Source organism: Fringilla coelebs (assembly GCF_963513975.1).
Source record: "Fringilla coelebs genome assembly, chromosome: 3".
Lineage (NCBI taxonomy): Eukaryota > Metazoa > Chordata > Aves > Passeriformes > Fringillidae > Fringilla > Fringilla coelebs.
This window is the reverse complement of record NC_140030.1, coordinates 90,168,347-90,229,294: the sequence shown is the minus strand read 5'-3', so window position 1 is coordinate 90,229,294 and position 60,948 is coordinate 90,168,347. Positions and strand designations below refer to the sequence as shown.

Here is a 60,948-nt window from a genome sequence, read left to right as displayed (position 1 = left end):
GCTCCAGTTTAGTCCCACTGCAGTGCTATGTTCAGCGTAGCATGTGCTACACTGAACATATCCAGCCTATTGCTTAAGAAGTGTAAAAGTATCTGTCCCATCTTCTTTTCTAAATCTTGTGGCAGAGACTTGCATTTCAAAGGAATCCAGTTAAATCCAGATAGAATCATGTATTATTAGGTAAGTAATCCTGCTACTTGGATATGTTGTCATTTCCTTTCAGATAAAATCAAACAAAACACTAGATCTTAAAAAAAAACTGATTATAAATTTTGCTAAAACTTTAACTGCTTGGGGAAAAAAGTTTTAATTGGGCACAGCACTTGACTCCACTTTATCATTCTGTTAGAGTATTCAAATGTCCAGGCATTCTGAGTAAAAGATAATTAAGACAGGTAGGTTACAACTTGCTTATCCTCAAAGCCAAGTGACACAGGAGTTATTTATAAGGCTGCTTGCGTTTTGGATCCTGAGCGATGCAGAGAGCAACACAGTCTTCTGCTCTTTTCCAGCAGTACCTGGAAGAATTGAAAGAGAGATGGTGCAATGTAGAGAGGGAAATCACACACTCAAACCAACAAATGAAACATGGATGATATTGAAAAGGAGGAGTGGGCACTTCATCAGCTTTAGCCATGCTCTAGCTCTTCCTTTCCATTCTGGAAGCTATTTTCCTTTATGTGTATCACATATGTCAAGGTTATGAAACAGCTGTGTGCATCCTACTCCAGGAAGAGAGCTGTGTTCTCAGCCTGAATTCCTGCACTGATGTTGATAAAGCCTGGTCTGATGCTTCTGGCATCTGCTGTGAGTTGTGAGTGTCACTGGGTAGTTTCAGGCAATATATCTTTATGCATGGTCTTTCCATGCTGCATTTTCCTGGTGGTGCTTATTTTTTCCTTTTTCCTTTTTCCATTTATTTATTCTTATTCCTTTTTATTTTCTCCAGCTCTTATCATAAGAGGTGAAATAGAATGAATGTCTGGCTTTTCCTCCTGAAAACACTTTCGCCCCAAGAAATAACAGAGGCTATTGCAAATCCTGCATTCACAGATGCTGTGTTTCTGCACCAGTGATGCCCAACATGGTGTGCATTGAATACACACAATTTATGTTGCTGAAAGCAGGGGGATCATGCTCTGAGCCCCTGTTCATCTCTACTCACACAGACTGGGCACGGACAAGCAGGCTGTCACCAGCAGAGAGAGTCAGGGTTTTACCATCCATGGCAACAGTCGATGTGCCCTCCTGAAATGAGAGAAGGCTTTTAATTTTCCATGTCCTGTCCCCAGCAGAAAGAAAATGCTGCATGTACAGTAATCTTTCCTACTGGAAGAAAACCTCAAACCTGTTCTGTTTCATGAGGTCTAGATAAATATTCAGTTGATCTTGTCTGTCTAACACTACTATCATCAATAAAAATATGTTTAATTGTTCATTGTTTACTATCACAAAGCAGCAACCCATTGCCTGATTCTTGGGGTACACTGCCACCAATCTAGACTAGCAGTCTACAAGTTGGTACAAGAGAGAATCTTCTGGAGTATAAGCTCCTCTTCTACTTTTCTGATTCCTCATAGCTCTTTAAGTCTTGAGGAGCAAGTCACAAGTCAGCAGGGGGCTGACTGAAATTGCTGAGTCTCTCCGTATTGGAATGCACTAGTTATTATCTTGTCAGGCAGGGGAGACAGGTTCTTGCCAGCCACAAGGTCTTGATTCCACAGACTGATGTAAGCTGCAGTGTAAACAAATGTCCTTCAAGATTATGCCTTCTTTAATTAGTATTTGATAGTCCCTTTGAATTTCAACAGAAGAGGAACTAATAGAAATATGTGCCTCCCAAGCTAGCCTGAGTTTTGTAAGCAAAAATTAGCTTTTCTTTTTCTTTGGGTTGCAAGCTCATTCTAGAAGCAAGTTGAATGACAGGCATCTGGGTCACCTATGGTTCTGAGTTAATATAAATAAGTTTTCAGACTTTTTTATTAGCTTATTCTATTTGATTCCAGTTTGACTTCAGGATGAGGGCAAATGATTCAAGGCAGAACTAAGAGGTGATGTTGCTTTATTGCTTAATCTGTTATATTTACAGGATATAGCCTAGGTAGGGTGCATAAAAATTCCCATCAAGGATGGATGCCAGTATCTCTGTCATCAACATACATGATGAGGAAAAAGAGGCTATTTTTATTGTGGCAGCACTTTACAGTTATTTTTCATTACAGTTTAAAGCTGAAAGGTGGTGTCTATTGGTGATCTTTTCTGTGAGAAAGAAGGGAATCATTCCAGTTTCTGTTGCTAGAAGGCTTTACTACTGTTCAGTCTGAACTTAAACATGAACTCATCAGTTAACAAGTGTGAATTGCCACATACCAGCTGCCATATCCAGATATCTGAATTCTTTTTACTTTTCTCAGTTGTTCCTGGTCCATAAGCTATAGCCTAAAAAAAAAAGTAATGGTTTCATCCAAATGACCAAAGTGTCCATATTCATCTTCCAACAGCATTTAAAATATTCTATTTTTACAGGAGAATATTCATAGAAGATGACATTATTTTTACAGACATTAAAATTCACACTATGTTTGGTATTCTCATATTGATTCCTACTGATAAAAAGGGAACTGGTCACACCTGCCACTCCTTATGCTCCTCTGCATCCTCGCTTATCTACTCCTCCTGCCTCCTCCCACTCTCAGTTTTGCATCTATATGCTTCCTGCTTCTGTTCCTGGAACAGGCACTTCCTCCTCATGAACTCTGGGCTCTGTCAAGAGCCTGTTGAAGTAGAAAAGTTTCTTCCATTAGCATTAAAAATGCTGCAGACAGGACTTCATCCTTCTCATTTTTCTGCCCCCTCTGTGTTCTCCCTGACATTCCCACACTCTGTCACTTTGCTGTCAGCTGTACTGGATTCTGTGGAGTGTGACTCCAAGTAATTCTGGGGAGGAATATGTTTTGTAAACATCACGGGTACAGCACAGATATCAAATGTTGACAGCTTCATTTAGACCCAAACTAGACGGTGTTTGACTAAACTGTGAAGTGGAATGTTTTAGGGCAGCCCAGGCTCTCTGGTTGCTGCCCAGTTTTCCTTGTTTCCACTTTACATAGATGGAGGGGGAGAAAAAAAGTGTGTTTACACACCCAGCTTAGACTTGGACCATGAATGCTGCTCAAACACGTAAAGAGGCTTGATTTGCATCACACTGGTGCTTCTGATTTGGGAAATATGGGGAGAGGAACTGGGGAATGAATGAGCTGTTTTAATCCTAAAGGAAATGAACAGAAATAAAGTTCAGGTTGATTCTGGACATGGAAGTAATGAGCTAGAAAGCCCCTGCCCTAAGCTAGTCAAATCAATGGACCAAAGACAGGCACTTCTGCTGGGGTGCATAAGTTTGTCTGCTGACTGTATATTGATCCCAAGCCTGGATTCATTCATTCTGAACAATAGGCACCAGTAATCTGTACCTTTAAAAGTATCTCTTTCTTTATAGAGAAATTATACCCCCTTACCTCTGTTTCAAAGTTATCTCCAAACATACTCAAGGATTTTTTCTGTTTTATTTCACCACGATGATCGTTTAACCAGCTTGAGAAGGAAAATGGCTCCATAACAGAAGTGGAATTCAGTGGGAATGGTGTTTCTTTCAGGAGTTCATCTGTAAGCAAGGCAGTGGGCTATCAGTGATAGCCCTTGCTTCCTTTGGTCTTTGCAAACATTTTAATTGAGGGATCAATGTACAGATGCTATCTATCCAAAAGTTTTAATGGTAAGCAGTGTTATGGTCATTATCAGGACTTTTTGAGATTGCAAGATACATATGTTATTTGTGTGTCTTGATGGAGTGACTTCAAAGATGTTAGAACTGTGTATTCGAACAGTAAGCAATATAATACCTAGGTCTTCCTGGTATAGACCTCATTCTCTTTCAGACCAGCTTTTGCACTGGTAAAATATGATGTGCCATCTCTGAGCCTTTGCTCAAATCATATCCCTCTAAAAGAGAACTTGGGCCTATAGAATAGGTTTATTCTACATCTCTCACATAGTTAGTACTGGCTTTTATGTTTCTTCTCCTCTGTGTTTCTTCTCCCCTATGTGTCCACTGTTTTTAAGTACATTGGCCACAGTGAATCAAACAGATTAGTACAAGCTAACATTTAATACAATGTATTTTTTGTGGAGTTCTTGGAGCGTGTTGTGGCTTTGGGTTTGGTAATTGGATTTAATTTCCAGTAATTCTCCTTCCTAAATAATTTGATTTAAAATAGCTGGAGGACTAATTGCAGTATAGCTGGCAAGATTGAAGCTTCATGCTGCATGTTGCTGGTATATGAAATGAGCTTTAGTTATTTACCAGCTCACAGGGAAGTGCAGAGACAGAGCAATTGCCTTGGTGATTCTGTGTAGTTTGTTCTGAGATGCCATGGGGGAACACCCATTCAGTAATTTCAAGCAGTAATGCCAACCAGATGCGGCAAAAACTCCCTGGATGGTTTGCTCCCATATGTATTGTGGTAATAAACCTGCAGCCAAATCTTAGTCTTGGTGCTAGTAATAGAACAGCTCTTTGTAAGTATTAGTGTATTCATTATGCAATATTCTTTTGGTTCTGTTCTAATGCTGAATTTCACTGCTCTGCAGTGTTTTGAATGTACCATTCCAGTTTTTCATTAAAGACCATTTTGTACACAATCTTTGAACAATATGTGGGAGGGTCAGTGTATGCAGGGGATAGCAGTGTACTGAAGATGCTGTTGCTGCTCATGGGATTCCAGTACGCACTGGGTACAACCATCCCCAAATAATCTGGGTGGGATCCTACTCCTTTTGTTGTAGAAACAAAATTTTGCTATTCAAATTTCTTCTCCATTATTTTGGGAGGTTCGACTTGCTAACCCACTGTGGTCCCTTAACCTTACCTATACTGTGATTTTGTGATATTAAATTAATTATATATTTTAAAATAATTTCTCTTGACAATGCCTCTTTCAGGAATTCTGAAAGCAATCTGAATAAATCTGTAGCAAAAGAAGATATTTTTTGTTTGAAAACTTTCTTCTTCAAGTTGTTTTTTTTTTTAAAAACCTTCCTGCTTTTACATTATTTAACTCAAATATTTAAAACAACTTTTACTGAAAAGCAAACTTGTCCACAGAAACTAAGAAGCACCAAAGGAAAAAAGAAAGTCTTTACATTAGATTTATTTTTTCTGAACTTGTAAGCATTAACATGATCTATTCTTGAATGTTCTATATATTGTCTGATAACAGTAAAATGCAGTGTAAAGGTATTTGGTGATTAAGTTTTGGTGCTTCATTTTTCTCACTGTAATATGACTGCTTGGGTTTTTTTCCTAATTTTCACAGGTTCATCAAACATCCTTTGGAAGTAATTAGCAACACATACACACTTTGTCCTTAAATTATGGATATGTGCAAATGAGGCTGCAGTGGAAAATTGCATTTTTGACTAGGGACTGATGTAAAACAAAGGTCTAAAATATTATGATATATGTTAACACACTGCAGAGGAGGAAAAGAAAAGAAAATTTATCATGAATTTTATGAGAAGGTACTCGGTGCGACTGGTGTTCCAAAAGACATTAAAATATTTTATTCTATTAGTAACTGAAGTCTTTACCAATTGTTTTTGTTTTATTTTGTTTTCAGATTAAAATTCATCATTTCAATTCAGAAGAGTTCATTGTAGTTTTGGAATACCAGAAAGTTACCCACTAGTAGAGCTTTCTACTAAAATGCATGTCCTAGTTGTGAGAGGTAGATGGGGTTTTGGTGGTGGTTTTTTTGTTTTGCTTTAAAAAACCAAAAAGCATATGGAAGCTGGTAGGATAAGAGACAAATACTGAGATGTTGTGAGTATCCAGCTCAACTTGGGGAATATTTCCTCTCCACAGTTTAAGAATTCCAGCACCAAGCTGACAAGTAAATTCAGATTTTATATGCTGGAGAATGAATAGCAAAAAGCTGAGTGTCATGGATGGGCATTGTGGCGTTTCATGCAAGGAGAATTGTAAACGTTCCCCATGAGTTGCAAAGAACTTGGGGTAAAAGAGAAAGCCAAAGTACTTATTTATATTTTGACCAAGGAGCAACACAAATCTAACAATAAGTCTAGTTTGTAGTTTAACTTCTGTCTATTCTCCATAAACATAATTTTGCTATTTTCCTCTTTCTGCTGATCTCTGACTCCAGTTGCCCTGATCAGCTGGGACAGCACACAGGGAACAGCACAAAGTGGCCTGTCCCTATTCAGGGCCAGTGTAAAGTGCAATACATCCTGCACTTACTATGCTGCACTGTCCTTTCTTGCTTGTGATAAACAGCCACCATCTAACAGTTTATTTTGCTTTCAAGTGAAGGTGGGCTTTTCTTTATTTAGACTTTAAATTCCTCAGTTCAGAGCTGGATTTTTTGACACTTGTCTTATCACCAGGCCCTAGCCTGTGGTGGGGTTTTGGCTTAATACTATCTTTGATGTTAATGGCACTTGCTCAGTGACAGCATAATGGCCTTTGAAAGCTGTGCCTGCATGGAATTAAGCTTTTAGTGTGACCCGGTATGATGACTTGATTATCTGTTAGTGCAGAACAAATGAGAGAGTTCTGTGGTGATGAGGTACGTGACAGATGTGTGACATTATCAATAGACTGCTTGACTGAGTCCTTATTTAACCCTGATGCTGATCCCTTGCATGATGCCAAAAGCTGTAGGTGTCCTGATGCTTGTGAACTTGAGCTAACAAGCTACAATGAAGAGGACCCAACCTCTTGCAGTCCCACACATATTGGAGTTGAAGCCTGGTGCTTCTAAAGGAACTGAGTATTTCTAATCAGGCTAATGGCTTATATTTAGATATTGTTGCATATATTTCTGTTTAGCCTGTACATTCGTTCTCAACAGTATCTGAGGAAGTGCAAGCCTGTGTTTCTGGAGTTCTGTTCTAGCAATACTGTGAGACAAGGAGACAACATGTTTAATGATGGGAAAAGTAAAAATATGCCAGCAAAATGCAAGAAAATGGCACTTCTAAGCTAGGCAGCTAATAGTCTTGTGTAGGTTTTTCCAAGTAATATAACACTATGTGGAACATCAAATCTAATATTTTCTTACATTTTCAGACATCCATTTAAAGGTTCAATACTAAAGACCATTTCTGCAGATCATTAGTATTAAAAATTTATATCTCTGTTCTTTACAGGATTATAGCTTTTTTCAGATTTTAATTACAATGTGATGATATCATGTTGAGCTGAAAAAATGTCGTGTTTACGGAATGAGTTTGTAAATTTTTAAAACAGGAAATTACAGGTTTTAGAGGAACTTGACTTCAGTTAAACAATACTGAAGTGTACTGAGACTGAGAATATTAAACTGGGCAAAGGAGGGGAGAACAGCTTGGGAGAAAAGAGCAAGTTGAATGTACAAGTAGCTACAGCCTTAACAGAGACTCTCTAAAGAAGAGTTTGAGCTTGCTGGGAGTACTGTGTTTCTGATGCAGTAAAGAGAACAGGTAAAGGAGATTGACACTGACCTATCAGGTGTATGTGGCTGATTTGCTTAACTCACATGTAACATGGTAGGCCCCCTTTCCCTTCCCTGGTGATGCTCCTAAACTTTCTTGTCAAGAAATCACACTGTCTCATTCTCTTGAGCCCTACTATCCCCAAGCTCTTCCCATAGCTCTTGTTTCTTCAAGACGTTTTCAAAGGAAAAGAACAATAAAGCACTTGAAATATGTAAAAATAATGTCAACAGATTACATGTTGGCTTTATGAAAAACTGTATCTTTCAGTGATGTGCCACCCTTCACTTGTTCCATCTAGAATGCTGTCTACAAGGTTCAAATCTTTAAATCCCCATATATTCTTACTAATTATCCCACCATCCTGAGGTGCTGTGCTGCCTCAGTCTGTCCCTGCATGCTGTGCCCCATCTCCATGCAAGGATGTGACACAGTCCTTTACGAATGGTGTCTCCCCCTATAGCAGCAGAAGACATCATTCCAAGTGGAGTGATTGAATCCTCTTTGTTTTTTCATCCTTTATCTAAGTGTCAAATGGTCCAGACTACTCATGAATTATTTTAAAATTAAGTATTAATTTATTTCTGCACACTTTCTAATCATCATTTCCACGTCTTCAATACTATATCATAATGAATAATTACAATGATAGAGTTTTGCAGCATTTCACATTTAATTGCCAATAATAATACATTCCCTGGGATGTTTTTCCCATATGTGCCTACCTAATTTCTATGAAAAAGTCCATTTTATTCTCCAAGTTAACAGAAATGTCAATGAGACTAGTAGGATTTTAATACCTCTGCAAATAAAACCAGTGAAATGAGGGACATAATTTCAGACATCTGGGTTTTAGCCCAGTCCATATAAAAATCCATAGTGAAAGCATGAGAGTGACTGATTACTTTGAGGGTTGTTGGTTCATTTCCCTGTTGTGGAATAGAGATGCAGAAGCATTTAGCTGAAAATACAGCACTCACTTGGTGCAGCCATACATTTCCCTGGGTAACTGTATTCTTTTTTTGTAGCATGTCCTGAGAATTGTCATGACTTCTAATTTATGACTTGTCCATGTAATTATTTCTAGGCAGATTTTTCTTTGTGTCATTAAATCTATGCTGGAAACTGAACAAGCTTTTTTTTTTTTCCTAATTAAAAACGAAGAAGTTTGAGAAAAGCTTTGAAAAATAGTTTTGTAATAAAGAAATATAGCTTTTTCAAAAGGAGATGTCATCAGCCAGAAGGAAAGGAATAAATTAAACCAAAAAAAGAGTCACTATTTAGGCCATAATTTTTTAAAGGTTTCTCATGATCTAGCTAGGTTATTGTAATTAAGAAGGACAAACTGTATTGAGAAATGCTGTCCACTCATCCAATCCTAACATAAAGAATTTTAATTCTGTTTCTGAATCTGCCTTTTATAACTCAGGGCATTTCATTTATCCTCTGTGTGTGTAACTTCAGTTTGCATAGAATGGGAATAGGATACTTCATTGTAACAAGAGTTGAGACTTCACTCTCTTGGTGAGACAGGGATTTTTACAGCATGTGTGAGCTATTACCACTAAATAGCCTTGGAAACACCAGTGAAAATGTCAGACAAACTCCATTAGTGAGTCTTCTGTTTCAGATGTTGCTGTCTGGGGAGCATTTAAGAATGTAAGGAAGAAAGCTACTTTATTAGAGAGGACATACCTGCTGTGAAATTGCTGAGCTTTATAGCTCTTAAATATTTCTTATTTGTTTCACAAAAGTCTGAACAGAAAGGAAAACAACTCTATAGGGCATTTCTTCCTATTGCCCTGACAGGTTTTTTATGTACATTATGCAGGTATGTATAGATCAGTAGTGGCTTGGTTCACGTGGGAAGCATTAGGAGAGCTCCCAGAGCCTGCAGTTTATGTTCTGCTCCTCTGTGAGGAGGCTCACTTGAGATTATTGTGGGAGAAGCAGATTTCCTGAAGACTTTCTTGGGGTTTTTTTTTGGTGTTGTCTTCAGCAGCTCTGGGCTCTGAGAGCCTAATGAACCTTTTGGCTCCAGAGAATGTGCATCCTGCAGTCCTGACTCTTGGATGATAGTTTGGAACTAAAAAAAACTCAGTAGAAGTTTTCACATGGAACATGACAGCAGCCCTACTCCAGATGATGTAATCCTACTTTATTTCTGCATTAAATATTGCTGACTTAGGTTGGTCTGTCTGAGTATGTCATTTTCATTATGAGCTCTGTACTCAATAGGGACCAGTGTCATCATTTAGATATGAGAGGAGGGGAAAGAGATGAAACCAGTGAGAGGTAACATACTTATAAGAATTGAAGGGTTTTATTATATGGCTCTATCCCCTTCTTCCACCCACATATCCTTTGCAGTCTAGGTGCAGCTTCAGGAGAGATATAAACATGACTTGGAAGTTACTTAAAGGATTACATACGACAGGCTAAAGATGAATAGTGTGTTTATATGGTCATCCTTGCCAGAAGAGAGCAATGAGGATGATACAGAAAAGGGGAAGATTTGTGTTGCTGATAAAAATTACAGAGATGGTGTTGTGGTGAACTGTACAATTCTGATGGGTCTAGACAGTTTAAAATGATTAAGTCTCTGTATTGGTTAGTCCCTAATAGGATAGTCCTTAATATCTAAATGCTCATATACTGGGTTTTTTTAAATGCAATTACTCAGAGCAGAAAGAAGTACCATGTTATAGAAGAGAAGGAGTGATCCATTTAGGTGTGTTGGAAGTCCTTCAAGATGAGGGTAAAGAGAATCAAATAGTCAATTTTGTAAACAGATACATAGCAAATAAATTTTATGTTCAAAATTAGCATCCTTACTTGAAAAAAAACCACAAAGACAGTATCTTTAGAATTATTTCAATGTACTTACAACAGAAAGGCACAAATATTTATACAGTTATTTGAAGTTCAAGTGCGTGGCTCTGTATTTGCTCTAGTGCAAATACAGGCAGAATTTCTTCCTGCATGTTTTTAGTTTTCTGAAGTAGTTTTAATTGAATTAACATTGCCCACTAGCCAGTTAACTGAAAAGAAGAAAAAAATAGAAGAATGAAGATCTGTTTTCTTTTTATATATCAGTGAAACAAGACTGAGCAGCAAATATTGTCTATGGAGGTTCATTGGATTAGCTACAGAGGATGACCACACAGAAGATGATTTTTATAGTGCTGAGCTTACCCTTATAACTTCTTTAATAGCACTGCTGAGACCACAGAACATTTATAGAGCATGCCCTAGCATCTATGGTAACCCCTGCTCCACTGACTGAAGAAAATACCTATTTTTTCATGCTCATTCAGTTGCTTAGGTCTTGTTTTCTCTGAATCACAAACATAAAACTGCACTGTATTCCAACTGTACCAAGATTCTTAATCTAGACTGAAAACCACCCTAGATACACTAAAAATCAATGAAACTTTTTCTAGCGAAATCACTACGGGACTGGTTTTTACATTACATAGCTGAAAGTTCACTCACAATAAAGCTTGTTTGGGAAATAAAATTTCATTGATAATTAGAAGTAGAGCAGTTTGGATAAACAAATTCATGACATTCTACCTATACCATTAAAGTTCATGAGGTTAATTTTCAAACACACCTAACTGTAGAAAAAAATTTTATTGCAGTTTTTTTCCCCATCAAATTACTCCACAAAGTAGTCTGGATTATTTCAGGCATGGCAGGTAAAGCTTTGGAGCTTCTGGTTACTGCTGTAAAGAATATTTAGCCATCACTCTTTATTAGAACTGAGGTTTCTCTCTCTGAACCATCTCTTGTCCTCTTGTCTAGAAAAATAGGATGAAACTGTTACATTGGGATAATCTTGCTTTCAGGCTGATTCAGCTGAAAGTAGAAGGGCTTGTTTTGATAACTATGATTCCTCATGTCAAAAAACCTGACAAGGAACCCAAACCAGCCCATCTTGAGAGTTCCCTGTATAGCCTACATCCCAAAAATATTCACCCTTTTTGATAAAAAAAGGGGAGAGTATTCTCAGACTTTACTTCTGCCCATGGAAACAAAAGAGTCTAGTAATAAAATACAAAACAGTTCCAGGGAGGATGCCTCAAGTAAGGATTGCATGCAATATATATTTCTGATTATATTTTTCCTGATGGCATTTGAGTCCCTCTTCCTCTGTGTCTTCATATACTCTGATTGCCCTGCTTTCAGGGGGACTTTCCCTGCTTTTGGCTAAGCCAGAAATCATAAATAAATCAAGAAAAGGTATGGACTTAGGTTTGTTTTTTTTTTTTTCCTTTGTTTTTTTAAAAGCTATTGGAGCTTGATTGATTCCATTTACAGCTTTCCTCTAAGAGTGAGCTGCAATCCAGAATTTCTTTGAGGATGTTTTTCCTCAATTTTATCCCATTTCTCTGTAAGAAGGTGAGGCAATAGTTCAGGCTTATGTGGAGAGGAACCTGAGAGCGCTTCAGCTGGCACTTTTAAATTGGAGTGATTCTGGATTTTCAGAAGAGAAACTGGAAAAAAAAAAGGCTGAAGCTCCATCCTCTGCATAAGCCAGCTCAAATGATGCTGAGATATAAATGATGCTGAGATATATATTGAGTGAAACATCATGGCAACTGGTGGTAGCTTGTTATATGTTACAAATGTCATGCTGGTTGCTGAACTCTACTTCTTAAAAAAAAAAGAGCTGCTGAGGGAATAAATCCAAAGCATTTTTTTTATATCAGCTGGGTATGCCTTCAGAGCAAACATATTACTAGCTTACTTCTATCTCAAACTGCTTGTTTTTCATTTTTTTTAAACACTGTTAGTCTCACTGAGAGTTACAGGAGCTATAAACGAAAACTTTTATAACTAAAAATGTGGGGTGTTTTCCTCATGCATAAGATATCACTGAGATGTTGGATTAGTTATTGTCCACAAAACCTGAAATTTGGAAAAAGGGAGCTTTTCCCCAGGCTGAAAACATGCCAGGTAAATTACAAAGAAAGAACTTCTCTCCTAAATTTATCAATTACTATTTCTCAGAATTACTTGTTTAAAAAAAGTGTCAAAAAGATATATTGTAGCTTCTGATTGATTGTGAGGTTTGTTCTTGAGCCCTAATCTTCTGCAAAAATGTTAAAAATATAAATCTTTAATGGTATTTTTTTTCTGATATTATTAATTTGTTACTGACATTTAAGCTCTTAGCCTGGTGAGGGATGCTTATTGCAAGTCCCTGTATTGAACAAGGATACTATGTGTGATATGGTATTTTTTTTATAACAGCAGCATCTAGAGGCTTCATCTGAAATTATATTTCCTCTGCTAAACACTGTATGAACACACAGTGAGGCAGTACCTGCTCCACCTAGCTCTCACACATCCCATGCAAAGAAAACCCCAAACAAACCAAACCACCAACACCCAGACATTGGTGACATGCTCAGACTAAAACAGATTTGGAGAGTGCAGAGAAATAAAAGTAAGATCTTGGAGACAACCTCATTTTATTTATAAGAAACATGGAGCCTTTCCCTGAGAATGACATTCCCCAGTCAGTCAAAGAACCAATGCCTAAAGCTGGTTCAGCAAAGTTTTCAGGCAGGCTCCCTGACTGCTTTGCCACTTTCTGACTGCAAGGGCCTTAAGGTTGCTATCCCATACAGAAGAATCTTCTCTTAACTTCATGTTGGCAACAATGTTTTAGTAAACTATTTTTAGTAACACTGATATTCAGGCAAAAACCAGCTTAACCCAATTTTAGGATTTCAGTAAGAGCTTTGTTCTGTTGTTGATTGAGATGGCAGACAGTGACCTTTTTTTATGGTGACTATCAAGCTGAGAGATGGGATAGATGTGGATGTAAGGTTTCACTGAAACTTTTGTTTCTCTTAGAGTAATTCATCAAAATAATCTTAAAATGTTTAGGAATTGATGTGGAGATTAAGGACAGCTGGTTCCAAAAACCTTTTAGAGAGGGGAAACCAAAATTTCTCTAGTGACAAGAGCTGTGGAATTCAAGTTTTGTGTGACTGGAAGATGACATTCAAGTTGGCCATGAGGTCAAGAGTAGCATAGCTGGGTGCAGTGCACCTGAGCCATACATACATTTCTTGGTTGGTGCAGGATGTCCCTCAGTTGCACAGATGAGACAGTAGAGAGATTTGAAAGAACAAACCTAGCTGAGCAGTAGGAATCACTGAGCTGGTTAGCATTTGGCTGGTTAGCTAACTGGTGTAGGAGCTCTCCAGGAAGGAATCTCAGGCTCTCCTGGAGATTACACGGGCAGCTTCTGCTGTTCGTATGATGATTTTCCATGTCTCAGTTAAAAACCTGCTAATGTCATGGAGACTTTCCAGGTAGTTCTTGCAGCAGAACTGACCAGGTTGCACCTAACTAAAGCACTTCCACATAGTCTACAGAGCCTGTTCCTGCAGGGCACAAATGGTTGTATAATGTGGTCTTTTGTACATAATTAAGATGTAAGGGTGATATTTTGGGCATAGTTTATGTTAATCAATAGCAATGGATCATGTACATGCTGGGTGCTCATTTAAAGCTGTGGGCCAGCAGGATTGTAAGATTCCAGCAAAACAAATTTCCCACTGAAGGTGCTCTTGCAGTTGAGGCTTTTGTTGCCATGCAGAAAGGCAGCACCATGTTTGAGAGATCTGACTCCTAGAGCTAAAACTAACAACTTTGCTTTCCAGAAGTCACTTTCTCTGTACTATGTCTCTTTCCAAAAGATTTAAGTGGAGTTACAACTGGAGTATATGTTCCAGTGTGGAATTTGCAATCACAACAGAGACAAAATAAAAAATGTGGCAAGACAGCATGGAAATAAAATGTTAAACAGATCAGACCCTATGGGAACTAAAATCATCTGGTTTTCTCTAGGTTTCCCAAGAGTAGATCACAGGAGTGATCTACTGTAGGTAAAGGAGTACAAACAGGTATAAAATGTATTAATTCTACTAGCAAAAATCACTTTATGGGCTGTCAGAAGTGAAATTTTGTTAGTATAAGACTTGACAGGCATGTAAGGATAGAGATACTAGCATTTCACATTAGTATAGTTACCTGATAGGTGGTTATGATGGCATCACATGACCAAGCAAGATGCTGTTGGTAATCATTTACATGGAATTTCCTTGTGGTCAAGGTAATGAAAGGAAACACTTCCCAAACATAACTTTAATTTACACAACCAGTAAGAAAAGCAGATACTTATTTTATGTGGTGAGAATCATTGCTCTTCAATCACCAATTGTTCTAATTCTGAAATTAATTTGTATTACCTGGGTTTGGTTTTCCAGTTTTATATTGCCTTGAATTGAAAAACCTGGAATAATGAACATTTAAACAGAAGTAAAAAAGTTATGTTCTGTAGGTTAACAAAGACTAGGCAGTAATACTGGCCAGTAAGTTTTGTGCTGATAATGGATATGCCAAATCCTCAGCTACTATCACATCTATGCCAGACTATATCTATTTTAGTGACAGAGGATTTGTCTGAAAGTCCTACAAGATTAATGTCACTAAACACTTCCCTTGTTCACCTTTAGTAACCATTTATCAAACTGATTAGTTAATTACATTCACATGTTTCTTAGGAAGTAGCTCTCTACCAAATTTGCCACAGTCCTGATCATGCATAAATAATATCAATTAAAAGTGTTTAGATTAAAGCAAGAGCGAAAGAAGCCTTAAAGCAGTTCAGTGATTCACCTTGATAACCTAGCATTAGTCAGTGTTAATTTTTCATTCAATTCTTTTTGCATCTAGATGCAGTTTGCTACTAAGTTTACTGGTTCAAAAAAAGTGTGCTCCAGATGGATGTGTGAAATATCTGATTTCTCTTTTTTTTAAAAGTCTGATTTGATGAATTTGGGGCATACAAGACATGATTAGAAATTTATAGAGCAGCAATTAACTTTTAGCAAGTCTATGTAAAATGCAGCATAAATAGCAAATTAATGACATAAACCACCAACTAACAAGCATCTACAATAGAATTTCAATTTTTTTTGTAAATTTACAAAGGAAAAAGCTTACTCTTGAATTATTGGTATTAGTTGAGTGCCGAGATTTTCACAGTGAAACCATTTTTCAAAGAGGACATCAGTTGATTCTCCAACATAGTATCTGATAAAGTAAACACATTAGTCAATCCTTTTATTAAATAACTGATCAGGCAGTTTCAGTGTTTTGAAGAAAATAGTTACTCAATGTTGTGTAAGAGCAACTTATTGTCAAGCCTGGTGTGCTTCATTCTGAGGAATGGTTATTTGGGAAAGCTTTCTGTTTCCCAGGTTGGTGACTTGGTGGTGGGGTGCTCAAACTTCTGTGGAGTGCCTTGTAGTTCTGTTGATCAATCACAACTCACCAAATTCCTTCAGCAACCATTCCCAATTTCATTCTGGAAGTGATTGCAGCCATTGGGACCAATAACTTTCAGCTTGGATGTAGTCACTGCAAAAAAACCTGGACCCAAATACCACTTCCAGTAACTGCTTCCATGCAGCTATGACATAAATACCCACATTTGATAGTCAGCTTACTTAATGCCCATGCATGGGCTGATAAGAAAACAAGGGGGCTTATGGACTTGTTAGTGAAAAATAGATGGTTTTGAGCTACACAGATTTGGGAAGTGTTTGAGTCACCCTCTGAAGAGGAATTTAGTGCTTCACTTGCATTAATTTCTTGTCTTAACAAATAAATAAATTTTGGTGAGGTCAACAAGTCAAGGTTGCTGTATGGAATCAATCTATGGAATGGCAAACACAGAATTTATACTCAGTCAATATTTTTAAAAAGGTCCTGTGTGTCTTTTAGGTTAAAGTTACTGGAATGTGTGTCTGAAGAGGAAAAGAAAACTTATGTAATTATCCTGTGCATATCTGTACGTTCATATCTGTCTTATGTATCTATACATATATTGTCCAGAAATTTTCTAAGAGCCCCCTGGCTCCTCATGTTTTGCAAAAAGAGAATAAAAGTATCTGTACCTCCAATTTAGAAAAAAGCTGTGCTGCCAGCACTAATTCTGAACACAGGCAATGTACAGAGAAGGGAGATGCTAAATATATCTTGTTTGGTACAAATAAAGTATCTGACAATATGAATAACATCAAACTTATTTGGTTTTGTACTTATTTGCCATGGAATTAAGATTAGCTAGATCATTTTTCTCATAGCACAAGACACGTAATCATTACTTAGGCTGGAACACTGGAGCAGACTACTTAGTCTTTACTTGTGCAATCAGCATGCTGGGGGCTCTGATTTATGACTATGGTTTGTAGACATGATAAATAATGGAACAGTACTAGACTTTGAGTCAGCATACTTCAAAGTGCATTATGATTTCCTCTCGTGCAGTTTGCTGCAGGTGGCTGGTATTGAAAAAAGTAAGAGAACATTAGGGGTTCTGTTGTAAATTCCCCTCTCTCCCAGGAGCACACAGAGCGAATGTAGGTTCAAAAGCATGACAAGATTGCTCACTTCCAAAACTTCAAGCATCTTATTCACCACATTGGTGTGAACACAAGGGCACTCAATATCTCTGATTTCTTTTCAAGCATCTGATTAGATACTTTGAATTAGGATGTGTTAATTTCCAAAAGGTAGCTTTTAATTTAACTTCTCCACATGAGCATGCCTATATTGGAGTGCAAATCTTTAGATCAGCCTGGATCCCTAAAAAGGCATTCAGCCATTTCTCTCTCTCATACCATTCACAGACATCACATGGTAGGTTGTTTTAAGTAAAGTTTACTTACTATTTAAGTTATTTTTTTTACTATTTTGTTCTTTTTATTTTAATAATAATCTTTTTTATCTAAATCACTGATCATTTTTTTTTCTAGCTCAAAGTATCCTTTAAATAATGTAAGTCCAGACAACCTACAGATCTGCAATGAAAGGAAAAAAGAGACAAGTGCATAGGTAAACAGTACTTTAAATGAACGGGACTTGTTTTTAGCTTGGAATTTAATCGTGGGTTTCTTCTCTTGAATGGTCCCTTTCTCAGTTTCTTTCCATAGCCTTTTTTCTTTGAATGAAAAAGTATCTCTTTCTAGCTCTGCATACTTGCAATCTTCCTGCTGTGACACTCCCCATGCAACAACCAAAACTGTAGGTGAAAGGACAGGAACAGCACTTTGCAGATATCACTGCAGTTTTAAATCTGCATGGATTATACGGACAGCTATAAATTCTGGTTGGTCTGTGATCTCTGGTTAATACCAAGACAGCTTTTCTAGATTTTTCTAATGTTATACTGTTGTGACTTTCCCTCTTAGACTTGTGAATTCTGTATGGGCGCAAGACAAAGCTTAGTCCTGCTCCCTCTAGAATACAAAGCAAACCACTCACTTATGTGAAGACCTTTCTTCAAAAGGCAATAAAACCTAGGCAGAGATGTGTACAATGCAGAGGGACTAGTGGTGAGAAAATTGACTTTTATTTCTAGCTTCCCACACACTTGATAAGAAAGCTGTTCTTCATCTTTTTGCTTTCAGTGCTTACAAAGGAATTAATATTCTGCTTGCCAGAACTGATAAAGATCTTTTTTATTTGGGTTGTTAGAGAGGTCTGAGATCTTTTTTAAAACTTAAGGCAATAGCAGTACGTAGTATGTAAGTAGATTGCTATAACCACAACAAGTATTTCAGAAATTTCAATATGGTAATTTGTTTAACTAAAGGAAATGCTAAATGAGATCTCTGTTTATGCATGTATAGATAAATAGATGTGTGGATAGAATTAGTACAAAATTGCCAGGATGAATCTGATAAATTATCAGGAAATTAAAACACAGCATTGTGTTGAGATGAGAAACTATTTATGAAATTATTTATGAAATTATATTATGAATTCTAATGGATTAGTCAATAGTTTATACTTCACCTTAGCCCATCCATTTCTGTTTTTAATCTTTCCCTCTCAATCACAAGACCCACAGTGTTTTTATATCTTTGAGGAGAATGAGGTATCCTGGCAGGTAGTAAGAACATCTGTTAAAAGAAATCAGAAAGCATCAGTGTCAGAAAGTCTTTGTTTTTTGCATTGTCCTTTTTCTGCCCCTCAACCTGCAAAGTCTTGTGCTCCTTTCCCTGCTTCTCCCCTTTTTGTTGATCCCATATTGCTCTCTGCAGCTGCACCCTGTGGTACCCACAGCCCTGCAAACACTGTTTCTTGCTTTCTCTGTGAATGATGACACAGTGACTGCAATCAGCACTGCCTTGATGGCAGGCAAGTTCTCTCCTCCTGGTTTGATCATCATTGCTAGACACAATTGGAATGAAAATCTAATCAATTACTCATCTGAAATTTATAAACCTACTGCAATTTCTGAGTAATTGAAATGGAAATAAAAAAGCAGATTTCTTTGTCTGCTCAATAAAATGTCTAAACTAATCAGCCACATGTATCCTCCCAACACAGTAAGCACCTTTGATTGCAGGATGAGTGCTACTCTCTCAGAAAATAAATAACAAATATGAGAGGCTATTTAGTCATGGAAGTGACAAAGTGAATAGGCAACATGTGATTAAGATAAGTCTATTTCTGAAGCTTGAGATTAAACCCTTTCCTAGCAGCTAGCTGGTAAGCCTGAATTCTTCAGCAGTACAGATGTTTTTGCTAAGGCTGGGCAGTCATTAGAGTTTCTCTGTCTACAAAACAGAGGTAATGAAGGTGCCTCAGCAGTACTGGTGTCAGTCTTCCCACCAAGTACTGTCTGCTCCTTTTCATTAGCACTTCTCTTACATGCTGAGATCTCAGCTGGGTGTGTTCCTGAAGTGTAGTACCAGAACCTCCTAGCTGGAAAACGAGGCTCTGTTTTGTCACTGAAAAAGTTGTAATGCTTTCAATGGCATTAAGCTATTGGGTTTAACATGCCTTTCATTTTAAAGGCTGTCTCCACTAGACCTAATAATCCTTTCCAAGACCTGAGTGCAGTCCAAGCTTGTGTCAATAACCGTGAGTGGCAGTTGTAGTACATCTAAGTGGTAGTAACAGCCAGTGTCTATTCATGCTCTTGGTAAAAGCACTGCAATCTATGCTATAGCAAGTGTACTACTAAAAGGAAAAATTGCATATGTTTTATTTGTAAACTGCTCTTTTAAAGCTGTCCTACTGTGATGGTTGGAAAGGCGAGCTATGAGGACTAAAGAAGGCTGAAAATGTATGAATCATTTCAATTCCTCAGTTTAGGCAGTTAGCTTAATGGTTTGTGTGGGTTGGTGAGCAGTGTGTACCTGGCAAGGTGTAAATAAAAGACTGATCTAACTGAATTCAAATGGCAGATCCCATGCAATGCAGGGGAATAAGAACTTCTCTCAGTATGTTCTATGACTATCTGAATAGATGCCCCAGATGTTCAGAGGGATTTTTATCTGTTATTGAAACAGTCAAATGTTGAACACAGTTTATTGTAATTTCCTATTATTTACTTAAAATTTTCTATACAACATTCAAGCTTTTTTTTTTTTTTAAATAAATCCTGATGCTGTCTCTTGCACAGCAGGGATAAATTGGTTTCTAAATAACACATAAAACATTCATTTAACATACTTATGTACAACTATAACAGAAAAACAATCCTGTTTTACCTCCCCTTCTCGGATGACAATGTCTTTGTGTTTCCCATTCTCAATTATCTTCAAACACATATCTCCTTGAACCTGGTAAAAAAGCTGAAGAAATAAGAATATAGCATTTAGGCAGCTACTCTAAAACATTCTGCACTTTATATTCTCTATACAAAGAAATACATGTATAAATACATTCAATTTGCAGTTGCAACTATTTGCAGATTTTTTTCTAACAAAAACTGGCTTCTAAAATCTGTTTATTTTTAAAAAGTTACGGAATGTGTATTATTTCTATTACCTTCCTAAGAATTAACAATCTGTCCAAGAGGTCTGTAACTGCATATAGACCTGGTGGAATTCCACTGTCCTGGTTTTACCCTTGGAATTACTTTTTGGAAGGCTCAACATTGCAGTCAGGCATCCATTAATTACACTATATAGAAAGCTTAATTTCAGATGTAGAAGAGTCTTTAATCAATCAAATTATATGCCAATTCTCCAAATAAGCTCCAAATATGCACACACAGGTTTTTTGGTGTATTTTTTCAGTTTTTTAATGGTACTTTCTCATTTGGGAAGAATTGCCCATTTGGAAGCTGTTCTGCTTTACTTTTGTGGATACCCTAAAATCCAGGAACGTCTGCTGCTCTTCCCACTGTGTATATGTAAAAGGGTTACATTCTAAGTGTGTATAAGGACAGAACCACTGAAGCCAAAATTCTGTCTTTGGTGACCCTTCCATGGCTGTTTTCAGACCAAAACCAGATCTGCTTTGTGGGGGCTCTGAGGTGCTCAGGTCCTCATGCTTCATGACAGAACTGTTATCATTTGTAAGCAGATCTGTATCTTTGACCTGAAATAATGGGCACATTCCCCCTCTTTTTTATGTAGTGCAGAGCAATAGTATTTCCAGCAGTCACTTCTGCCATGCTTTCCATGTTCTCTTTACCACATCTAGAAAGCAGAGTGTTAGTGCAGCTAAAGTAGTCTGAAACATGATTCAAAGTTAGAACTATAATTGAAAAAATCCCTTGTTTATAGCAAATCACTACAATTTCATCAAAATGAAAAATAAATAGGGGAAAGAAGAAACCACTGAATCATGAAAACCCCCTGAACTGAACTCTTTCCAACATTAGAAAAGCTTAATCAATTTTTTAATCAGTATTATTTCTGAAAGAGTTTTGAAATATTAATACATGCCCCCTGGAACTGAAGAAACACCTCTGTGAACATGAGAAAGAATAAGTATGCTGCCAAGGGAACAAAACAATAGAGAGAACTGAAGATAAACTGGAAAAAAAGCTCATGCTGAGAGCTTTTACGTGAGTAAAAAGTTCACCTTGTGCCAGGGACATCACTACAGATAAATTATAACTCTTGTCTAGAAGGCCACAGTGGCAGGCTACTGATCCTCACTGCAGTCCATTCCCCTGTGTTCTTTTGCTCTGGCTTTCTTTGGCATTTCTGAAGGGCAGCACCCAATGCTACAGCAGCTCTCCTTCCACTGGGCAGGGCCAGCTGCTCCCTGCACAAGAGTGATCTGAGTGGGGAAATGGCCTCTCCTTCAGTTCAGAGAGGATTTATCTAGGACTGCATGATCTCGATGGATTGTCCCACCAGCCTTGGGTCCTCTGGCACTGATAATGCCAAAACCTAAAGTATCATTTTGGGTATCTTGAGCTTTGGAGTGTTATTTGCCCTGCAGCTACTGGGGCAGCTATTACTGAACACATGCACAGGACATGTAGATGAGGAAAAGGACAACAGAGGTAGAGATTATTCTGGTTCTGACATGAATCATGCAGCTGAGAAACCTTACTGGAAATGAAAAACTTGAGAGTGGATGTCAGCTATCCACTTCAGAGAGGAAGCATCACAGTCATAAGGAAAGATTATGAACAGTAAGTTATGAATTAAAAGAACAGTTTAGCAGTGGGAGAGGAGGAATGACGTGGGCTACACATTGTCAATGAAAGTGTTTTTCTGACTGAATTTAAATAGTACCTTTCACTGTAAATTATGGTCTATTCTTCAAAACTTCTTTTCTTTTAAATTGCCTGAGTGCTTCAGTCATCCATAAATCATCTGATGTAACTGTGATTAATACAAGTGGCAGCAATTAGTGAATCTAATGCTTTGCTTATAATATAACCTGAACTTTCTATCAAGAAAACTGTCAGCTATTTAATATCTCAGTGAGTTACAGTCCACGCCCATTTCAGAGGCCAAATTAGCAACACAGTACTGCCTTTTCTTGGAAACTTCTTTTTTCTAAATAGTGACTGACTTTTGTCTTTTGGGCAAATCTGTTTTCCTAAGTCTCTCTTGGAAAAAAAAAATCAAAAAGTTAGAAGATTCAGGTGTATATGTATATGCATATACACAAATATATACACCTATTCTCCCATAGGATAGTAAACCAATAGAGTTCATACCACTTAAAAATATAACTTTTCCCACTGTACTTTTCCCATTCTCTTACTGGAATAATGTAGCATCCATTCTCCCCAGCAGTACTAAAACCTGAGGAAATGTGCAATATTTCTGTTTCATTAATATCTTATTAATAACAATGATTTGTTACATGAAATGTATATATCTCTTCTTGTAGAAAAGCCTAGATTTGCATATTGCTACTGCATAATAGCTCACAATTGGGCATGAATTTTGTCTTTTTCTGGATGAAAAATGTGTCTCAAGGAAGAAACAAAGGTTGTTCACTGTTCTTTTTATCCTTTGTTACTAAATGTGCTTATTTATTTATTATTCTATCTTCATCCTTTCTTCTTCTTTTCCAGACTTCAGCATTTTGTTTAGTTTTCTGCTTACTATGTGGCATCTTCTCATTATGATCCCACTAAAAACACCTCCTTTATTAATGCTCATCTTACCCCTAGAAGTTATGAAGCACCTAGGAGAGCTACTTTGCCCCAAGCATAACATTATTTCATAACATAACTCATTATGATCATTAAAACTGCAGATATACCTCCAAAACTCAAATGAAAACCCCTTAAGACTGAGAGGGTTTTTTAAATTAGATTTTATTTTCCTTAATTTTCTTTGCTGTAGGAGAAATACATCCTCCTTCCTTAGTCTGCTTCACCCTTTTTGATCATGCTTCAAACCTGATAGCATTATGCCTGCAGGGGAAGGTAGAGTGGCCAGTGCTGAATCACTCTTAAGTCTGTACAGGGATATTCCATTCAATTATGAATACTCATAGAATAAATTATGCTGGCATTTCTGTAGGAAAGGAGATGCACAGAGGTAGGAATTCACTGTTGCCATGAGTGGAAGCATTGCTGAAGCTGCTTGTCTTGACAAAAGTTTCAACAGGGTAGTAGAACCAGTGGGTACCACCTTAAAAGAAGCACGAACATCCTCACTATATTAGTGTGGTGAGAATTGCTCGTTCATTATAGGTATGTGTATCCTAGCAGAGTAAACAAAGAAGCATCTAGTAGTGGAAGAATAGAGGATTTGTAATTGGTTTGTATTGACTAACTAAAAAAACCCACAAATCTATTTTATTTCATGTACAGCAGTGTATGTAATTTTATTTGGATACACCTTTGATATCAAACTCTGCCTAGACACAGGAACCCAGAGCTCCATGAGGGCTGACAGCTGACTTACAGACCTCTAAAGAGATCTGTAATTAGCAGGATACTTTCAGTTCTGACGGCATCTAAAAATGGAATTTGGGATTGCTCAGCCACTTCTGGGATTAGGCTCTGCCTTGGTATATCCTGGCTTGTATTGCTTATCACATGGCTGAGCATTAGATTAATTTGGAGAGCAAATGACATTCTGATGTGGGAGTAGAGCCTGGGTGTTCTCCAGACTTCAGTGGTGACTGATTTGAGTACAGAAAAATAATTTTCTCCCTTCCTCATCACAAGGGTTTTTCAGCCATCAGAAGTCTACAAGACAAACAGATGAGGAAGGTAGAGAAAATTATGTTGAAGGCTTTTGGTGTGGTTTGGTTTTTTATTTCCCTCTCCTCATTTACATGTCATCTGTAAGACCTGAATACTAGCCAAAACTCAAACCAACAATCTTAGGCAGCAAAACTATTTCTGAAGACACAATCTCCTTCTGATGCAAAAGGATCATCGCTCTTATTACTTTTTAATAGGAGCTTTGTTTCTTATTAAAATGTTCCAAGAGTCTTTACCAGACAAATGTGGGGGTTTTTAAATGTAAAGAAGCAAAAATGTTTCTCTTGCTTTGTTGTGATTCAGGTTCTCAGATTTATTTGGGATATAAGCACAACAAAATAACCTACAGGAATTCTCACCTAGCCCCACTTTCCCCTTGTTTTCAGACATCTGCTATCCTTATAAAATGCAAAGGGCAAATTGATCTTGATAGGGGAGAGTTTCTCCAAAGTATGCTGACTGGAAAGCAGCATACACTAGAAGGGGTCAGGCTGCATTTAGGCTGATAATCTGTCAGAAACTGGAGCCAAGTCTTACTTGTGGTGTCTGCGGGAGTGGGAGAGAAAGAGAAATCAAAACTCAGGTCAAGAAAACTCAGATGAGATGTGGCAGATGTGACCTCAAACCTCGGTCATGTTTCAAAGCATGAAGTTGTATCTCAGTCAGACCATGTGAATGTGCTACAAGAAGCTGAAGAGAGTCACCAAGATGATCAAAGGAGGGGGAACTCCTTCTCTGAGAGTTCTCTTTAGGACTGCAGTATGAAGGCTTTGGTCTGTGGGGCTGGGCCAATAATTAGATGGCTCTATCCATAGGAAACAGCCTAGATGCTGAGAGCAGAAACTTAGGGTAAAATACAGCACAATGACAAGTGGGACTTCTAAATCCAAGTGGGGCTTGTGCCAATGCAATTGTATTGCAGGTGGTAGATGAAAGGCTGATTTGAATTTCTCTGCATGAAACTGCACTGTTTTACATAGACTCAACATCAGAATGTAAATTGTTAAGAAATCAAAGTCAGCGAAATCAAAGTCAGTTGAGATTCACTGTGTTAAGTGGTGGATTGAGGTGGGTAAAGAGATAGCAGCCTAACTACTTTTGTAATCCTAGATTTAGCTGTCAGCATATCTCACTATTCCCCAAAGCAGCCCACACAATGCAGTAAATTCTGAATTCTTGTACTAGAGCTAGGATTTGTTATGATCGTGGGTTTTCTCTGTCATTAACTTTCTCCAAAATATATGGTCCCCTTGAGTTTTCATTTATTTATTTGGAAGAAGGTTTGTTTTTTTTTTTTTTCTACCCTCAGGCTTTACAAGTAAGTAAAAATGCAGTAAATACACCATGAAGCCTGTAGGCTATGTTAACATTAAAGCTCTTCTTGTCACAAATTCTCTGGTATGAAAAATCCAAGACAAAGATATGTTGAGGACTGTTCCCTAGTACCTGCTACCCCAGAGTTATGAGGGTTTCAGCACAAGAGGACATAGCCTCAAGCTGTGCCAGAGGAAGCTTGGGTTGGACAGCAGAAAGAATTTCTTCATGGAAAGGGTTGTCAGACATTGAAAAGGCTGCCCAGAGAGGTGGTGGAGTCATCATTCCTGGAGGTGTTCAGGAACAACTGGACATGATACTCAGTGCCGTGATCTAGATGAGTAGGTTGGACTCAATGATCTTGGCAGTGTTTTCCAACTATAGCAATTCTGTGATCATGTCAGGGCTGCCACAGAAACTTTCAGTGGCCTCATCGAGTTGACTACACAAGAATCATAGTCACTAGTCCATGGAACCCAAAGCCCTCTTGACAAATGAGGCACATCAGAATAATGATTCTTTTGAAACCCTCAGAATTCATTATGTAGCACAAACACTTCCTGGAAAGTTCTGTCAGTATTAGATATATAGGTTCATCCTCACAGCACTTTTTTGCCATGTTCCAACAGAAGATGCATTTCCCAAAGCATTCATTTTGAATGAGTCTGATTTAGAGGCAGAGAATGTCTGAATAGATGTTTGCTGACTACCTCTATTCTGATGGAGAAGGGAGCAAAAGGGAACTTTAAAAATAAGAATGAATATGACTCCCTGGTAAATTCCAGTCAAAGACTGTGAATGGTTTAACTCTTCTAAGTTACAGCTTCATATTTCTCTTTAAAAAACCTGTCCAGAGTAACACAGTCTCAGGTATGAGACTCTTTTTGTGCGGAATGATGGCAAAGAAGTAGTGCACAGAAATTTAAGAGGGCAGTGAAGAGCTACAGAGAAAACTAGGAAGGAACAAAATATAAGAGTTATTTAGAAAATGCCTGCTTGTTGAGAGGAGGAAAGAAATTGTGCTAGAGTAGCTGTCATTTTAGCCTAAATGGGTTCAGGAGACAATTCTAAAAGGCTTTGAAGAGACTTCAAATCAAGCCTCTGGGTTTTTTTTCCTCCTAATTAGCCAGTCAGACCTAATCTTCCTGATACACCTGCACGTTAATGGCACCAGCAGAGAGCAGCTTGGGAGCAGGAAGATGCTCCTCAGCCCTTATCTCTGCATGCCAACCCTTTGCTGCTGTGAACTTGTGCTTTCAAGCACAAGTTCTGCCATAGGACACTCCATAAACTGTGTGATAGCAGGCACGAGATAGTGAGTGGACAGATATAAACAATCCTAAATTTAACTTTCTCTCCAAACCAACCCTTCTTTGCTATAGGAAGACTAACAGCAGAACAGAATCAGCTAAATTTGCCTGAAGGATTTGTACGTTTTCACATTCGTGATTTGGTCTGCTGACAGTATGTCTATATAGTCTGCCTTCAAATTATCACCCAGAACTATAAATTACACTTTTCCTGACAAAATAATGAGCTGAACATGGCTTTCAATGTTTTTTTTTAAATCCCAAATCTAATTTAGGAATATGCCCTTTTGCTAGGATACTCTCTACCTCACAATTCTTCTCTAATGAGAAACATGGTTCTAAGTTAGATCACAGGAAGGTGAAAATGTGTCTGATAAAAATCTATGGTAAAATGCAATGAATAACTATAATGTACTTTTATAAAACTGAACAAAATTGGCCCATATGTTAAACTGGTACATAATTGATAAGGCTTCTGATGTGTGTATTGCCAAGTTTCCGATGTTATAGGTTGTTATGATTCCATTTTTGGTTTCTGAGTAATTGTGGGAAGCTTAAATGAGCATATACTGATACCTAAAAAACCTTGTTTCCACTTGAGTTAGCAACAATATCAGTATGCAACAGCAAATTAAAAATCATGCCTTTATAGATATGGCTAACTTTTTATATTGTTGAGAAGTCATATAAAGAGTTTATAAAAGGGTAGGCCAAATAATTTACAAATACAGGAAAGTCTTGCAACATGAGAAAAAAAAAAAGTTAAATCAGCCTAACTTTCATTTTAAGGAAACCCAAGCAGTGTGATGGCCAGTGCTGCCAGAGCTCCCTGCACAGCCCATGAGAGGGGACACACAGTGCACTGTGTTGGTAACCTGGCACGTGATGTATGTGCCTGTGCCCACAGCCACAGGTGGGCTGGGAGATGGTAGTGACAATCCAGCCCAGGTGGGTGTCACCCAGGGATAACTCAGCATCTGCTCTTCCAGAGCTGTGTGTCTGTGAGGACTACACACAGCTGCACAGCACAATTAGAACAGGAAATCAATGCAGACTTTTGTGAAATGCTGGGGAGGGTCTGGGGAGAAGTGATTCAATGATAAATATTTAATTTTTCTCTCTCTTTGAAAGGATTTATAGAAACTTGACCCACTTCTGCCTTAAACTATGTAGATGCTTAGGCTTGACTTTCCAAAGATACTTAAAATTAGGTTGCCAAATGTTATTGGAATAACATGAAGTTAAATTATTCTGCTGGGAAGCAAGGAAAATTGTCTCCATCCTGTACCCTTACTTCCAGGCCTCTAGTAATCACTTTCCCTTAGGATTCTTTCTGATCCAGAGGTGGAGAAGTCCCCAGGCAGAGCACGCAGTTACAAGAAAAAAGCAGTAAACGAATAAGGTATAAATTGTTACAATTTTGTTAGGTTTCTACTCTTTCTTTCTCCATGCTGCATTTGATGCAATGGTTACTCACAACTCAAAGTTGGAATGACTTTGAGCCAACAGTGGAATGGCTTTGAGCACAGGGGAATGATGTGAAAAATATTTAAAGACTCTGTTCTTTCCAAACTCAAATGAAAGCTGAAAAGCTGATGATTCTCACTAAGTCTGCAAAAAAACAATTTCTAGTGAATTAAAATATTTCTGATTTTTGAATACCAAATGACTTTTGAAATACAGACCAATCTTCTGCAATAAAATATTGTTTTAAAAATAACATTACCTGATATAAAATATCATGTAACAAAATATATCAGGATACAAAAATATCCAGAATAAAAATAAAATACCAGGATATAAAGTATCATTACCAAATATCATTAAAGTTCTGTTCCAAAATGTTGAAATGGGACACTTGCGCATGTCAGAATACTTTCTCTAGTTTCCTGTTGGAACTGATAGATCTGATCTCATGTACTTTTTTTAAACAAAGTGCACAGATGATGTATGGTTCTGGTGAATGATTCTGTTTAAACCTATGAATATATCTAATAGATACAACAGCACTGAGCCTGGCATTGCTAATCTGTATCTTTAACCATTATAGATAAATCAGAGTAATATAAACAATCTGTGGTTACCTCTTCTCCTTCTTCAATATGATAATCCTTCCTTTCATTTGGCCCTCCAACAAACATCACATTTAATTGATAGCGATGCCTAGAAGAGAAAGTGACATTTTGAAGCTACTTCTGTTCATGATGTTCTTTATTTAATTTATTGTGTGTAATTCTTTTTAGGACAGTGAGTCAATGAAATATTGTTGAGTGGAAAGCAACAGCCAGTACAAGAACTCATAGACCTTGGATGCACCTCTCTGCTCTGGCACTCTCCTGTTGGGTGACCTGAGGCCGACTACCACCCTCCTGGTGTTTCAATGCCTACAGCTATGAAAAGGGGACAACAATAGCTGCCAGCTGTGAAAAGAGCTTTGAATTGAAAAGACAAAGAATGTTACCTAAGAGACAGGAACTAGAAAAGAGGTTTTTCAACCTGAGCTGATTATGTAAAGGTATAACTCTCAAAAGTTAACAAAGGTAAAAACATACTTTTCCCCCCCACATTGGTAGAATTACCAGCGATACAGATGGTAAGAATTGCCAGCTAATTTCTGTTCTGTTTATACTGGTTTTGCTAAGCTGGAATAACATTACAATGGTTTCATTGTGGTTGTGGCTATTTCAGAAAAGGAGATTCCAGGCCATTTCTTAACTCTGCCCCTCTTAAGAGCCCCAGTGAGCGTTCCTCTCAGCTACCACAAGGAATGGCTATCACCCCAATTACCTATCGGTCCATTCACACTAATATAAAGGTAAGGTAGTAGGTTTTCCTTTACTACACAAACCCCTCAAAATAGGCCTGTTAGCTGTGAATCGAAATTTGTCTGCTGTTAGACAAGTGAACTGAGGTGTATTAACCTTTGCTCTGCAATGAGGAGGTCCTGGGCAGTAACATGGAACCAGCAGGGCCAAGATCCCCTGAAACACAGGGAACAACAACAGCCTGTCCCTGTGTCAGCACCTTGTAAGGCTTAATTGAGAGAGGCTGCTCTGAGTGGTGGCACATATATATTCAATCTGCTACCGTTATCACTTTTCCTGTGAAGAGTATTTAAATGATAATGACCAACACAGTGGGGACTAGTAAAGCAGTTAACAAGTAACAGTGACAAATTAGTTGGTCAAATAAAACTAAAGAATTAGAATTGACTGTTCTCTCCATAGGAAGCTGTATATTTTACAGCACTGGGCTTCATAATCTATCATAAAATAAGGAACTGAAATCCAAACTGTTTGTACCATGCAGATTTAATATTCCTGTTCAACAGCATGCTGCAATGCTTCTGCATTAACGAACACTTCTACTAAAGAAGGGCAGGATGACCCAAACAGCAGCAATACAGATAATAATTAATGAAATAAATGAAAACTAACCCTGAAGAATAAAATAAGAAAAAGGCAGTCTGTGAGTATCTTGTAGTCTGCTGTTAAGATGGGTTAGTTTTTTTTTTTTAATAAACATCCAGCTTTGTTATTAATTCACTATGTAAAACTGAAAATACTGCTTTAAAACAATTACTGCTTGACTTCTTAATTTGGCAAATCTATGATTAATTATCCCATAGATTTACCTGGGCTTTATGTAATACACAGCCTATGGGTTGATCATTCAATCCTTAACAAATGTATACTGACACCATCAAAAGATTCCAGCTATGAAATATGAGCAGGAATTCCAATAGTTAAGTCTGCCCACCTTTCTAAATAAAGTGATCTGGTTAATATATTTCCTTTAAATATTGTTATATTTAACAATTATTTATTGTCACAAAATACAACAAAGAAAAGTTTCAGTTAAGACTGCTAAAATGCAGGTTAGGAGTATTGTAAAGGTTTCAGGGATGTGAAAATTACTTGACTGTACTATTGTTAGAATAAGGACCTAATTAATGGAGTATTAAGTTTTTCCATACTCTTACATTTCTCTTCTCATCCCCATAAAGAAAATGGTACCAGCAGGTAACCCTTTAAAAACATATTAAGACTACAAAGATTCAGATGGTCCATGACCATACTTAGAAGTCATTTTGGTAAGCATCATAATCTGAACTCAGAAGAGCTTTAGAAGTACCTGTGAAAATCAGCTGTGTCAAGGGGTTTGATTTTGCACTAATTGCTCATTGTTGAGGTTAAAAAGCATTTAAACTTACAGGACAGTGTCATTAAAATACAATGTCAGAGCTGCAATTTTATTAGATGTATCATTTTCTTTACTTTGGTAAAACTCTGAATAGGCAGTAATTCAGGAATTGAGGTTTTGTGTTGCAATCCCAAATAGGTATTTAAAAATTGTGATCCTCTCAATTGTATGGAACACAATGTCATAAAAGCCTGAAAGCTGTAATAAGTTTAGATATCAAAAGCCCTACTGAGTTGCTGTGAGACCTAGTTTTAACTGCTACATCTCTCCCTTGAAACAAAGTAAGTTGCTTAAATTTTGAGGTGGTTGCCTTCCATGAGGCAGTAGGACAGTGAGAAGATTGCCTTAATACATCTCTACTCAGCACATGAAGGATCAAGCTTTTGAAAAAATGTTGAAAATCTATTCATTGCTTCCTGAAAAATCACCTAAAACCTTTTGGAAAATCCTGAAAACATTTAGGTAGCACCAGATGCAGGTGGTGGTAGACTCAGAACCCATGCAGTAGATGGTTTTACTCTGCTTCTACACAGGCCAAAGCCATGTTGGAAAAATGGATTTTATTTTAAACGATACAATTTTTATCACAAAGAATGTTTCTTGTTTCACTGTAACTTCTTAAAATGTTTATGGGCAAAGGTCTATGACAGATGCCACATTCCAGATTTACAGAACTACTAGTAAGCAATATAGAACAGTATAGTAAACACAAAGAAGATTATTTGTGCTGACAAGGAAGGAAACATGTGAATATTGCACATACATAAAACATTAAATTTTTCCCATTATCATTGGTAAGCTTCAGAAATTAATATACTTCATAAAATGCTTACTAAAATCCATTTTGAAAATGAAAGAAATGGGAACACTTGTAGTGATTCAAGTTTCAGAATTTTTCAGTTTTACAAACAGCTGTAGTTTCAACACAGATATGGCAATAATGATGTACTCTTTACCTTTTCTTTGTCTTGTAACCATTGCTTTGAAAAGTAACCCTTGCCCCTGTGAATGGAAATTAATATTGCTGATACATTACTGCCCATTCAGCTTTTCATTAGAGATAGCACTTAAGGGAAGGACAAGAGGCATATTTTTTTTATGATTAAAATTGTAAAGAAAGTTTTTTTAATTAAATTTATAGAAAGAAAATGCTTTTTCATTTCTTTGTAAAACCTGGGTCTATGTCACTCTTTGGAGAGAATACTTTCTAATGAAAGCTTTCTGCATACAGAGTTTTAGACAAAATATTTTCTCCTCAGCTTCACTGACAAAGAAGTCCTTGTTAATATTTTGAGACACATTGGATAATTTACATTGGAATTTGTTGACAAGCTTTGACACAGAGCATATGCATGGTGTACATACAACTGCGTAATGCCCACACTTTTTTCCCTTATACTGGCTGCATCATTCAGAATACTGTAAATGGCTGTAAACCGCCCCTTCAGGCTCCCTACCCTCCTGCCTTGACAGATCTGGAAATGCCCTGGAAATCTGATCCTCTGGTACCACTGCCTTTCCTTTTTCCTTGTTTTTCAACGATATATCCTTCTGATTTTGATTGCTCCTGCAGCTTTGGCTCCTCTGTGATGTTGGAATGATTTTCAGCAGCTTTAGCTACTTCAGGTTGTAATTTGGTTTTGGATGTGATGCCATCTCCTCCAATTTCTAGGAGTTTGTTGTCACAGAGCCTGACACAAATTCTCTTTACTCAGTCTCCCTGCCTACAAGTAACTTTGAGTTGAGACAAGTATCTTGTATTCAAGTTCATCTTTGCAGATTCTGCTGAGTTATTGCAAAACAGATTTCACTCACTGTCTGTTTTGTAGAACAGCACTCTGGCTGCAGCCTGAGAGGAATTACGGTTCCTTACTAATCTTTACCATGTATGCATTGTTGCAGCTTCCTCTTATAGCTAGGAATATCTGTATATATAATAACTTGGTAAAAAAACTATTCATTTACTTACATAAGCTTATTGCAAACAGGTGGCAAAAAGGCAGTCTTGTTTTCTTCTATCCATTTTCTTACATTCACAAGAAGCTCCATGGTCCACCACCTATCAAACTTTTGCCTGAGAGATCAGAATTTGCAGAGTGTTTTTTTTGTGAGCAGACTGCCTGTGATTCCAACCCCAGTGCTCAGGGGATTGGCTGGTAGGAGAGGTGTCTTCAGGCTTCAGTGTCAAAAAGGACAGGTCCATCAGCCAAAGGTTACTTCATAGGGAGCACTAATATTCCAGCAGCTTGGCTAATAATTGACTAGTGTTTTTAAAATATACATATAGTTTTACTGGAGACTGGGTTTTGTCTACACGGGGTTTCTTAATTCTCTTTATTGCATCAACTGGAGTGTGAACGTTACCTCTACAAAAATGGCCTTGTTACCCAGTCAGAAAAAATGGGTGAGGCTGGGGCATTCACTCCTTTCAAGTCTAATACAGAAACCTCCCTTCCACATTCTAAGGCTAAATGTTCGTGGTATGTGTATTTGTTAGAAAATATTGGGATCTTCTTTTGCCAAGTAGCCAAAATACAGATGTCTCCTGCATTTGTAAGACCAAGAGTAGCTGTCCATAAACGCTCGTCTTAATTTGATCTGCTCTGCCAATGTTATAGCAGGGCTTGCGGAGAGCTAGAGCTGACCCTGATTCTGTGATGTGCTTTGGGAAAGTGCATCAAATTGTCAGGCAAAAAAGAAACTGAGAAGAACCAGACTTTCCAGATCTTTATTAGTCTATATTCCTTCACAAGTTGCTGTTCAAAATGTACACAGTTGCTATAGAACTGCTCGCTCTGTTCCCTGCCACCCCCAATTTTTTTAATAAATAAATCTATAAACAGACTCCAAACACATGAGATGAGTGGGTAAACAAAAAAATCCCAAGACATTACAGTATCTTAGCACTTTGCTCTTGATGTATCTCAGTCTTCCACTTTTATCTGCACTGTGCTTAGTGGAAGTGTATGGGTATAAGGTGATAAAAATGATCTGGCTAAAAGTGAGTGGTACATTCTTTCTCCATGGCTTGCACATATGAGCAGTGCAGCTACAGGCCCAAAAATTCAGCATGACGAGCAGCACAAAACTGGGAGTTCTTTAATTTGTACTGTTGTAATTTTCCACAAGAAGAAAGCAACAGACTGTGACTCTGAACCAATACTGCACTTTTATCAAGTATTTGTAAGAGTGACTCTGTTTTACCTTTGTCTCTATCACTTCTTTGCAGTTTTGTTTAAACTCATTATGTAGTTTACGGAATAAGAAAAAATCCATTCATTTTGAGATAAAAAGATCCCCATGTGGATTACAGTTCCACTGTATTGATACAAACACAATGGGACTAGCTGTGATTTCCTCTGAAATAAGCCCAAAGTAGTTGTTATTTCATTCCACTGCAAAACACCACCACCACATCACTTATGTAGCACATGAAATTTCCAGCAATTTCTGGCTGCAGTGAGTTGCCACCACACAGCAAACACATAAGGGCTGGTTTTGAATTTACAGACAGGTACATTTTGGTACTTTTTGTTCTGCAGGCTGCTGGCAGCTCAATTCTTAGCTGTGAAGGAAAGAGAGCTTCTATTTAAAATGCACTTTCACTTGGGGGATTATAACCCAGATTGGCAGGACTGGAGAAGTGCAGACACTAGGTAATGACCGTGGTTTTGTTAAGCTCTGCCCCATCATTAGTAACTTGTATTGCAGAGCAGGACTCCATTCCTTGGGCATGAAAGCCAAGAGAATCTCCAGAGTCACAGCAGGAAAAAACACAGATCCTGGAATTGATTGAGCCAATCCTTGTTCATCACGGTATTAAAGTACCAGTTTTAACTGCAGGGCTCCTGTCCACCACCACTGCTCTAATCCCTAGTCTCCACTTTTTCCCACCAGGCAGAATACAGGGTACTATTACCTGCAGAGAAAACTTTCTCAGTTGCAGGCTCATAAATCCATTTTGTGGCTGGTATGAGGTATGAAAACCTGACAGTTAAACCTACTCAAGGAGGAAACAAAGTTCACTTAAAAAATTCACCATTAATATAAGGCTAAGGCTATTATCACATGGTAGCATTTTCTGCAGCCTTCTGAAAATCAGTAGGTTTTGAAAAACGAAGTTAATCGCCACTTCATGCATGTAATAGTTGGGCTAAGAAATGCAGATAACTGCATGGTGTGAAAGGCTATAAAACTCTATTTCTGCGGAGGGTATTGGAGAGGCAAAGAAAAGAACCAGTGTTGCAGACTCTGTGACACCCAAGTAAATATGTTTATCTCATACACCTCAGGAACTGACTGGGGCCTAGATTTTACTTGCTAGGCTGCTTCATAATGGCTTTTCACATCCATCAAAGCCTCTTCCAGCACCTGGGGTTTCTGTTCTCCCTTCTGGCCTTGATCCTTCCTTTTATGCCAAGGTAAGGACTCGATGTGCAACCTTTTGCTGCCAGAGGGGTGCAAGAGTACTGAAGCACAAAACTGCTACATGAAAATAATTCATTTATTGCATTGAGGGTACAGGAAAAAAGGATTACTGGAAAAAGTTGCATTTTGGACAACACTTACTCTCTTTTTTTACCTTCTTCAATCACCAAACCCATTAAAGAATTAAATTTACCAGCTTGTGTCCAGCAAGAAAGACATGTTAAGAGAAAAAAAAAAGTTAAATATTGACAATGGGCTATATATTTTTTAAAGTACATTCTCCATACTACCTTTTTTTTTTCTCCCACAGCAATCTTTGTGTGGTATGGACTATTTTGTTACCATAGTGATGTTAAGGGTAATGAAGGCCGCTGCTGTTTCTGGTATGCCATAGGTATACCTAAATGACGAAAAATTTCTCTCCAGAAATAAACTGCCAGTTCTCTTCTCCAAGCCAGACACCGTCATCAAGGATCACATACAGCATTTGCATGCTGCTACACCTGTCAATGATGCATATCACAGAAATATATTTTAGATAATGCCCACAGTAATACCAAAAGGAGAAAAACTTTCTTGGCAAGTGAGAAGAACCTGCTCTCCATTCAAAAAGCATTGGCTCATTGACCATGGGGATCATGGAGGAAGAGAGGTAGTGGAGTCACACTTGGGTTTAAGTATCTGCTGATGACAATTATGTCCACCGTCTTTTTGCCACATAAGGTAGGACAGATCTGACTGATGAATAAATTCATGTTGGAGGTATCCTTTAACAATGCAGACACAGTGTTGAACGAACACTTGTTTTGAGAGTGCCAGGCACCCTTCCTGTCACACATACCAGCGATGCTACAGCTATCAACATTTCGTTCCCTGCCAATAACTGGTCGCTTTTCGCTGCGGCCTGGTCCTGAGCTCGACCGAGGGTGCAACATCACCGCACGGCCGCCCGTGAGCGAGAGGCTGAACTTCGCTGTCGCAGCGGCCCAAGCCTTTACCGAAGGCCGTCAGGGGGCTCGATCCCGCACGACTCGGGGCCGTTCTCCGTCTGTCTCGTCCCCGGAGAAGGGAGCTGAGGACTGCTGCGGCCCGCGGCCGCCGGAGGAAGCTCAGGCCGCGCCGCCGCCGCCCGTCACCGGCCACGGCCGCCCCGCCCCGCCCAGCGGCGGAGGGGGCCGGGCTCTGCCGGCACCGCCACGGCCGCCCGCCCGCGTGGAGGCCGGGGCGGGAGGGCTTTGTCCGGGCCCCGCCGCTCGCCTCTCTTCCTTGCTCGCGGGCGCCGCCTTCCCTGAACGGTGCGGCGTCCGCCAGCGCAGTCATGCCTTCCCCGCGCCGCTAACGGGGTAGCGCGGCCCGGGCAGGGTGCCGGGGTGGCCTCGGGCCGCCGCTCAGCGCGGGGCGCAGGCAGGAGTGCGCCACGCTTCCCCCGCCGGGGCCGGGCGAGCCCTTGATAAACCGTTCGGGACGGCTTGGTGTCAGGGCTCCAGTGGCGCAATCGGTTAGCGCGCGGTACTTATACAGCAGTACAAAGCCGAGCAATGCCGAGGTTGTGAGTTCGAGCCTCACCTGGAGCACACAGCTTTTTGAGAGAGGAAGCGGGCTTTTTTTGGGACTTGGTGGCGCTCCGGACGGAGAAGGACAAAAGTGCGGGGAAAATTATGCAGCGCTGGCGGCAGCGTGCGCCCGCTGGAGTGGGCAGAGCGCGCCCGGGAAGGGGCTCTGCGGGGAGCGCCGGTGTCTCGGTGCCACCGGTGTGTGTGTGTGCCTACAGGGACTTGTCCCCGCAGAAAGGGACGGGATTCATAGCACCCTATCGCTGCAAACATATTCCTTCTCAGAGCTGCATGTGGGTGAGAAATTGCAGGAAATAAAGGTTATTTTATACCGAGTTTTTTCATACGGAGTGCAAGCAAATGCTCGGCTGGTGTAGTCGGCGCAACTCAATGGTGATAACACATTTCTGTTTGGTGGTGACAGTCTTTGTACCTGCTCGTTGCCTGGGTAGTGCTTAGCAAATGCACACACTGTAGCAGGAAGGAAAGTATTTCAAATAATTTCTCATTTCACCGCTCAAGAAAGGCAGCAGGGCCGTGGGAAAAGGGCAGCTCTGTAATGGAGAAGGCTGCAGGACACTTCCTGGATGTTTAGGCAGGACGCCTCCTGGATCTTGCGGCCCAGATCTTGTGAACTCCCCTCTACACTAACACTTAGTCTGCTGCTTTCGTAGTGCAATTTATACCAAAAAGTTCAAAGAGGCCCTCGAGGTCATGCAGCCAGAGATGTCTCTATTGCCCATATCGGCCCTGCAGACATTAACTTCTAGAAGTGCCACTTTAAGGCTCTTAATTATCCTTTCTGTCTTTTAGTTACCACTTTGTCCCCTCTGAATTTTGCATTAACTTCACAGCTTTCAATGTCGGAGTGGTAATCCCTGAAGCAGGTGCCATAGTGGTATAAGGAAGTGTAAGCGAACAAGAGACATCTGTAATGTTTCAAAGGATGAATAAAATTAATCTTTAGCTTGCAGTGAGTTTCATGCTTTCTTCTTCATGCCAGGATATCCGTGTCCCAGTGCTGATGTCCGTACAGACGAATAATTGGACAAGTATTGGGAATACTAAAAAATGGAAGTACTGTTTTTGTGTAACTGGGGAAAAAGAACCCAAGCCACAAATCATTAGAAAGGGAGAGGGGTCTGTCCATTCCTTGGACAGAGACCTCTTAAGAAACAGAGTGGGGACAGCACTACTTCTTTTCTCTCTTCCCTGATGGGTCTCCAGGAGCAGGCAGCAGCTCCTGCACCCTCCTGCCAAGGAGGAACTGCTAGTTTGACATTTGGGGTCTTGCTCTGGCCTGCTGGGCGAGTGATTATACAATTTTTGCCACATTCAGGGTGCGTGAAGCAGATGAGGTTTGTTGCCTGTGCAGATGTTTTGCGACCTGCCTCCGTGGTGGTGCCAGAGAGCAGCCAGGACATGCCGAGGGACCATACGGTGCCGTGACCTTCTCCACAAGATCTCCTTCATTCCCATAGTCATTACCTCAGCTTTTACCAACTTTTGTCTTGATTCTGGAAAAAAATTTGAAAAACCCAATGATTTCATGAGGCAACTCTTGAGTTTCTGCCCCTCCTGATGGGTAGACACCTGTGCCTGACACTTGAAGGGCAATATGTTCCAAGATGGGCATTTCACACTGAATATCATGCTAAATCAGGAAAATTTAAAGGGATTGAATGGAAATCCCAGGAAGATGAGAATGTTGTTTATCTGATGGCTGTTTATGACATAAAGTTAATGGCTGCTAAGGCATGAGGCCTCCCATGGGGGCAGGCCTGTGGGGTCGCTGGGCCTTGCTGCTGCTGTGGCGGTCTCTTCGCCCGGCCCACGGCAGTGCTGCAGTGGGGCTGGCCCGGCTGGAAGGGTGCTGTGCTGGGGTGAGCTTGGCCATTCCACCTCAATCCCTTCCCCAGGGGCTGCTGTGGGAGCAGGTGAGCTGTGTGTGCCTGGGAGGGGACAAGAGTCGGACCTGGGCAGGTTTTCTCCAGGGCTGTGAGGAGCTTCTTGTTGTGTGATGCTGAGCCGGGCTCCGGTGAAATGACAAGGGCCTAGGCCTGTTGCTTGTATTTACAACTTTTTCCTCAAAATAAGTTCTTACAGGCTTATGAGAAGAAGGTAGCTTTTTATTTTGCTAAGTTGTTTTTTTTTTTTATTAGGCATTTTGGTCCTGATTTGTTGGGTAATGCTCTAATGCTACTTGGCAGGAGCTTATGTACAAAGACGTGTATATAGTTGTGTGTATCAGTACATATGGGCATGAAGACACTTTCTCACCGTGATGGGAGAGTTCCCAAAGTCTGTGTGTCAGCACTAGCTTATTTTGTAAATCTTAAGTGTAGCCACATGATATATTTGGAAACCACCTGTGTGTGAGGGATGCAAAGTGCCAGCTGCACTGTGCTCTAGGGAGAGAAAATCCCGCCTCTTCCCCAAACAGTAACGAGGTTCACCTGTGCCTCATTTTCCTTTTGAAAGCCAGGTGCCAGTGCTTGTGCTCCTTCGTTGAGCCATGGCTCATCACTGCCCTTGAGGTGGTAGCCAGTGGTGGTACTGTCACCTAGCAAGGGACTGTCTTGGGCTCTGGATGCTTCTGGAAGTGTGTTCAGGAAGAAAGGCTTCCCCATGGTGAGTCTTCCATGTTGCCTGGCTTATCCAGAGGCCTGCCTTTTTTAGCCTCTGTTTCTCTGTTTAATTGCCTCATGTGGATGTCGTGCCTGTGGGTCTGGATCTCCCAGACTTCTCTGGAATTCTTCTGCAATCCTTTTTAAAAAGGTCCCTCTATCTTGCTCTTTGTTTCCTGTTTAGTATGGATTATGAGTGCTCTACAGGCTTATTCTGGCTTCTCTGAGTTCCCACTGACTACTTAAGGATACAGGAAACTTTGATGTGTGCTGCTTATTGATGGAAAGAGAATTTTCAAAAATGTATCTTTTGCCTGATCTTGGAGGATTAATAATGAGCAGGTTAGAGAGCAGGGTTTTTGTTTATCCCTATATGATATTGCTCAAACAGGGAGCCTCACTGCAATGCCAGATGTAGGATTAAGAAAGAAATGCTTATGCAGGGTAGACCTTCCTGATGTCTATTTCTAAGAATGGGAGCTCTTGTCTCTGGTATGTTAATACAGCTGTGATTGTGAGGTTCTGAGGTGTTTGCTTAAGTTACTTTAAATATAAAAGTCTGGAATTTTCCATAATATTGAGGTTTGCATATCCTAGCAAATACCTATAAAAGCCTATAGTAAGGACTTGGCCTACCTAGTTGTTATGCAATCAAAGTAATAATAAAAACTTGGAGTCTTTGCAAATAATAAACAGCCAACGTCTGCTCTTTATGGCTTTTCCCAATAGATGGCACTGTGGTCCCACAGGCGAGAAAGACGAACGCAAAGCATTCCCAGACGTCCTAAAAATAGAAACCACTTGCTGAATGCTCTCTTGTGCACTGTATAGAATAATAGGCCAACATTTCAAAGGTTGCTTAGAAAACAAAGTCCTCTGGAGGTATAGATGCATTTTGGTTTTGTTTTGGGTTCCGCCACCACCTTTGTCCTTTTTATGTAACATCTTAAGGGGCTTTCTGAAATTAAAGTCTGTTGCTCTGTTGTGTTGGGAGTTGCAGAGGTGAATGGTATCATGTTTTTTTTTAAGCTTCTGTGAATTCATTCTTGTGTCAAAGGTCCAGTGTAGCAAGCCTGCCTTAGATTCTCTTAAACTATTTTTTTTTTTTTTTTTTTGTGGAATAGCTGGTGTTAGAGGTTTTCATGCAGGGCTGCCTGAAGTCCAGGTGTCTGCTTCCCACTGTGGAGCAGAGGAGGCATTGGGCTTGGAAACAGTAGTAGGGAGGAGAGGAATGAAGTGTAGGTGCTTGCAAACTGTGTGGAAGGACTCTTAAACCAAATGGAAATACTCTGCTTTTGTGGAGAAAAGATAAGGTAATGGTGGTGAGAAAAGGAAGACAAAAATTCATGTGGAAGCCTCCTTGAGGAAGAGAAGGGCTGAGAGATGAGAAGGACAGTGGGGCTGATGCGGGCTTGATAGAAGGTGGAGAGGTGGAAGAACTTGTAAGAGGAGTAGAAAAGCAAGCTCATAAAGAGTAGGGCTTTATGCATTGCTTTCTGAAACTGTCAAAGGGGTGCTACAAGGAAGGAATTAAAAGGGAAAGATATGAGCACAAAGAAGGAGAAGATGGAGGAGTCAGATAGGAGAACATAGGTAAGGAAGTTCTTAAAAAGAATTTTTAAAAAATCCTCCTGTCTGGCTGTAGCTGCATGAGTGTGCTGCCTAAGGCAGTAGAAAACAAGTGAGTAAGTGTTAGCTAGTCAAGCCAAGCTAAGATGGAGCTGCTGTAGAAAGCAAATAGGCCTGTCCGTTTTGCTTGAGCAAACAGGGAGCTCAAGAGGCAGGTTTTTCTTCTCTGTGTGTTTTGAGTGGTTACTTTAGTGTGGCAGTATAAGAGACCCCTTGGTCTCTCTAGGGTTTGAAGCTGGTGTTGGGAGGGTTAGAGAGCTCAGCTTTCTGGTTTGGAAAAGGAAGGAAATGGACAATCAGTCCTGGATTTTGTGCCCATTTAATTTTCTTGCTTGTGCTGAGTTTGCTGTGTTAGAGTCTGCTTTTAAGGTGGAAAAACTCTTGGTTTCTTCAAATAGTTTTGGTGCAGCCTAAATATTTGAAACCTTGGAGAAGTCTCAAAATACAGCAAAACAAACTAAACCAAACCCAGAGGAAGAACAAGCTGGGGAAGTGGCTGAAATGGAAGGGGGTAGTCAGAGAGTCTGTAATTATGAATTTTTGGGGAAGGGATGCTCCCTTAAAGTAGGCATTTGAGCATGTACAGACTGCTTTAGTTCAGAGATCTTCATACATGGGGTAGCAGATTTATGGCAGTATGAAGAAATACCTCTGGAAATTTAACTATATATATAATAAAAATACATAGGAGGATTATGGAAGAAGATAAAGCAATAATTTTAAAACCTGTCTTTTGAAAATATGGTGGAAAATTCTTAAGAGGCAATTGTGCTGGAAGTCATGTGGCTGCATGGTGTAACTTAGATGGTTTACCAGTTTTGTGACGAGAAGCTCAGTCAATAAACACAAGCATTCAAAACCAGTTGCAAGGTCTCAGTGTCAGTTGACTTCACTGCTTGCATATTTATTTTCCATTTATCCTACCCACTGAAATGGGGATGAGAATCGATTAAGTATACATCTTAATTTTAGGCACCATTTATATGCTGTGTAAAGAAGGATTTACATCTGTATTTAAGGAAAGACACCTCACACTTGTGCTAGCACACTTAAAAGCCGTTTAATATTGAAAAGCTGTTAACAGGGCAAGTTTATGTAGCTTTGTCAGTGAGCTGCCTCACTTTTTTTTTACATTGAAATGCTCAGGGCTTAGGGCAATTTTGTAGGAAAATTATGCTGGATTTGGGGGTGCTTTTGAGGGTGTCTGTATTAAGTGCTTGTATCCAGGTTTGGGAAGTTAACCTCTTTCATGCTCTGGGCCACTCTGCTCCTCTTCTTTCCTGATCTTTCTTCTGCCCCATCTTCCTCCTCTCAGGAGGGATTCAGCCTCAAAAGCTAAAGGGTTGCCTTGAAGCTGGCACTGGTTTAGGGAAGGTGAGAACATCCCTTCAGATGCTTCCTTCCCCACCTGCATTTCCCCATACTCCCAACTACCTCCTGGGGGGTTTAACTCATCTCCCACTTTGGTCAAGTGCTCTAAGGGGTTTCCACTGTGACAGGAGTGGAAGCAAAGCACCCTGTTGCTTTGTCTCAACACAGCTGTGACTGTGCTCCTGCAAACCCTGCTTGTTCCTTCCTCCCTGAGACTTGCAGATAAGTTAAGGTTGGTGGCTGTGTCCTGTTGAGATCAGTGCCAGTGAAAAATGCTTACTTCAGACCTGTTGAGATTTGTAGGAGCTTGCATATGTATCATGTGTATTTAATGCTTTAATAGTTTTGAAATTTTGACTCCTAACATTGAATTGTTTGCAGGCCTAAAGTAGCCTCCATATGTTTAAAACACTTCTGTGACAGATAGATTTATCTGATTGAGTCATTCTTACTGAGTGTACTGCACTGTCAGTGTAACCAAACAAAAAAAAATACTGCTTTTTATTACAATAAAGGAAATGCTTGGTTGTGCTACTATTTCTCAGCTACTATTTCTAAATGTCTTAACACATAGTATCTTTGAATTTTTTTTTTCTGGAATCGGAGACTTTTGCTTCACCGTGTGCACTAGGAGTGCTATTGTGTATCTTTGTGTTTGAGGGCAAATATCTTTAATAGAAAAATAGAGTAATTGTCTGTAGGTTCCTAATAACTGTAGCCCTTTGACAGAATTCTTGTAACACTTGGACTAATTTTTCAAGCTGTTTAGGGATGCCTGCCTGATGTTGGTATTTGCCTGATTCTAAGCATCTGGGTGTTGTAAAGCATATCTAGCAAACAGACCTCTTATTGCAAATGTCATGTATTTGGGTGCTCTTGCAGGAATAACCTCTGTCATGTGAATACTTCCAAAAGTAGAAGCCAACCTGTCAATGAATCAAGACTGAAGTGACTGTTTTTTAAATATAGTATTAATGTTTAGTACGAGTGGGTGCGTTTTCACTGAGTTCTGTGAATTTGCTTCATGTTCCATAAGAGGATAAAGTTTGGCCCAAAGTAATGGGAAGCTTATGTCTGGCTGCAAGGAAACCAGGAAATTTATGGGGCTTTAAAGTATGACCCACTGCAATATTCAGTATGTGTGATTTTTGGCATGATTCAGCAGTAAATACTAGTTGAAAACAGAAGCACAAATTATAGGGTAAATAATTCAGACCAAAAAGAGGCCTGCTTATGCATACATGGTAAAGGAAATGGAAATAGAACCGCAAAATACAATTGCTGGGAAGAACACCAGCAGTTTGGAACGGTCACTGTTGAAACTGTGGAAATGATCTTCCTGGATGGCACCTGAATTGAGAGGGGCATAATGATCTCCTTTGTATGCATTTGTGTACACTGCCCAGTAAATCGTGTGAGGCTGCTGCGTTTGGCAGTCCTCATTTTGGAGAGGACTTTCTGTTCCGCGGCTGCTGGGTGGGAGGATGTAATGGGCACAATGCTCCTTCGCTCCTTCATCTAATAAATGTCCGTGACTTGACTTTTAAAAGCTTTTTTCTGGCCTTTTTTTCTTTTTTCTTTCTTTGTCATTGGTAGAGGCACCATGCCCTAGAAGGAGAGAACTTTTTGTTAATTTGTTTTTCTGAGCTTTCCCATTGCATTTCAGTTATTATTTAAATAGCTTTGGCTTTTGATATAAAGCAATGCTTGGTTCTTACTCTAAACATAGCTAGCCACCCAAGCAAAATTCCTATGTGCCATTTGATAACACTTTTACCTTCTGGTAAAAAAAAACCCAGGAGTAGCCAAAGTGGTCTTAACAGATGTGTTTGGCTGGCACTGTGGCAGAGTGATTGGCTTCTGTTTGTTCATTTGGAATGAGGAGTAGCAGGTCCCTATCACAAGTGAGATGAAAATGAAAGCAAATAGCAGAATGAACCATTAGTACAGTAAATTCCGTGCTTGGACACCTTTTAATTGCTTTTAGAGCATAGATTGTCTTGGCTTGTTGTGTGCCAGGCTTTTCAGAACTGGGATGGGGTATTACTGGTGTGTGACCTGTAGAGACAGGAGCTAGAGAAAACAGCCAGCAGCGCTCATGAGATGTGACCCATGGTGAGCTGTTGTTGCTTCAAGACCGCTCCCTAATGCAGTGTTATAATTGGAAAACTACAATTCCTTGATGTCTCAAGTGAACGCTGGTTTTAAACACACATTGGACTGTATCTAACTTTTTTATGGAATATTTGTACTAATTAAGTTGTTTGTTCTCTCAGGAAGCTCATCCATTGGATAATGGGGTGAAAATTCCTGTAACTTACTCCATTAACTGACTGCTGGAGAATATCAGAAATTGGGGTTTAAGGGTCAGTTCAGAAAGTAACTTAGACCAGAAGTTTCCAATAACAATTGTGGCTTGGATACAGTTGAAATAATAACAACACAGCTAAATTCAATTGTACTTGCATTGGCTAAGTAGTAATCTCAGAGAAGATGTGAACAATAGGCATTGGAGACTAACAAGTCATATCCTGAAAGAAAATTATAACTGATACAGACAAAGTGGGGAAAAAACTGGTAGTGATTACTAACTATGAAAATGCTGGTCTTAGCTGTCTCACTCAATAAATAATCCTGCAGGGGTATTAGCAGCATTAGTAGTAGCAGCATTTGGCCATCTGGCTTGGCTTTGTGGGAGGTTTAAAAAAATAAAATACCACTGTTAGTGGAATTGCATCCATTGAAATCATAGGAGAACTTGGCTCTGCCTTTTCACGTTCTCATTCATTGTGTGCTGTTCATCCTGTGCTGGATCTCATGTGATCATTTGGTTCTGCAGTTATTTTCTTGAAGTTCATGGACCACGCCAATGGTCTCTGAAGTCCTAGCTGGTGGTCAGTTCAAGTTACCAGTCTGACTGTGCTGGTGGTTTGTAGGAAACCTTGAGGTGACATCAGGCCTGTAAATCTTTGTCCTGTAGTATTGGTCGCTGCAGCTTTGAGCTCGTGTTGCCCATTTTCCTGTGCACAAAAGGAAAAAAAAGCCGACGCTGTTTCTGCCTCTTGCATAATCAAATCTACTGACTTTACTGTTCCTTGGCTTGGAATTGTAAACATGAGCATTGATGTGGCAAAAATTCTTCTTGCTCATTCTTTACTGAGTGGGTATTTATGAGCTACTCTGACTAAATGAGTCTTTGCTGTAGCTCAGTGTCCCTGTGACTGTTTCCCACGCGTGCTGTTTGTGTCTTGTTTTACTGATAAGCTCTTCTCCTCTTGTGTCTGTGTTAAACAATGTAAACATTCACAAGTTATCAACTGAAGTGTAAAATGCCAGCTTACTACATCTCATCTTTTTTACTGGCTTTTTTCTTAAAATTTCACTTTCTTCATCTTGTGAGAAAATGAAGCTAAGGATGAATGTTTGCATCTCTGAGCAAAGGCTTTTTTGCATCTTCTTAGTGCTACTGCTAGAACTAAAACCGTCTTGAAGTATGTGGTTGAAAGTATTCCTTGGTGTGTGATTTGTACCATAATCAAACTGACAGACATCAGTGGAGCACTTACAAGTTTATGCTTGGAATTAAGTCCAGTAAAATGCTTCTGTAATCTCCTGGTAATTTCCTTTTATCAATGTAAGTGATGCAGTATGAATCCATTATAATTACTGTGGAGCTGCACCAAATTAGATGGTATGATCAAGGCTTGAAGTTTTCCAGTGGATATTTTGAAGAAATGTGAGATTGTAAGCAATCTAATGGGGAATATTATAGAGAAGAAACAGGTCTTTTCTGTGTACAGGAGGACAAACAAACTCATCAAGTGATGAATGCTACACAGCCTTCCTCTTTGTTATAATCTGTTCAAAGTCATTGTCAGCTACTATTGTCACTGAGTAGTCATATGTTATAATTCTGTTCTTGCTTCAGTGTGAGGCATGGGCAAATCAGCCTTGTACTGTTAAGCATCTGTATCTGGTAAAGCCATGGGTGACTGAACTCTGTGCAGTGGCTCACACACTTGATTTGTTTACACTGAGAGAAATGGAGGTCCATGTCCACTCAGCTAAGCAGAGTTATTTCAGATTTATACTGGTGAAACGAAAACAAAAATACCTGGCACACACTTAAAAGAGTTTATCCTGGTGCAACACTTTGCCTCATTTATCTGAGAAGTGGTAATCAAACAGCAGAGCACAGGGCATGAATATCAGTCTGCTTCATGGGTAGTGATTGTGCATGACAGCCTAGGACATGGGAGAGCTCTGTATGCCTACCTGAATTTAGTTACCACGGTTAATATAGGTCAGAATGAAAATGACATTGTGGTACTTTCACACCAGTTCTTCTGAGGTTGTTCTTTTCTCTGTAGTGACTTTTGCTATATGAAAAACTTTGGTGTGTCCCATAGCTGAAAAATCTTGTCTCTTGGCAAATGAGATGAATTTGTGCAGTTTCAGCAAGTCCCTACCCATCACTTGGAGAGGACAAATTTTTTATTCCATGAATAGATATGGAGGAATAAAAAACCAAGAAAAAAATATGGACTTGGAGTTTCCTTAAAGGTCAGCCACCTCTGAGTCCTGGAACACCAGCTCAATCTGCTGGAGGGAAGGGTGTCCAGCCTGATGTATAACTTTGCCCTGTGCATAGCCAGGGGAAGCTGGAAGCTTGGACGTCCAGATTTTTTGGATGTCCAGATCGTTCCAGATTTGTCACGAGGCATAAAACATTACTTTTGGGGGCTGCTCTTGATGGACAACCTTCTGCAAGGCTGTGGTGCAGCTCTGCTGGCAAAAAATGGAAACAGGAATTATTACTAAGAGATGGGTAGCCATCCCATTCGAGGGAAACACAGATGCTGTACTTGGATACAGTTGACCTTCTATCTGTAGGCACAAATCCAAAAATCTTGGTTACTCATCCTTAAATTTCTCGGATTAAACATGTCTGAGTAACTGCTCTGGGGGCTCAAAATTCTGCAACTGAACTAGACGTCAGTTAGACAGTAAACCTCCAGCAGATGGCAGCATTGCACTCTGTAACAATTTTTTTGTCAGTGGTTTTGCAACTCCTGACTCCTTGGGCTGGTTGGAGACTGCTGGCTAAGTAGCAATCCAAACCACTTCTAAAATGTTTTGAAATACAGGTCTTAGTAGATTATGATAATTGGGTATTGTTTCAGACTCGTGAGTTTTGTGTGGAAAATACTTCTGTGCTGCATAAGAAAATGTACTAAAAAACACTGCAAGTACACCTAAATCTTTTCTGTTACTTCTCGAAATAACTGCTTGGAGACAGAGGAAGGCTGTTTGATAAAAGTGCTCTTCTTTGTAAAAATACTAGCAAATCCCTTAAAGATGTTAAGAGTTCAAAGTAGAACCACGAGTGGGGAGCTTGTAAATGACTTCCTGCATACAGTTCTTAAAACTACATCACCCTCCCATTCTTTTTTAGAAGACAAATGCTGACTTTCCTAATGCTTTTTGTACTATACTTTTAAACACCATGCAGCCTTATACCAGAGTCCATACCTAGGCAGACATACAGGTGAACATACCTTTGTTAGAAGTTATCAACTCTGTGTTCAAAGGTTCAGATGCAATAGTTAATTTCGGTTTGTAATTACTTAGTTAATCATATTACTTTGTATACAAATCACATGTTTGATTGGATGTTCAGTCTGGTTGATTAGAGATGTTCTTCCCACCTCTCCCACATTCACTGTTGATTCATTGGAGTTCCAGGGAGATTCTGGAGGAAATGAATACTGTTCCTGTAAAAGGGCTGTGTACACAGGCCTCTTCAGAAAACACCCTTCTACTTCCAGATATTTATCTCTCTGTGATGTACTACTCTATACATAATCCTAAAATGTGTAGGAGATTTTTTGTGTATGTGTATTCTCTTAGGGAGAATATAATGCTATTCCTAGGGAGAATATCATGCTATTCTTAGGTTTGGCACAAGATGCAGTTTGCTGCACAGCAACCAGCTAGTACTGGTGTAAATGGCATCACACAAACACCAAGCTCTAGTAAATAGAAACTAGGTCAGCCATTGCAGCCCTTCAGAAAGTGATAAAAAAATTCTTCTCTTGCTATCCAAACTTGCAGTTTGTAGAGTAGTAACAAGTATATTGATATCAATGAAGTTAGTGGTCTCTTTAGGAAGCTTTATGCACCTACTTCAGAGTTTGGCTCCAGAGTAAATGAAGGAAACTTCAGACTTTCTCCTTTCTTTTTTCTTCTATAGAACAAAGTAATACTCTAGGTAAGCTGAAGTTCAGACTTATTCATTTGGGTTACACTCCAATACTCTTCTGCCTTTTGTCATACAAGTGAACTACAATGGGAATTTTGACTTAATATGGTTTTTTAGTCAAAGTAGAAATACTGCAGGTACCAGAGCAGTTTGCCAAGATGAATGGTTTATGTGCTTTGATGCTCTCTGGATGTGACTAGCTTAGTATTCTGGAAGAAATTAAGTATATGCAAATCTCACATTCATGGGAGAATTTCAGGAACATCAGCATCATGGGAACTGGTGTTTTGGAGTTAGAGGGGTCCTCGTTCCAGTCAAATCCTCAGAAGATGATCTGGTGGTCAGAGTCAGTCTAATGCACACTTGCTTTTCCCCTCAAACAGCATGGAGGTGTTAGTGGACACAGCTTGTGTGTTGTGGAGTAGGAATGTGTGGCAGTGAACTTCTTCATTTAGCTGGATTCCCATTGCAACTTGAGCAGAGTAATAAGACTTGGAACTAGTTTCCTGTCTTCGTTATTGGTGAAACAGAGATTGCATAAGCCTGTAAAAAAAAAACAAAACAAAAAACAAAACAAACACACAGCTGGTTAATATTATAGAAGGAAGTCCTTTGAAAATATTAGTAAATGTAATATTTTATCCTTAAGGGCACCTTGAGAGACTGGGGCTTGCTGACATCTGTGCATATGCTGTCAAAGGATATCACTGGGTGTCTTTCACTTTGGTCACATTTTAAAGCTGTGGTGTGAGGATTTGGGATACTTTGAGTCATGCATTGCTTTCTGATCCCTACAGTTCAAGATGTAGGTTTTTGTGTTCTCATGCAAGGGAGCAATGTGTTCTTTGTAAAAGAGCAGCCAGGATTGTATCTCTGGTATAGTAACATCCCCCTCCCCCAGAAGAGGAAGGGAAGAGAAGCTCTCCACGGCTCTTGCAAAGGTCTAAGCCAAATAAGTGTCAGGAGACGTTTTGGTCTTGGAATTAAATCAGACCATCCATCTCCCTTGTCTCTTTGGGTATTAAGTTTGTGAGATAAGTCACTCTTTCTAAGACAGCCTTCACAGGTCACTTCATTGTGTTGCATAATTTATTTTTTTTTAAATGAGACACAAGGCTTTTTAAGAAAACCAAAAGGCAACAAAAAACCAAACAAAATGGGGAACCCATCTAGCCAAAGAAGGGACAGATTTGTTCTTCCAGCTACGTGTACTGTCATCCTTTGAGCAGTTCTGGGGAAGGCAGCTACTTTGGGTGGCTTCTGCTCCTGCACTTTTGTCTGTGAGAATGTCTTCCACTCTGTGTTGCTCTGGTCTTTCAGACCTCTTATATCAGGAAGAGTTGCACCACAACTAGAGTAGCTTTAATGGTGCATCAATTTTTGGTGTCACTTCAGTATCTCTGTAGAGCATAGGCTGAATTTGAGATAAAACTTTAAAGATAAAAATAGTCCTCTTCATATGTTCTTATTTCTGTTTTTTCAGCACTGAATGGTGTATTTTCATATTTTAAAGGAATACTGGGTTTTCTGATTCTGGTCTTACAGAGTTTATTAAAAACAGCTTAAATGATCTTGTTTATCTTTGAGTTGCTGAGCAGCACTTTGTAAATGGATAGAATGTGTGGGTATATGGAAGTTAACGTGGCTGATGTAGTAATCAGGGACTGCTCCAGGTGATTTAGAGGTTGCTTACCATACCATGGCAAAAGTTCTGGGTGTGTAACTGGATGTAAAACACAAGTTCTGTGTGGAACAATCAGCATTCAGTGGTTATACACTGTTAGTATGTTAGGAAATGCCATCAGTTCCTCCCTTAAAACTCCTAATGAATTAATTTGTGGTTTTGGTGGGCTTTAATAGCAAATAAGCTTGCAGTTTTTTAGGTAAAGGATTTGATCTTTTTGCCAAATAGTTTATTTCTTAGTTGATTATGTCATTCTTGTCTACGTTTCCTGAATACAAAATAAGCATTGCTCACTTACATGTTTAAGAAAACAGAATAAAAGATGTTTTTTCATGTGTTACAGCTCTGTGACAGTTATTTGCATGTTGTATACACTTTAGAAGCAACCTATTAAATAGCTATGTAAACCATTCAGATATACTCCTTCAGTATCTGCTTGCTTTTATAGTACAGCTAATTTAGGAATCTTTTTTTTTTTTTGGATTAACATGTTTAAGAACGTGCTTTCTAAATAATTGCTTTTGTTTACAAAGTGGGACAAAGTCGACTGGCAGACAGGCTTGCAAAGCATCTCAGTTCTGCTGTACTTTGGAACTTGCCTAAAGAAATTATTTCCTGACCTATACAGCCAACATTTCTTCAAAATAAGACTTTTAATAGTCTGCTAGGAAAACTCAGTGTCTGGAAAAAGGAGAGAGCTTTATATCTGCTAAAACAGAGAACTGGACTGGTAACTGTAAATATGGTTAATATGTTGAAATTGGACAAATAGCTTCACAAAACTCTACATGTGTTTTATCTTTCCAGAAGAAGTAAGTTATGGCATTCTGGGATTTCTTTATTTTGTTGTGTATTTGGCTGCTGGATTTGGCTGGTGGGTAGCACTAATTTCCCCCACAGTGGCTAGTATAGGGCTATGCCGTGTTCTGGAAAAAAATACCAATTTAATTAATTTAACAAATTAATTTTTAAAAAGTTTTGGAAAAATGAAACAGTTTTTTGCAAAAAATGTTTAATGCCATGAGGGGGAAAGACAAGGTTTTGGGCAGAGGTTGTGCCTCACTAGTTGGATTGGTAGAGCTGGTAAGAGCAGCCAGGCTTTGAGGGGCACAGTAGTGAGTGCCTGGGTGTGTGTGGGAAGTGTTGGGCTGCTGAGCTAAAGGGGAAGGTCACCTCTGTGAGAGGGGCTGTCTCCTGCCTCTGGAGCAGAAATTACCCTTGAGACGCAGGGGTGCTGCTGAGGAGGGAGCTCTTCTGCTGTGGGAAGGTGTTCTGGCACATGGAAAGGTGTGCAGCTTCTGTTTGGGGCTGGAGGGAAAGGCTGGAAAACTGGGGAGACACTACTGCACCTTTTTCGAGTGGGTGGTGTAGTATCCAGTCCAGCTGAGACTTTCACTTTCCAGGATTACTGCTTAGTGGAACAGCATGAAGTTGTGATGCAATGTATTACATGAATCAGTGTTATTTATATATTGCAGAATGAAGAAATCTAAAGGTTTGTTAAAAACATCTATATTCCACTCAGGTTTGATGGAACCAAAGAAATTACTTATCCTGTTTTGTCAGCAGCAAGAAAACTGTAATAATCACTGATGGACGGGTATGGTTGGGACTCTGGCTCTGTGATTTCTTTTTCACCCTCAATGAGAGATGACTTATAGGAGTGTTTAATTTTTCAAATAGGGCAAATGCAGAGGATCAACCTTCAAGTGTTAACTTTCAGCTAAAGCTGCAGCTCAAGCTTTTTTCTGTGGTCCTTCTTATCTGCAGACATTTTCTGTTTGTTGACTGTTCTAGCTCTCTGCTGTAACCTCCCACAAATATTTCACAGATTTAGCTTTTAGCATCCCTTCAAAATAAAGACATAATATTCCCTTCTTGCTCATAGGGAGAGGACAAAAAGCAAAGGGATCTTTTTTCTTTGGAGTCAAGTATTTAGCATATTAAACTCCTCTTGGTAAGAACAGAGCAAGAATAAAACACAGTATTTGCTTTAATGATTTTTTTTTCCTATTACAGTTCAAAAATCCTTCAGTTTTGTAATGCTGCAGCCTGCAATTGTATGTAAATGTTGCAGTGGGATAAGAATAACAAAAGTAATAGTTATTATTCTAGAAACATAGGTTTTAAAGTTGTTCTTGGACAACTGCTTGCATCTTCTGGAAGATCCTTGTTACCAACAGGAAAGCATCTTTATGGCAAAGACTCAGCTTCTAAATGAGAAAATGGAGCACTCTGTTATCTCAGTTGTAGTATGAAAGCAGGAATTGTGTATTTAAAGTGAATTGCTCTGGAGTATGTTTAGAGCTGTACTTTTCAGTGATGTTTTTAGACTATTTGTTTTAAAATCTTAATAAAGTTCCATGTCTCATATCTAAATTCGGGCAATCTGAAACTCATTTCATTAGGACTCTGTAGGTATGCGGCAATGCCTGCGCTGTTATCCTTGCGGGATGTGAGAAATCAAAAGTTTGTTTTAACAGTGAAATTGTAAATTGGGATAGTGAATTTGTAATATTAGGTAATACTGTGTGGCTGATTTTTCTATTTCTTCTTTCTCTCCATTCTTGCATCAGAGTAAATAATAGTATGTAAAACCTTTTCATTACTGTTCTACTTTCAACCCTCATTGCAATTCAAACCTGTATTCCTTTTGCATTGAAATTTTAAGCTGTGGCCATCTGATTCTGGGGTGGGACCAATTTTACCCTTCCCTTCAACTGGAAACAACAAAACCCCTCCATAAACCTGAAGGAGTATTTTCCCTGACAAACAAAAGAGCATTTTGCCACCCCCATGCCTGTCTTGGTGTTTAACTTGATAAATCAGAAAGGGACCGAGGAGAAGTGCTACTGTGGAAAGATATGCAGATCCAAAGACCCAACAAATCTTGTGGCTGCACACATCTACAGAGCCAAGGGTTTCTCAGAAATAAGAGGAGAGACTGTCTTCTGTTTATTAGGCCTGGCAGATTCAGCTGACCTTCAGAGAAGCTGTGGATTTTTTCTGTTCTGCATTTCACTCCTCTCCCTGCAGTTAGAAATCAAAGTGGACACGATTGCTATGTAATTCCTCTATTTGCCACAGGCCTCTGCTGCAGACAGGGGAACATATATGGGGCTTAGCCTACTTCTTCACTTTCCCATATGGTTTCAGGAAGAAAATTAGATCTTTATATTTGACTGATATTATTGTTACTCTTTTCTCGCCTCAGCAGAATTAAAGCCATGTCCCAAGATTTAGTCATTCTCTTGTCTACAGCTGGTGTTTTTCCCTTCCTCTAGTAGAGAAAATAAAACAGCAGTGAGCCCTTTCTGTACTGTCAGTACAGCTACTGGATGTGTACATGCTCTGCTACCTGCTGCATGCAGGTCTTAAGCCATGCACTTCTGTGCACTTACTTTGGTTTTGGGTTTTGTTTTCTACGTCATCCAGTTCAGGTATACTGATACATAGTTTGAAAATTCTGAAATATTCTCAAATTTTATCATACTGTTTAAGTCTAGTCTAAATCAGTGGGGGTGCAATGTATATTTAAATCCATATAGATTTTTTTTAATGTGTGCATGAGTCATCTTAGCAAATAGCAGAATCCAACTGAAAAGTGGAACCTGCCATTATGTGGGTTAATTATTCTCAGTAATCCATAATAAAGCTTTGGTAAATAGTTGCTCATCTATTCTTTGGGCAGTGGTTTTAATTGCAAGACTTACTGCTCTGTAATATTTAGTTTTATGTTGTGATTTTATCAATTTAAAAAGCTCTTAAATAGCTAATAAATCATGATTTGAGGTAATGATCCATCCAAAAGATTAGAAGAGAAATTCTCTGAGAACTGATAACCATTTATTTGACACTATCTTGTACACACTAGAAGATAATCTTTCAAAGGTCAGTTATCCCCTGGCAGAGGAGTTTGTAAGGTATTAAAATAGGTTAGCATAAGCCAGAGCTGGCAGTGATTTAGACTTGTGGTAGGTAATATTTATGAGAGTTCACAAACGTCTAAGCAACCCTGCCAGCTTATTACTTATCCTTTCAGTCTTTACAAAATTAAAGTTGTTTCTTCAATATGCTGGCATTTATGGTAAATACTGAAGTGTTCATTTCTGTTTATTTTTACAAAAAGCAACTTCTCTGGCTTCTACGAGAGAGTGATCATGATGGGATTAGAATTTCTTTTCCAAATTGTTTTCTTTCCCCTGTCCTCCAGTTACAATTACAGGATGTCCTGGTTTTCAGTCTTTTGATCCCCCCCCCCTTCCCCTTCCCTCATATGACTCCAAGCAAAACTTATTTTTGCACTTCTGTTTCATGGTAATAGCGATACTGTGCTGTCTTTCTGGCTAGTATCTTTTCAGTAATGAGCCTAGTGATGTCTAAACTCAAATTCATGGAAAATTCTGCTGGAAAGCCTGAGAAAGGTCATGTTTCTGGTTTCTGCATCCATTGGAGGTATTCTGTGGAAAGCTCGGCAGGGCATCTAAGCAACTGCTTTACTGAGAAGAAATAAAGGCAGTAGGATGTTGGCTTTGCTAATAACAGTGTTCTCTTTATTTCCCTAAGCTATTAATTTGTATTTTATAAATGCTGCAATTTAATGGTTCTGTGTTGAAGGCCTAAGGGTTGGCAAGAACTTCCACATACTGGCTTTGTGCCTCAATCCCCAGTCTTCCTACACAACTGGTTTCCTTGTATTTTCTGTTTCAACAGCAAAGTGTAGCACACTGATGCTGTGCTGGTGGGTCAGAGACCTGCCAGGCAGATCCCCTTGAGAGAGACCCAGCAGCAGGGCTGTGAATGTATCTGGTGACTTTCTCAGCACCAGCTGGCTGCACATGCTTCTCCCTTGGGCTGTGCTCTCTCTTGGTGCCTGGGGCTGTGCCCTGTCAAAGGGCAGTGACGCACCTGGAGCAAGTCACATCCACACACGTCACGTGCTTGCAAGTAAGGTACCTCTCAGATACAGGAGCACTGAAATCTCAACATTTACACAAATTGGGGGTGTTCTGAGCAGTCAACAGTATCTGCATCTGAAATATTTTAGTACCAGTTGGAATTTCTGGCACTTCTGTACTAGTTGTCAATACCTGCCTGCTCCAATGTTCTGGACGTGGCTAAGGCAGGTGGCTTGAGAAGGGAAACAAGAATGAAGGAAAAAATGTGAGACCATGGTGCAGAGAATGGTCTGATACTGTGTTTTGATACACTAAGGTAGTAACACCTCTGTATTTATTGAACACCAAAGTGTGTTTGTAGAAAAATAAAACATGTAATGATATGGGCAGGAAAGATCTTTCTGACTTGGAGTGTTTCTTGCTATGCCAGCTGTGTGTTGGATTCAGTTTCCAGTGCTGCTGTGCTGTGTCTTTCTAGAGCTGGGGGGAAATGGGAGTGATGCTCCTTACAGACAGCTTGGTTTAACCAAAGCAGAACAAGTTGGTTTAGATTTGAATTTTACTTATCTTCTTTCAGGGCATCATGTTTTTGTGGAAAGATCCATGTTTGTGGAAAACTGGTGCTCTTTCTCTGGCAAAACCCCAATGACTGTAATGCAGTTATCCAGGAGAAATTATGGACAATGCAGACTCTTTGACTCAGTCAGACTTACTACTAATCTTGATGGGAAACAGAAGGACAGATAATAACCCCTTTCTTGGCCTGTAATATTATTTTTCTTATCCATTTCAACATAAAGAACTCTTCATTGGAGTGACCAGCTTTGCTATGAATCAGAAAAATTTACGGTTTTATCTCTGTTTTACTTTAGAAAGTTTTACTGTTTTACTTTAGAAAGTGTTGAAACTAAAGCTTTGCATTAATTTATGTCACAAGCACCATGTTAGTTTCTTCTGTAATATTTTTCTATATTGGATGCAGACCATAAGAGGAAGCAAAGTAAGGAGCAAATATTTTAGCAACTTAGACACAAGATTTTTGCAAGGAAGAGACTGGCCTAAGGTAGCTGGGCGAAGAAACAAAAAGTGAAATCTTGTCAAAACTGAATGCTCAGATTAACTCCAGTGTCTGTTCTGATGAAACTGAAGCGAAACTAAATAATACAGGTATTTCTTCATGTCTTAAGCAAAGGGGGAAAACAGAAAGTGTTATTGGATTCTTCATTTACAGTCAATACACATGCAAATGTCTCCTTAAATTTGTTTCTGTTATGCAGGAGAGTCATGAGTGGCACTTGAGCTGGATAGGAAACAGTTTTCCCACTTAATGAAATTTCAAATCCATAAATATTTAAATGTCTTGGTTTAAATCTCTCTTACTCCTAAATCCTGGTTCAGTTACTGATTTTATCCCTTAGATTTTTAATCTTAAAAGTTGTGTAAATGAGAATTTATTTGAAGATTACAAATCAGTTGCCAAAGGTTTTCTTCCCCAATTTGATAAGTGAAATTTTTCACATGCAGACTCTCTGGATGAAAACTCTTTTATCCTGGTTTGTAATAAATCAGCAGTTTGGAGAAGTAGAGAAAGAATCTTGTATTCATCTTAAGCTATTAGATCTAATTTGGGTAGCAGAGAACAGTATTTAGCAGATCTGTGAATTACAGGTTTCATTAGTTTCCTTTTTATTTTTTCTTTCTTCCTCATTGGCTGTGAAGTTATAATGACAAACACTGTTATTTCCCTTCTCGGCATATGCCACATGCTGCTGGAAAATATGCAACAAAATGTAATGTTAACATTTTCCTGACACTTCTAAAATTAAACAAAACCTTCAGGGAAAGGAAGCTTCATATTAATTTATGTATTCCTCAGCTTTCAGGCTAGGGAATGAGGGTGGACACCACCCATAGCTACTTCTTCAGCCAAAGTTATTTCTTGTTTACAGGCACAAAGTCAAATCCGATGAGCAGGAGGCTTGAACAGTGATTTTTAATATGTGGTGAACATGCATTTGTCTTCTCCAGAATTCTTTGTTTTTACTGTAATAAGCATCTCAAATTAATGTTTTACACTGAAAAGTCTTTATGGTTTGACTAATCATAAACCCTTGGTTATCGTGTTTCACTCGGAGAAATAATGCTGCTGTCTCACTCTTTTGTACCAACTCCTACTTACATGCATTCATTTCAAATGAAATGTCATGTTTTAATGTGTCTTTTACATTAGCTGAGCACAGACCAGTGCATGATCAAGCATATAGAATGCTGTTAATGAATGTTTCTTTATCATTTCTTATGAAGAATCACTCTTTCTGTGCTTCGGACACTGATGTGGTGGAGGTCGCAAGGTTTTCTGAGCAATTTGTTCTTCTCCCTAGAACAGAGCAAGTATGTTTTCTTCTTTCACCCCTCCAGTATCATGTAGCAGCAAGAAACTAGGCTGTGTTAAGAGTGTATCCCCTGGAATAACAGGCCAGTCATCATGGAAGAGCACAGGAACTTACGGGCTTTGAGCAGCCCAGTTTTCTGAAGTACATCCAGATTATATTTGTGTGAAACCTCCTGTTAGCCTAAATGTTCTGCATAAGGAAAAACTCCATGTTGCATACATTGAGAGCTTGGCACAAAATTCCTCTGTGGATATAACTGTTATGTGCAGTAACAAGACCTCTGCATTCCCATTCTGACTTGAGTTCCCCTTTCCTATGATTTTTTTTTTTAGTAGTCTTTAAATATACACTGCATGAAGGTAGGGTCTAAAACATTTTTTCATTTCTCCTGGCCAAACACATTTAGACGTTTGTTCAAGTCTGCAGAGACAAACAAGGTGATTTATGTCACAAGTACTATTCCTGTTTCCTCATCTTTTCATCCAGAATAAATTTGGTTTAGGTTTTATGTGTGTTTAGCTTACTCTCCTTTAGACATTGATTTCTTTGAAGATATAATCACCTGGTTTTGGGTATGCTTTGTGTAGAAGTCATACCTTGTTGATTACGCTTTTAAATCTTGTGTTCACAGTGCATGAAGGGAACGTTTTGCTTGCAAGGTGTATAATCTAATGGTATTTTTTGTGTTCTTAATTTCAATTTTCAGTGAAGACTCATAAATGGGTTAATGAAGAAGCTAGAAAATAGTCAAGAATCATAAATTATCTCAGAGGAATCACAGAGCACCACAGTCATCAAACCCATTTTCAGTCTTTTTGTTTAAGTAATAATGAATGTTTCCTCTCCAGCATGCTTTGTTAAAAATTTAGGGATGTATTCTCTCACTGGCATATGTGAATTTTTTTCATTAAGTTTCTGTTAATATTAACAGATGTCATGTTGGGGCCAGTAATTCCATGGCACAGCTATGGAAGGATAGATGCCTTCAGTTTCCTCACTTGGATGTTGGATTTTAGCAGTAGTCACTGCATACTGTGTCAGCTGGTTTCAGTGCCAGTGCTGCAGGTTTTCAGCCAAAGAGGTAGCTTCGAAGGTGGTTTTCCTCAAGTTCAAAGCTCCAGAAATGCCAACAACTTTCCAAGTGAAATTCATTCTAATGGCAGCATTCCACTCACTCTCCTGCATCATTTGCTGCTTACCCAAATGAAAGAGGAAGAAGGGGTGGCATGGAGACAGCCACTGTCCCACAGGGTGCCTGTCCATAGCTTTCCCATAGAGTTGGAATTTGTGCCTCTGTTCTGCCATGAAGGGATGTGGCAGAAAACCTTGGGGAGATTTTTCCTGCTAGAATAGCATGTGCCTTATGGGCTGCCAGGGAAGTGAGCCTCTTGGGAATGGCTGCTGGCTCGTGGAATGGCGCAATGTTCCTGTGCCTCGTGAGTCAGGTGTTCCAGGCATACATGGTAAATGTCTGCCTGGCCTACTGAATTATGGTAGTGGTACATGACAGCCCAGATGCAGAGGCACTGCATTTGGGAAAACTTGGGCTTATGATGAAACATGTATTTAATGTATTTTGGCAATTGCCTGACATAAATGCCTTGCTTTCAGCTGCTCCCTATCTCAGGAAGAGCAGCAGCATCTGGGAATTTTCTGTGTCCAGACCATCAGGGCTGATAAGGCTGTAAGAGCTCACAAAGTGCTGTCATTGAATAAAAACCCCAGAACTATATGTACTTAAGAAAAGGGACTTTTTGTTCTGTTTGTGAAAGCCAGGCCCCTCCTTCCTGTGCTGTGTTAATGGAAACCCTTGAAGACAAGAATTAGGACGTGAATTCTAGAGAAGATCAGTGAGACAGTAGTCAATGACTAAACTAACATGTGCCTGAGGGCTGTAAGAAATAGCATGTGGAAAATCTGCCCATCAACTTTGCAAGAGCAAGCATAATTAAAGGGAGAGCATTTGGTATGTTGCCTAAGCTTGACAGAAAATTTTGGGAAGAAGCTGCTAGTGAATAGGGTGGATAGAGCAGTTAAGTCTACATGTAGTAATAATTTTTAACATATAATTCAGTAATTTACATGCATGGATTTTCAGTGTATTCAGTTAAAGGGGGAAGAAGAGGATCAGTAGAACCAGATGAAGGGTAAGAGCTTTGAAACAGCTTCTGCAAAGCATGCAAATAGTTTAAAAAATGTAAGACCAATCACGATGAAACATCTTCAGAATCAAGCCAATGTATTTTAAAGTCCTGGCACAAAGATTCGTACCAGTAAATCAGCATAAATTCTACTTTTAAAATGTTTTACAGCATGTATCTGCTGCTCTAATTATTAACTTCAGTGTGAAATTAATTTGTTTTTAATGCTCTGTCAGGGTCTAGACTGGGTCTTCTATCAAGACACAACAAATATTGTGGAGATCTTGATAAAATGAACCTTCCAAGTTACTCAGATATTGTAATATTCATTTGTGTCTACAAACGAAAACTGAGTTTGGGTTTTCAAGATTTGCTGCAGGCTTGCCTGTTGGCACTCACTTGGTCCATTAATGTAAATGTTTGCTGCAGTATTTTCAGTGTAAGACCACAGTTGCACAAATTATTGACAGACTGTGTGTCTGTTGAAGGCGGTGTGAGTATGAAAACCAGCAGCAGTTTTACTGGTCTTGCTCACAAGGCCTCATGTCATCCAGAGTGGGATTTCATGAAGGTTCTGCTAATGTAACAATGTGGAATAAGATCAGAGACACGCTCAAAATCATTATTTTCACTTGAAAAGATATAAAGATATTTTCCACGAGCTTTATCATACATACATGCAAAGTAATGATGAGGTTTCTGTTTTGTGTATGTGAACAATGCTGGGATTGCAGGAACTGCTTTGAGTTTTAAAATCAGTTAAAATTTAAATTAAATATATGCCATGAAGAAGAATGACCTCTTATTAATTTAAATTCACTAACTTCATGTCAACCTCTTTAAGTTCAGCTATTCCTGATGAAGTAATTAGAATTTTGTTGGCTACAATTTTTTTTGTTTCCTATAAACCTGTTAATAAGTCCCATTGCTTGCTCTATCTGCTGAAAACAAAACACAGTTCAGACTGTAAGGCACACAATGAGCATCTGAAAATTTCTTTAATGACAAATTGTGGTTTTCAGTCCAACTGTGCTTTTCAGACTCATTTTTTGCCACTGTGTGTGT

General features: G+C 39.1%; 1 protein-coding gene across 1 annotated transcript; it reads right to left on the bottom strand.

Moving 5' to 3' along the window:
• Nucleotides 1-298: 298 nt before the first annotated feature.
• Nucleotides 299-32,946, bottom strand: HAAO (3-hydroxyanthranilate 3,4-dioxygenase; the record flags this gene model as incomplete). Its single annotated transcript, XM_084202380.1, has 10 exons — nt 299-518; nt 1,166-1,248; nt 2,371-2,439; nt 3,516-3,661; nt 14,820-14,863; nt 15,577-15,666; nt 18,436-18,542; nt 20,142-20,225; nt 28,779-28,857; nt 32,867-32,946. 10 exons carry the CDS (start codon nt 32,944-32,946, stop codon nt 440-442), a joined length of 861 nt encoding a protein of 286 aa, XP_084058506.1. The 3' UTR covers nt 299-439.
• Nucleotides 32,947-60,948: the final 28,002 nt, after the last annotated feature.